The sequence below is a fragment of the Sciurus vulgaris genome (genome assembly GCF_902686455.1).
Source record: "Sciurus vulgaris genome assembly, chromosome: 1".
NCBI lineage: Eukaryota > Metazoa > Chordata > Mammalia > Rodentia > Sciuridae > Sciurus > Sciurus vulgaris.
In genome coordinates this window covers 79,762,584-79,821,942 of record NC_136461.1, presented here as the reverse complement: position 1 = coordinate 79,821,942, position 59,359 = coordinate 79,762,584, and the positions used below count along the sequence as shown (strand labels likewise).

At 36.5% G+C, this 59,359-nt stretch overlaps 1 protein-coding gene and 1 pseudogene across 3 annotated transcripts; both read right to left on the bottom strand.

Annotated features, from left to right (window-relative positions):
- Positions 1-4,299: 4,299 nt before the first annotated feature.
- LOC306654048 (lysophosphatidylcholine acyltransferase 2B-like) lies at positions 4,300-7,047 on the bottom strand (annotated as a pseudogene). Its single transcript has 3 exons — positions 6,897-7,047; positions 5,439-5,762; positions 4,300-4,544 (listed from the first exon to the last, which is right to left on the bottom strand). The product of its transcript is annotated as a lysophosphatidylcholine acyltransferase 2B-like (transcript).
- Positions 7,048-9,440: 2,393 nt separating this feature from the next.
- EPHX4 (epoxide hydrolase 4) lies at positions 9,441-51,655 on the bottom strand. 2 transcript variants are annotated; one of them, XM_079151038.1, is made up of 7 exons: positions 50,918-51,655; positions 48,334-48,419; positions 39,485-39,642; positions 34,453-34,581; positions 25,488-25,591; positions 22,045-22,193; positions 9,441-10,041 (listed from the first exon to the last, which is right to left on the bottom strand). In XM_079151038.1, the coding sequence occupies exons 1-7, from the start codon at positions 51,146-51,148 to the stop codon at positions 9,810-9,812; spliced, it is 1,089 nt and encodes a 362-aa protein (XP_079007164.1). In that variant the 5' UTR covers positions 51,149-51,655; the 3' UTR covers positions 9,441-9,809. The 2 variants fall into 2 exon arrangements, with proteins under 2 accessions (XP_079007164.1, XP_079007165.1); XM_079151039.1 differs by lacking the exon at positions 50,918-51,655 and adding an exon at positions 50,753-50,805 and having other exon boundaries at positions 9,442-10,041.
- Positions 51,656-59,359: the final 7,704 nt, after the last annotated feature.

Sequence of the window (59,359 nt, the reverse complement as noted above, 5' to 3'; positions counted from 1 at the left end):
AAAAATAGGAACTATATACTTCTTGAGGAAAAACACGCTCCGTGTATGACCTGGACAAAGGGAGCAAACCTGAGTTTGATCAAGCTCTTGGATTTCAATCTCTTGAAGAGACCTAGGACAGAAGAACATGCTGTTTTGTACCATAAATATACAGCTAGCCAAATGTAGATTATGGGAAACTCCACCAATCAAACAGCCTAGGTTCTAAGTAGATGGTCCATGAACAAAATAAAAGTGTGGAAGGGAACCTATAGATTCATAAGACTTTAAAAAAAATCAAATGTCAGGGACTGTAACCCAGTGGCAGAGCACTTGCCTAGCATGTGTGAAGCATGGGATTTGATCCTTAGTACCACATAAAAATAAGCAAATAAAATGTCATGCTATCCATCTACAACTACAAAAAAAATTAAAAACAAAAATCAAATGTCAAAAATGGGCAAGAATAAACTCTGGTGGCTAGAGACTGTAAATGTATTTGTCAGGGTTTAAAAACCAACAGAACCAATAGGATATCTGTCTACCTACCTATAGATTGATTTATTTCAAGGAACTGATTCCTGTAATTGTGAACTTGGCAACTCCAAAATCTTCCCTGGAGACTCAGTGAAGAGTTGTATTTTAAGTCCCAAGGGGGTCTGCTGTCAAAATGCCCTCTTTTTTCAGGGAAGTCAATTCTATTAATAAGGCCTTAACTGATTGGATGAGACCCACTCATTCTGTAGAGTGCAATCTGCTTACTCAGTCTACTGATTTAAAAGCTAATCTCATCTAAAAATACTTTGGTGGGGAGTGTGGGGGTGTAGCTCAGTGGTGCTTAGGACCCTGGGTTTAATCTCCAATGTGTGTGTGTGTGTGTGTATACGCAAATCCTTCACATAAACATCAAGAATAATTGACCAACTATCTGGATACCATAGCCTAGCCAAGTCGATGTATAAAATTAACTGTTACAGTACCAAAGTACTCATATTTGGGTGATAAAATTGTAAAAAAATCACAAAGGAATAAACCTATAAAATACAGGAAAGTAGTTTAATTTTGGAAGGAGGAGGAAGTTTATAATAATCATTGGGGGCAGGGAGTGGGACTCATAAGGGTGATTGGACAAGTTTTATTTCTTGATCTGAGTATTGGTTGTGAGAGTTTTCATCTAAAAACATAATATATTTAGAATATATAATATAGATTGTTTTTATGATATACAGTTGGCCCTCCCTAACTGTGGGTTCCATATCTTGGATTCAACCAACCTTGTATTAAAAATATTTTTAAAAATTTTTCAGAAAGTTTTTCTTCTCATCAGTCTCTGAATAATACAGTAAATAACTATTTATAGATCATTTACATTGTACTGATATTATAAGTAATTTAGAGAATATTGAAAGTATTCAGGAGGATGTGTATAGTTTATAGGCAAGTAATAACATTTTATGTAAGGGATTGAACATCAGATTTTGTTATTGGTAGCGTTGGGGAGGTATTGGAACTAATTTTCTTTGGATACTGAGGGACATGAATAATGCTAGCTACAGATTTGTTTGATGTGGTATCTTTATATATACTTTACAATAAAAAGATTTTTAAGACAGGCACAGTGGTGCACACCTGTAATCTCAGCAACTCAGGAGGCTGAGGCAGGAGAATTGCAAATTTCCAGGCTAGCCTCAGCAACTTAGTGAGACCCTCAGCAATTTAGCAAGAACCTGTGTCAAAATAAAAAATTAAAAGGATTAGGAGTATAGCTCAGTGGTAATTCACCAGTACCAAAAACAAAAGCAAGATTTTGTTTAATATTAAGCAAGATTTTGTGTAATATTAAGTGTTATGTTAAGAGGGCTTAAAAAAAGAACAAAGCTGTGTTAAACATTTTGAGGTTAAAAGTAGGGTATAATAATGACCCTGATTTTTATGTATAGCTCAGTATCTAATTAGAAATCATTTCAAAGGAGTTCTGCCTTCTATCTGAGTAGTAGTACCAGTGTTTAAATAAAGTGATTATTTACATTGGTAACTACTTTTAAGAGAAAATTCTTAAATGACTAATTTCTAATACATTTTAAAAATCATTATATTTGAATTATGTATATATTTATCATCATGGTAATATCAAGCTGAATGGGGATTATAAAATATCAATACCTCATTTTCTTAGGACAGAATTGCATAGAAATTATCTATGCAATAGATAATTACTTGTTTTCTTTCCCTTTCCTGTTTCCCCGTTTCTACTTTGCCCTGACTCATCTCTTCTTCCTTCTACTAAAAATATCAAGAAGCTAACAAAGTTTGAGTTTTAGGGGCCTCACTCCCAAAAGCCCCTTACAAGGCTCTAGCATGGTCCCTAGAAATGTGTTTACTGGGTATATTTTTGTAAAACTTACAAAAGTAAGAGATTTTGGCCTCCACTGGTTCAGATTCTGTGACATTTCCCTTGCCCAAATTTTGCCTCATGCCTGGTAGTCCTGAGTGACTTCAGACATTTTTGGGACTCAACTACAATAAAACTAAGCTGAGAATTTAGGAACTTGGGTTAGTATGGCATATTTATTGGTTTATATTCTCTCCCATGTCTAGATAGGTTGTTGCTCCCTGTCCTGGTATAGGAATGGTTTCCAGGAAAACTTTGTTGATTCATCCCACATGGTGACATGAAAAGATAAGTCCTAAGGTCATATCACTATGTGAAAATGTATTATAACAACAGGTATTGAAAATATATGGGTAAGCGGAAGCTTCAGTCCTCACTAGTGAGTAGTCAGAACAAAAGAAATATTCTCAGTAATGCAGAACATGTATTTATAAACATTTTTCTGTGTTTTGAGGAGAATCATACAAAATAGAATTTATGATAATTGCTGTAGTTCTAACCTATGTTTATGGACTGGGGATGTGGCTCAGTGGTAGAACACTACCATGTGCAAGACCCTGGGTTCTATTTCAGTGCGTGCATGCGCGCACACACACACACACACACACACACAGAAAATCCTATGTTTACAATGTTATTAGCTTTCCAGAAATTGTGATTTGTTGTGATTTCTTTTCTCATTCTAAATAATCATTTTCATACTTAAAAAGGCTGAGGGAGCCATTCCATACACTATAGTTAGAATCTGGAATGTCCCCCTAAAGTTCCATGTGTTAATGGCTTGTTTTCTAGCTCATTTGCACAATTGGGAAGTGGTCAAAACTTTAAGAGGTGGGGCCTAGTGAAAGAAAGTTAGGTCACTGGGTGCATGCACTTGGAGCATATATTGAGAGACCCTGGACCCTTCCTATCTTGCTCATTGTTTCCCGTTTACAATGAGGTGAACAGCTTCCTCCTCCACAGGATCCCACCATGCTGTATTGTGCCATCTCAGGCCCAAAGCAACAGGGCCAAGTGATGATGGACTAAAACCCTTGAAACTGTGAGCCAAAATATACCTTTCCTCCTTATAAGTTGTTTATCTCAGGTATCTTGTCAGTGACAGGAAAGCTGGCTAACCTACCCTATATAAATGTTTCAGTATATTTCCAATATTGTATTGTCCTGATGGTTATTATTATTTTGTCTTGAAAAATAAGAAAATGTGGACTATTTTATGAAAAAGCAAAGTGTTATTTTCTTTTCTTTCCTTTTTTTTTTTTTTTTTTTGAGGAACTACAAATGCGTTTATTTACTGCCAGTAGACCTTACAATGAGATATTTCTTCTGCAAAAGAGACGGAGAGACAATGGACTGTAATGTTTCTCTGGTCATAATTTAACACTAAACAAAGCACTTACTTGAACCTTGCAGGGTGAACAGGGTTTGTGACCAGATCACTCATTTTTCTACATTTAAGTCAAATTGAGACTTTTTTTTTTCTTTTCGAGTCAAGGTCTTGCTATATTGCAAAATGATCTTCCTGTTTCAGCTCAGTCTTCTGGATAGCTGGTACTACAAGTGCAGAAAATGTTAACAAAGAAGAAAAATAGATCTGATAAAAACCCAATAAAATATTCCTCAAGCATATTTTAAATATCATAATTAAGTGTTCATGCTTCTTAGAGTAAAATTTGTTGAGATTTTCCTCAAAGGATAATTTTGATTTTAATCATATCTTATACCTAAAAGGTACTTTCACCTTTTTCAGGGCTGATTGGAACATTTGCATACAGTCATTTATTAAGACTGTACTTCTTAAGGCAGTGATTATAGATAGACTGCCTGGAGGTCTGTGTGTGAATTAAATAACTTGGCATATGCTGATGCTTCAGGGAAAATTTCCTAAAGGTCTTGTATGAATTGTGTTCAGAGTTCTTTCCAGCTATTTACTGGAAGAGTTTAGATGCATCAAGATCTGGCACTCCAAAAGCTGCCTAAAGTATAGCAATGAATTCCTGTTCTGTTATGAAACCATCCTCATCAGGATCAAAAAGCTTACGTGATATTTTCAGAATTTTCGATGTTGGCAGGATTGCACAGAATAGTCAGACCTGTCACATACTCTCTGAAGTCTATAGTGCCATCATTACTGCAGTCAAAGGGAGTGAAAGATGTCTCAAGAACTCTGAAACTGGGAGTTTTAGATAATTTGAAAACTTTTCAATTCTGATCTTCCTTCTCTTTTTGTTTTGTGTGGTGGGCGGAAACCGGAGCCCAGGGTTACACCACGTGCATCTAAAGATGGCAACTGGCAAAGAGCAAATGGTGTCCTAATTATGCTTGGAGTACGGCAGGACCCGTTTACAATTGGCTGTATGATAATCAGTTCAGCTGCCTAGCGCGTGGACAGATATACTTTACATGTACGCTGATTGAGTGATCGCTTGACCTTTAACAGGATTGGATGGACATATCTGGTTACAATTGCTTATGCATGAGACTGCTTATATATTGAGGGTGTTATTTGAATAAACTGGAAGCTGCTTCATGAACCTTTGAAGCCTATGTGTCTTCTGTCCCGCTGGTCGGGCCGTAAGCGCGAGAAGCGGCGGTTTTCAGTAAGCAAAAAGAGCAAGAAGCTGTGCCGAACTGCTTGGAGCAAGCCGGGCAAAGAAGCCGTGGTTTCCCATAAGAGAAGCGGCTGCAGAGCCGCTCAAAGCAGCCCCGGCGGCAAACAGCAGTTCTCGGTAGTTTTGTTTAGTTTTTTGTTTGTTTTTTTTTTGTTTGTTTGTATTTTGGAACTGGGCATTGAACTTAGGGGCACTTTACTACTGAGATATATCCCCAGCCCTTCTTTATATTTTATTTTGAGATAGGGTCTTACTAAATATCCAAGGCTGACCTCAAACTTGTGATCTTCTTACCTTAACCTCCTGAATTGCTGTGATTATGGGCAAGTGATGCCATGCCCTGCTGATCTTCCTTCTTTTGAGGCAACTGCAATTGCAGTATATTAATCCAATTGGTTATTGATATTATCCAAATTTATTTTTGATTTCTGGATCATTTTTATGTAGATTCCAACAAAACAGCTTCCATGGGTAATTGAAGATTACCTGCAGAAATCATCAGTCTGCAGTCTTCTTAAGTGTGATCTATCAAAGGCACCTGCAAAACCTTTGCCATGATCATTTTGGCAAAAAGGAGAGGCTCTTTTTCTTTTTTCCCTTCCTCAGTTGGGTTATATAAATATGCATAAACTCAACTTCCACCCTAGTGAAGGATTGACTCAGGGTCAACATACAGGCCTGGAAACCTGCAAACCTCAGCCAGGTCCAGCTTACTGTGTCCTGGTTTTTGGGTACCTGAGCAGCACACTGGCTGCCCAGGGACACCTGAAAGAAGGCTCCTAGTTTAAAAGAGACTAGACAAGTGGGGCATGGTGGCACATGCCTGTAATCCCAGTGGCTTGGAAACTGAGACAAGAGGATTGCAATTTCAAAGCCAGCCTCTGCAATTTAGCATGGTGTAGATGTTTGGAGACAAGGGTCCGCTGAGGGTGAAGATGTTTGATGTCTACCCCAGTGCACTCAGACATTGGAGATTGAGCTCTGAAGGCACAGATCTAATTTTATTTAGGGTTGTACAGGACATCTATAGGCACATTAGCCAATCAGGTTAACATGCTTGTTAAAGCATGACAGAGACAGCCTATAGGTGAACTATATGTCAAGGTAGTGTAAAAAACCAAGTATGCCTAAGTAGTTCTGCCCAGAAACAGGTCTGAGACAAAGGATTGAGGGGATGGCAAGCTCCTGCACACAGCATGAGGCAAAGCAGCAGGGGCGAGCTCATATCACAGCTTGCTGGGATGCTTAACAGAGCAAGGCCTCCCCTCAGCTCCTAACTCAGCCTCAGCAGCTGCAAAGACCTTCATTCCATGGTGAGTCTTTACCATTACCTCAGTTTCTCTGTTCAGACTATTTGGCTTACTTAGACCGTGGTGTCAGTGATCACTGTCAGATAAGCTTGAGGAATATTCCCTACATCACAGCCCTGAGCAACTTAGTGAGACCTTGTCTCAAAATAAAAGAAAAAAAGGGCTGAGGATGTGGCTCAGTGGTTAAGTCTCCCTGGGTTCAATCCCTGGTACCCCCCTGCCCAGCCAAAGTGACTAGATAAAAGCAATTGGCACACACTCCTTTTGGGAAAATCAAGATCTGCTGCCATTTCCTTCTGTATGTCACTTGCTTCAGGATTTCATTCCTGGTATTAATCTTGGAATTGGGGTCTTCTTGCTTGGGTCACAAGCACCAGCTGTATTGACAAGAGGAGTTCCCCAGACATTGGGATCTTCATGTTTCAACTTAGAGACCATGGAGGGTAAGCTTGCCACAAAAAAGGTGATTGCATCAAAGAAAGTGGAATGTGGCTATAATGAAGATGGGAGCCTCAACTTAGGTCCCCTTTCCTCCTCTTAACTTTGTTAACCCAACGAACCAAACAGAGGAAGTTGAAGAGGAAGGTGCTACAGGATGCTTACTTGCAGTGGCACCAGTACAGTCCCCATGAGGATAATGCAGGGCCAGCACTACATGCACATCTCCTGCATGAAAGGGTTGGCTCCATGGGAGGGTATGAGGACTTATTTCCCGTGCAACCCTGATCTCCCACACCTCCATCTGAGAGTCCATGGATCTCCAAGCCACGAAGCAGATTCCTTAGTAACTAAGGATTCGGGTAGCATGGATCTGAGGTGGGTTCTGGTGGGTACCCTTCCTCACATTCAAATGCTTTTTCTGTTTGCATAACCAAAACTCTTAGAGACAGTTGTGGATTAAGAGGAAATTATATGTAACTTTTAAAATCAGAAAAATCAAAGATGGTAAGTAAATGTAATAGAATTAAAATGATATCAATGGAACAACCATTTTTCATCTTTTGCAAATATCCTGCCTTTAACATATATGCTTCAACTGTTTTCACACAATTTCTGACATTTATATGATGTATATGTTATATATCTATGAAGAATATATTTATTGGAATAAATATTAATTACTTTTCCCTTTTTTGTGTAAACATTAATTATAACTTTTCCTTTTTTTCTTTTTAATTTAAAGTAGTGCTGGGGATGAACTCAGGGCTTTGGAAATGCTAGGCAAGCTTTCTGCCACTGATATCCTAACTACAACTCCCTATCTTCCAATGTTTTTATCAAGTGCCACTGTATATATATAAAGAACTGAATTTGGGTGCGGTGGTATAAGCCTGTAAGGTGTCAGACCATACCTCAAAATAACAATAAGATAAAACAGGCTAGGATATTGCTCAGTGGTTAAGGTTCCCTGGGTTCAATCCCCTGTAAATAAATAAATAAATAAATAAATAAATAAATAAATAAATAAGGGAGAAAAAGAAGAAGAAGAATTGAGCTTTTAAAATAGGTGTGGTGGCACACACCTGTAATCCCAGCTACTTGAGGGTCTGAAGCAAGAAGACTGCAACTCGGAAACACTGTCCCAAAAATTTAAAAAAATTTATAAAGGGTTGGGGATGTAGCTCAATAGTACAGCACTTGCTTAGTATGTATGAAGTCCTCGTTTTAATGGTTCAATCCCCCACAAGAAAAAAAAAGCGCTTTTATGGTAAATAGAGGTGCTGTGGTACATTGAGAATTCTTAGGGATATTTCACCTTTTTCTGTCACTATCAGAACTATGCTTATGAGGGGAAACATTCCTTTTACCAGTTTAGGACTTATTTGGGAACATAGTATAGTCTCCAAGGTGTCATGATTTGGCAGTGTTACCAGTTGTCTCCTGCATCAAAGGATGACAACCCAAGAGAATGAGTAGGTGTTATGCTCTATTCTGTAACTCTTCTCACTCTTACCTGCAATGTTCATTTCTACTCTTTAATCTCTATTTAATTTAATTGCATTATGTGTATGCATCTTAGAGGAAAGTTCCATGTTATCTTGTCTTCTTTCTCTTGTGGTCTCCCCACAGTGTCCAGAAGTGTGTCTGATATAATACCCTGCCCCTGCTTTTCTGCAGTTTGTTACCTGTGGTCAACCAGTTTGAAAATATTAAATGAAAAATTTCAGAAACAATTCATAAATTTTAAATTGTGCACCTGTGTGAACAGTGTCATGAAATCTTGTACTGTTCAGCGTCATCCCACCAGGGATGTGAATCATCCCTTTCTACAGCATATCCAGGCTGACTACATTTCTATCCACCAGTCACTTAGTAGCCATCTTGATTATCAGTCAGCTGTCCTGGTGGTACAGTGCTTATGTTCAGGTAAACTTTATTTTACTTAATAACACTTAATATTACTTAGTAATGGCCCCAGAGTGCAAGATGAGTGATGCTGGAAATTTGGATATGCCAAAGAGAGACCATAAAATGTTTCTTTTATGTGAAAGGTGAAAATTCTTGACTTAAGGAAAAGAACAAAAAATATGCTGAGGTTGGTAAGATCTACAATAAGAGAGAATCTGTGAAAATGGAAAGAATGAAAAAGAAATTAATGCTAATTTTGCTGTCACACCTCAAACTGAAAAAGTTATAGTGATAATATATGTATGGTAAGTGCTTAGTTAAGAGGGAAAAAGCATTACTGTTTAGGGTTTGGTTTTGTCCCAACTTTCAGGCATTCACTGAGGGGGGTCTTGAATTGTGTCCCCTATGGATAAGGGGGGATTATTGTATTTATTCATTGAGCAAATATTTGTGTGCCTGCAGTGTACCAGGCCTTTATTTCAGACTCTGAGTCAAGCATAGATTCTAGAGCACACGGAAAGCACAGTACTCATTTCTTCTTGCAGTGAATGGAGTCAAAAAGGACATTTGGATCCTTTTTCTAAATCTCTCACCATTAATCTGGAGAAGTATTAGTTTTAAAATATGATTTGGTCTTCCCAGTATTGATAGTACTTATGGCCAATTTTAAGAACACAGTCATCTTGTCATAATTTACCTTCGAACTCATAGATATACTATAAATCCAAAAGATTTGATAATAGAATTTTTAATGGCTAAAAAATAGCAAAAAGAACTTTTGAACAATAAAATTAAAATTCACATCATTGCAGATTTGCCTTTTAATCTGGCACAGCTAAACATTAATATATATTTGTAGAAGGCACCATATGTTAACAGGATAAAGAAAGCATGAAAGCAAAACTGAGCCACTTTCTCCAACTTCCTTTTTGTACAAATATATACATTTTAAGGCAGATGCTTTTCTGTGCAAAATATGATGGATGGAAATCAACATTATATTACACATTCACACATTCTCAATTTTTTTGAATATCATTTGTCAGGATATTTATTTATGATAAAGCATATTGAAACAGGGGTTTCCCATAACAAAACAAAGAAGTTGAGAACAATTTTTAAAAAATATTTATAGATTTCATTACAGATCCCTCATAGAAGATAAAGTCAGTCTTTTATTCTTGTTTCTTCTTTTAGAAATGTCCATATCAGTTTGTTCACTATGTCAGGTTGGTCTTGCTGAAGCCAATGACTGGCTTCTGACAAAATAGTTAATCTGAAATAGTTTTTAACATAAATCTTTGTGACTTCAGCCATCTCAACCTCCATAAATGCGTCTTTCTCTCCCCACAGTAGGAGTGTTGGAGTGGTCACCATGTGATGTTTGAGAGGCAGGCAGCTATAAAAACAAAATGTGGACTTGAGATTCATTTTAAAAGTTAAAATAACATTTTCCCATAACATGTTCCATTAGACCATGTATTCTCAACGTGGGCAATATTACTCCCAATGGGACAAAAAACGGTTCTTAAAGGGATCTTCCTTTTTACATATAAAGGATGGATATACATGCAGTACATGAACAGATATTAAAATTTCATGGGGTTGCAGGTGATTAAGGAAAATATGTCTAAAAAGGCTCCTTAGGGAAGTGATAATGAAAAAATGGTTGAGAAATACTGCATTAGGCAATCAACCTGCACAATAAAAAATTTAAAAGGCTATTTAAGAAAGGGTCCAATAAAATTTTAAATTGGATGAGACTAGCAAAATTTATAATGAAGGCTCTAAATTAAATATGAAATTCATCACAATGAGGAATAATTTGCTTTATAAAAATAACCAGAATTTTGGAATATTTTCAATTGCTCTTAGACAATCAAATGCATTTTATGTGAAAACTAGAGCTGAAAAATCAGAAAATATGGGCTGAGCTTTAATATTACACAATACTAGATTTATTTTGCAAGAAGATTCTTTATAAAACAAAGTGTTTATTGTATATTTTTTTAAATGCAGAAAAGTAAAGAATAAAAATGAAATCATATATAAAATTCTATCATCAAAAGATAATTTTTGGTCATTTTTTATGCCTACATTTAAAACCATACTACAAATACAATGCAATAAATATACATAATTTATATACTGTATTCATATGCATCTCACATTAAATTATATCTTAAATTTGTTTCATTTAATAACATTTTTCAAAAAGGATTCTAAAGAGGTTATTTTATGGTATACTAACCCATAAAATAATAATGGTAATCCATAATATGGCATAATAACCCATAAATAATTTGACTAATCTCACATCCATGGTGATATTTCCCCTTATTTTAAGTGATGCTATAATAAGCATTTTTTGCCAATATCTGTTCGCATTTTAGGTAATTTGCTTGGACCAGTGGAATTTCTGAGCTAATGGGTATAAATATTTTTAAAGCTTCTGTCACTTTTTGTAACACAGTTTTTTAGAAAGGTGGATAATATTTATTAGATTCCTATTGACTAAGAGTAAGAATGACTATCTAACTAGATGCCCTTTAGCAATGAATCACATATTTGTTGGCTAATCATAAAACTTGACCTGTGGCTACTTGGGGTTGATAGAATGCTGTTGGAATGTATAGGATATCCCATATGCCCATCAAGGACTTAATTTTTTATTCCCATGCAGATGACCATCATATGGTTATACAAATACTCCTAAAAGTTAAATTCTTTGTGAATGGGTAAACTGATAGAAAAAAGTATTCTAAACTTAATTATTGATGGAAGGATTGCTATAAATACTTGTAAGTCACTTAAATTCTACAGTGCATAGAATGTTTAAAATGAAAATACTTTTAAACAGTTATTTACTACCTTAACAATATTTATGTACATAATAACCAAATGAGTAAAGTAAGGGGAGTTTTAAAAGACTAGTAGTTGAACAGAAATACAAACTCTTCACCAGATCAAACTGGAGATTAAAAAAAAAAGGGCATTTCCAGAAAATTAAAATAAAAGCGTATTCTCTGGTTATGAGGTTGCAAACTGCTAAATTTCATATGAAATATAAATTACATATGAAATGAAATAGTAAATGTTTCAAGAGTAGGTTTTTGGATGTTAAACTGCATAACTTATTGGGAAATGTGACAAAATATTTATAATTAAAAATGATTAATCTGGGGCTGGGGTTGTAGCTCAGTGGTAGAACACTTGCCTAGCACACATGACGCCCTGGGTTTTATTCTCAGCACTGCATATAAATAAAAAATAAAGGTTCATTGACAACTAAAATCATAATAATATTTTAAAAAATGATTAATCTTAGTAAGTATAAGTATGATTTGGGAATTCCAATAAACTGTAACAAGTCTTTTTATTATTATTTTTTTCTTTGTGGTGCTGGGGTTTGAACCCAGGGCCTTATGCTTGTAAGGCAAGCACTCTACCAACTGAGCTATCTCCCCAGCCCTTGTAACAAGTCTTAACAATGATTGCTCTATATCATTAATCATTTAGTTTATCAAAATGTACTTTAACATACCAATTTCAAATTAGTCTGAGTTTAGCATGTTACTCCTCCAAACTCTAAGTTATTAGCTGGTTCACAAGTATTAAGGTAGTAATTTCCATACTCCATAAGGTAGTGTTACATACTCCATCATTACATTTCTATGTGGAAATATTTCATTACTTTGATTAAGAAGTAATATGGAAAATAATAACACTCTCCTGCCCAACTGGGTGGTTAAGAAACAAAACACTGCAGATGGAACTTCTTTTTGCCTAGTTTTTCTTGGTACCATTTATTTTCCTTCCCTCACTTTAAGGCAGTGGTTCTCCAAGTGTGGTCCTCTAACAAACAGCATCTGCATCAATTGGGAACTTGTTAGGAATGCCAATTCCTGGACCCCATCCCAAACTTACTGAATCAAAAACTCTGGGGCTGGGGTCTAGTCTATTTGAACATACCTTCCAAGTGATTCTGATACATGCTAGAGTTTAAGAATCACTGCCATTAGAGTAATGTTCTGACTATGCTGGAATTTGATTCCGACTATCCCCATGGGTGTTTTAAACTCATGTATGTTAGAATTCTTCCCCATTCCCTCAGTTTCTATAAGGAGAGATTTTCAGTAAGGGTTCCTGAATCCTTGTCTCACTCCTGACTGATAAGTGACAGCTGTTTGTTCAGGGTTCTGGATTGAGTGCATTTGTCAAATAATATGTCCTAAAGATAAGAGATTTAGTTTCTCTTTTCCTTCTTCTGGGATTAGTGGGAGGCAGTAACCTGGGGGATAGGAAGGGGCAAGTTAGCTCTGTGAACTTTCCTACAGTTAAACTGTTTTGGCTGGCAGGAGGGAGTTAATAAGACCATTTTCATTCTTGTATTAAGACACAGACTTCAACCTAGACTTTATCAATAATTAAAATGATATTTTCGTTTTCATCTGCTGACTCTTTGATTTCTTAACTGGTTCAGAAATTGGGCAGGAAAAAAGGAATGTTATTTATCATACCCCACTACCTTTGAACAGTATATATCTTTCTATAAAAATATATGGAGGCATTTTGCATGTTTTAAACTTTTTATAACTTTATATGAAGTTTATACTACACATCTTTCTACAACTGGCTTTTATGCCTTAACATTATATTTGTAAGATTTATCCATTGATGGGTTGGGATGTAGTTCAGTGGTAGAGCATTTGCCCTAGTATGTGCAAGGGCCTGGGTTCAAACCTCAGTACCAGGAGAGAGAGAGAGAGAGAGAGAGAGAGAGAGAGAGAGAGAGCTACCGATGATGCAGGCATATAGTTCTACTTCATTCATTTTACTCCTATATAGAATTTCACCATATGACTAAAAATTTCCAGTTATTTTGATAACTCAATATTAAACTTATTCTCATAAATGTCCATTTGTATACATGAGCAAGAGTTTCCTTATAGTATATAGAAATAGAATTGCTTCCTCAGAGCTGGACACAGTGGCATATGCCAGTAATCCCAGCGGCTCATGCCTGTAATACAGTGGCTCTGGAGGCTGAGGCAAGAGGTTTTCAAGTTCAAAACCAGCCTCAGTAACTTAGTGAAGCCCTCAGCCAACTAGCAAGATCTTGTCTCAAAATAAATAAAAAAGGGCTGGGGATGTGGCTCAGTGGTTGAACACCCCTGGGTTCAATACCTGATACCACACACACACAAAAATCTTCCCCAAAGAATATACACATCCTCTACTTGATACTGTTGCATTGATTTCTGAACTGACCTTATGCTCCACAAGAGCATATACGAATTCTCTTTGAGGGTTGGGGATGTAGTTCAGATGTAGGTCATTCGCCTAGCACGTACAAGGCCCTAGGTTTGAACCCTAGCACTGCAAAGGAAAAGACCCTCTCTTAGCTTCACATTGCTGCCAACACTTGTTCTCAACTGTTTAAATTTTTTATTTACTTTGATTCGTTAGACAGCTCAGCAAAGCTTTCTTTTCTCTATGGTGAAAGAAAATCCAATTTTCAGTTGGACAAAGAACTGCCTACAATAAGGACTAAGTATGTTAGTCCTGCAGCTAGGTGAGGTATTTGGGTTGTGGAAAATAATGTGTGCAACTTTGAGGTTGTGCCCAGCGTGTCCTCCCCTCCCCCTTTTCCACTTTTCACCAGCTGAAATGTAGAGGTGATGGTAAGCCATCTTGGACCACAAAGACAAGGGCACCACCCTCTGGATGACAGAACAACAAAACAGAAAGTGCCTATGCCTGTTATCAAAAAGGGACACAACAGCTTTGATGAGTTCAAGGAGCAAAGGCATCATGCCAGCCAAGACTTGTATTTGTGGGAGACATAAACTTCTATCTTATCTATGTCACTATTATGTTACATATCTATTACAAGCAATAAAACCTGTGCTCGATATCTAGCTACCAGTAAGGTTGAGCATCTTTCATATGCTATTGACCATTAGATTTCTCTTCTGTGAATTACCTTTTCACATCCTTTTTCTTATTTTTTTTTTCTTTCAGTTGAGCTACTCTTATTGATTTGGAGGTATTTTTTATGAACTGGATATTATTAATTCATTATTGTGTTGCAAATGACTTCTCCCCGTCTAAGGTTGCCTCATCATTTTATTTTTTTTAATTTTTAGTTGTAGATGGACACAATACCTTTGTTTATTTATTTTTATATGGTGCTGAGGATCAAACCCAGTGCCTCACATGAGGTAGATAAGCCCTCTACCACTGAGCCACAACCCCAGTCCCTGCCTCATCATTTTATATATCAATCTTTTAAATTGCAGTGTGGTCAAATTTATCAATCTCCTTTATAATTTGAGTTGTGTCTTATTTAAGAAATCCTTCCCCACGAGATCATGAAAGTTTTATCTTCTAGATATTTGAATGTTTATCATATTTGGGTTTTTAAATATCAAAAGAGCTTATTTCTTGTTTGGTAAAAAGGCCAAATTTAATTTTATTCTATGTGGATATGCAAATGTTTCAGTAAAAATTGTTGAATCTTTTCACTACAGGTTCAAAATGCTATGTTCATCATACCAAGTTCCCATATATTCTATTTGGGGGCTTTCTTCTTTGTTTCATGAGTCAATTTGACTGTCCTAAAGAAAACATTATATTCTATTTATTTTATAGCCTTATTATAGGTCTTAATATCTAACAGGGTTACTTAATTCTTGATTTATTTAGATGATCATATTGTTCCCCTTATTTTCTTTTAAATGATCTTAGGCATTCTTGGGCCTATGTTCTCCCATATAATATTAGGATCAGATTGTTAAGTTCCATGAAAAACTCTTCTGCTTTTTATTGAAGTTGCATTGAATTTAAAGATTAATGTGGGGAGAAATCAAGAACCTTAGGATATTGAATTTTTCCACTCATAAACATGAAAGTTTTCATGTTTCAACTCTGAAAATCAGAGTTGATTCAGTAGTTTATACAAGCAAGTCTGTATCAACTGTGATATTAATAAAATATTCCTCTACTGACTGGTAAACAACTGCTGCTCCAAATCCATAGTCTTTATTGTCTTTCAGTAAATTCTGATAGTTCATAAAGCCCATCTTTTGTTAGAGTTATTCCTATGTACCTCATAATTTTTGTTGCTTTTACAGGGGCATCTACTTAGGAAATACATTTTCTAACTATTGTTGGTTTATAAGATCATAATTTTACATATTGAACTCATCATATATGTCAATTTTGATGAATGCTTTTTAATTCTAATATTTTTCTGTAGATTCTCTTGCTTCTCTAGACATATAAACCCATTATCTGTGAATTTTCATGGCTATGTTTTTTCCTTTTCCAAGTTTTTTCTTATTGTATATGATTGCTAAGGCTTCTGAAAGAGTGGCAAATAGAAGCAGTTGCAGCAGCCAATTTTGTCTATTCTATATTTTAAATGTTTTAAAAATTTCTTTTATATTTTTATTTTTGGTACCAGGGATTGAACCCAGGGGCACTTAACCACTGAGCCACATCCCCAGCCCTTTTTATTTTTTATTTTGAGAAAGGATCTTGCTAAGTTACCTAGGACCTTGCTAAATTGCTGAGGCTGGCTTTCAACTTGTGATCCTCCTGCCTCAGCCTCTGAAGCAACTGGGTTACAGGCATGCACCATCATGCTTTTCTTTCTTTCTTTTAATTTATTTATTTATTCGGTACTAGGGATTGAACCCAGGAGTGCCTTACCACTAAGCTACATTTCCCAGCCCTTTTTTATTTTTAATTTTGATACAAGGTCTCACTAAGTTGCTTAGGGCTTTGTTAAATTGCTGAGGCTGGCCTCAAACTTGTGACCCTCCTGCCTCAGCCTCCAGAGCCACTGGGATTACAGGCATGTGCCACCATGCCTAGCTCTTTTCTTTACTGTCAAAGGAAATTCTTTCAGTGTTTCATCATAAAATGTTTGCTATAGGTTTCTGGTAGATAGAAGTTCCCTTCTTCATTGTTGTAATGGAATCATAATATGGTTAACAGAAAGACAATGGAACACAGAGAACATCAAGTTTAATGGCAAAGGAAAAGAAAACTTAAAAAGATGGTTTCATAAAGCAGGAGATAACATTCTTTCAGATACCTCTGTATAAATACATTATTTATGAATTATGATTTTATTAGGCCTCAGATCCTCCAAAGTTTCCCATGGAAGTACAACTATTGATGATATCATAAAGCAAAAGAATTGTATCACCTTGGCTCTAATTCCTAGAGAATCTTTTCATGTGACCAACATTTCTCCAGGTACAAATAACTGGTGCAAAACACCCTTAATGTCTTTATCTATCTATCTATCTATCTATCTATCTATCTATCTATCTATCTATCTATCTATCTTGGACAATCAACTAAAGCAGAAGTCAATTTTCTAGAAATATCCCTTTGGGAGAGCCAGACTTACATCCTCTTTTTCTAGATTACTAAGAACCATTGCATGAATGTGTGTCAAATTTTATTAAATGCTTTTTCTTAATTTATTTAGATGATCATATTGTTCCCTTTAATCTTTTAATGTGATGAACTAAATTAATAGATTTTTAAATGTTAGACCATCCTTGGTTTAATTTTGTAATGCATATTGGTTTCAGTTTGATAATTTTATTTTGAAATGGGGGTCTTATGTTGCCGAGCTGGTCTCAAACTCCTTGGTTCAAATGCTCCTCCTTTCTCAGCCTCCCAAGTAGCTAGGTCTACAGGTTCATGCTGTACAAGCCTGGTCTTTCAGTTTGATGATATTCTATTTTAAATCTGTGCATCTATGTTTAACTTAAATTGACCTGCAATCTTTCTGTCTTATCTAATGATTCTTATTGTTATTTTGCTTTGGTATGAAAATTATACTGGCCTTATGTTTCATGAGCTGAAACATGTCTTCTTTTCACAGTGTCTAAAAGAGTATGTTTAAAAGTGGGATTTTCCAGTATGGAAGTTCCTCAGAGACTAGGCATGGAACCACCTTATGACCAGGTTAAAGAATTAAAGTCATCGTACTGTAGTGATACATGCATACCCTTGTTTATAGCAACACAATTCACAAGAGACCAACTATGGCACCAGCCTAGGGATTCATTAATGAAAGAATTGCTAAAGAAAATGTGGTCTATATGCACAATGGAGTTTTACTTGGCCCCATAAAGAAAAATGAAATTATGTCATTTGCAGGAGAATGGATGGAACTTGAGAACATTAAGTTAAACCAAACTCAGAAGGTCAATGTTTTCTCTCATAGGTGTTAAGTTAGAGAAAAAAAGGAAAAGAAAGGTAGGGGTGCAGGGATCTCATGAAAATCAAAGGGAGCTCAATAGAGGTGGAAGGTGAGGAGGGAGTGGGGAAGTACTGGGGAGTGATTTTGGCCAAACTGCATTGTTACATTGTGTGCATGTATGAATATGTGACAACAAATTCCATCATTATACATTACTATAATGCATTGATAAAAAATGTGGAGAGAAAAATAAATATATAAATAAGCTAACATATTTCAATGTCCCCCCCAAAAGTGTGATTTTTTAAAAGAGAATTTATCTGTAAAACTATCTAGGCCTATGTGGGTGTGTATTTGTATATATAATGTGTTTTTATAGATATTCTTTAAATTAATACTTTGCATTTTTAAATACTATAAATCTATTTAGGTCATCTAATTCTTCATGAATCAGTTTTGGATAAGTTGCAATTTTTTAAAAAACTGCCAGCTTTAGGGATAAGAATGTAACCAGGTGGTAAGATGCATGGTTAGCATGTGCAAGGCCCTGGTTTGTTCCCCACCACCACAAAACAAAACAATAAACAAAACAATACAATAAAAAAAACCCTGCCCATTTTGTTAAAGTACTCAAATTTGTTAGGCTAAAATTTTATATTTTAATGTGTTATATTTGCAGTTACGTTTACTTTCTGCTTTCTAATATTGCTTATTTGTGTCATCTGTTTTTTTCTTAACCAACTTTGTCAAAAGTTTATATATCTTAGTCTCATCTAGTCTTTTAAAAGAATCCGCCTTTGGTTTTGTTGATTCTCTATTGTATCTTTGCTTTCTATTGTATTAATTTTTGCCTTTCATGTAATTTATTTTTGTTTTCATGTAGTTCTTTTTCAACTTCTTAAATTGGGCTCTTAGCTCACTCATTTTCTTTCCCTCTTCTCTCCTCTTTTCTTTTTTTTTCTTTCCATATTGCTGGGGATTGAATCCAGTCTTGTGTATAACAGGCAAGCACTCTACCACTAAGCTAAATCTTCAGCCTTTTAAATTTCATTTATTTTATTTTGAGGCAGGGTCTCACTAAGTTGCTGAGGCTGGCTTTGAACTTGCCATCCTCCTGCCTTAGCCTCCTACGTTACTGGGATTATAGGCATGTGCCACTACAACTGGCTTAGCTCACTAATTTTCAGTCTTCTACATCAGCAAGAGCTACAGAGTTCTTAAAGTATTGTTTTAACTATATTCCATGTTTTGATATTATCATTTTTCCAAGTTTTCACTAATTTCCATTATGATTTTTTTGACTCATGAGGTATTTAGTAGTTGTGACATGATGTATATTTTTCAGTTTCCAGTCACAGTTCCTGGATCATCACTACCAAACTTTTGTTATTTCCTAACTGACAAGCATGATATTGGGGGTATTTTAGGCCTTTCAGAAGCAGGCCTCATAAAACAATCTCTCTCTCACTCTCCCCTGCACCCTTTCACTTACTCTCTCTCTCTGCTAATTAACAGGATTCTAGTACTCCCTCTTGGGAATGCTGGTTCTTCTAATGAACAATTGTTAGAAAAATAACTGTAGAGAGATGAGAATATTCTTCCTTATAGCTACTTAAAACATACTGCTCTGTATATCTAAGTTAGCTCAAATAAAAGAATAAAATGAGAACATTTTAAAAAAAACTATCATACCTGTCTTCTGTCCAGAATTGAGATTTGCATGAAAATATGTCATTCTATTTGCTTTTTACAAATGTTCATTTGTGTACAAGTTTGTCATTGTGCAACTCAAAGACTTGAATTTACTTCTTCCCTCACTCATATAATCTCATTACTCCTCTTGGATTTCAGTCAAAGAATTTGAGAGATTTTGTTTTATTTAAACCAACACCTGCTTATCTTTTTAAAATCTTCTTTCAACCATTTTAAATCCTTATGCTTTAATTGTGATGCATAAATACCACATAGCTAGAATTTTTTAAAAACCCAATCTAATATTTTCTACCAACTAGAAAGATTAATACATTGATATTGATTGCATCCACTGACATTCTGAAATTTTTTAAATTTTATTTTGTCCTTTCTATTTACTTCTTTTTTACTTATCCTTTTCTGCCTTCTGAATTGATAGTTTTCTTATCCCTTTTTACTGGTTTAAAAATACCTAATACATTCTATTTCTATTATTTTTCCACTAAAAAATCTTAGTGTGTGTATGCATGCACATATACCAAAAGTTCTTAGCATATATATACATATATATTCTTAGCATTTATATATTACATTAAAGTTTCTAATCTTAGCCTTCATGTCAAATACAATGTTTTTTTATATTTTCCTGTCTCTCCAAGCCACATATTAAGTAAATTTTTCAGCTACAACTTCCAACTTATAATTCTCTTTAGCTTGTATGATCAGCTATTTAATTCACTTATGGACTTTAAGATTTCACTAACCATAATTTTCATTTTCTTGAAGTTACTTCAGGGTTCCCCCCTACTATTTTTAGTCTGCTTTGATCTATCTTATCCTCTGCCCCCAGGCTCTTTGTCAGTACTTGGGATTGAACCCAGGGTTACTCTACCCTGAGTTATTTGTTATTTTGAGACAGGCTCTTACTAAATTGCTGAGGCTGGCCTCCAACTTGTGAGCCTCCTGCCTCAGTCTCTTGAATACCCAAAATTAAAGATGTGTGCCACCATGCCTGATTTTCCTTTTTTTTAAAAATTCTTTCATATACTGATTTAAATATATTTTTATAGGGCCAGGGGCAGTGATGCACACCTGTAATCTCAGTAACTCTGGAGGCTGAGGCAGGAGGATCAAAAGTTTAAGGCCAGCCTCAGCAACTTAAAGAGATCCTCTGCAACTTCGTGAGACCCTGTCTCAAAATTTAAAATAAGGGCAGTTCCAATGAGAGAACTCGACAGTGAGGTCTTCAGCTTTGGTTCCTGATGTGCACTGACTCAATTTTCGACCCCCAACTCCTCCTTACCTGGTCCTGGCAGTAGGAGGCTGGGGTGGCCCTGGGGTATCCTGAGAGCTGGTGGACAACATGACACCTTATGACCACTGGTCAAGGCCCTACTGAAGCTGCCTCTCTCCACCACAGGGCAGCAGCTTCTTGGGGCCTGTTTAGGTCTCCATCCCTTGGTTGTGACCCCTACTCCAGGTTCGTGCAGGTTGTGTGTGTGTCTGAATCTCCTCCAATATATTCTCCATACAATGGCCTGAGTGAACTTATCTAAATACACATTGGGTCATTTCTATTTTCTGCTTAAAACTCTCTTTCACTGGCTTCACATTCATGCTCTTAAATCCTTAATGTGACCTATTTGACTCTCTGCATGGCTAGCTGCTAACTACCTTTGGACCAACCCTCATTCCATGCTCTTCTTTGCAGCCTTGCTTTCTGTGCTCCAGCCAAATTGACTTTAATTCTATCACTTGAAGCCACAACACTGAATCTTTCTACCCAGCTTTGGTCCATGCTTTTTCCTTTTCCTGGAATGTCTCCTACCCTTAACCTTGTCTAATCAATACCTAAATCACCCTTTATTTCTTTGTTTTAATATCATTTCCTAAGTTCTCATTCTTTATCAAAATCTGTTAGTTTATAATCATGCATTGCATTGCTGTGGCTATTTGCTTAATGTCTGTTTCCCCCACAATGCTACAAGTTATCTAGTTTTGGTCATCATTGTATCTTGAGTACTAACAGCACAGAACACATAAAGTGCTGAGCTGGGTGCAGTTGTGCATGCCTGTAATTCCAGCAACTCAGGAGGGCAAGGCAGGAGGATCACAAGTTTGAGACCAGCCTTGGCAACTTAGCAAGACCCTGTCTCAAAATCAATAAAAAGGACTGGTATGTAGTTCAGTAGCAGAGCATCCCTGGGTTCAATCCTCAGCACGGAAAAAATTTTTTTCTTATTTTTTTGATAAAACAAGTAACAGCTACATGGGGAAATCTATTATATTATTTGTTATTCATTACATTGTTTTCTGCAAATTTGAAATTTTCCATAAAAAAGATCATGCAACTACTTAAAAAATTCAGAATTTTTCATTTGACTCTTTGGATAAAGGGTGAACTTAATTTTAAAAATAAAATATTGTCTCTTTAGGATCATACTGAAATATTTTACTTAAACAAAAAGAAATTATACTAACCTGAAAATATTTCGGTAATAGTTAATTGGACCACTTAATGCTCCAGGCTGAGAAAAGACATAAATATAAGCTTCAAGATCTTCTGTTGTTAATCGACACCCTTTCCTTCCAATACCAGTGCTCTGACTCGTAAATAGGTGTTTCAAGGCCTAATTTAAGTGAAAAGAGAATAATTAAAACTATTCAGTTATCTAGTAAAAAAACTAAAACTTTGTTTTAAAATGGGATGGTGGTCAGTGTGCTGTGACAACTCCTAATTTTGGCTTTACCCAGGTTAGATAACTCATTGTTTACAAAGACATTTTATGCATTTCTATTTTCCTTGCTTTATTTTATTATATTCTTCCATTTTAATATCCTTTGAAATCTTCTAAAAAGCATCCTGTCTTTGTGGAACCTAGTCATATTTTGTAAGGCCCAGCTCAAGTGCTACCCCTACTAAAGAGCCTTCCTTAATATTGCAGATATTGTTTACTGACAACCCATCTCCTCCCCCACAAAGTTATTCAAACTTTTATGACTACACTAGAGTAACAAATGCATTTTTACATCATGATTCAGTTCACATCAGTTTCAGATATATATGCAATATATGAAACAAAACTTTAAAGAAACAGTCCTTAATCTTATAATATACACTGATATTTTCAATTCAATTCTGTTAAAATTTTTAAACATTCTAATTGCAAGTTCCTAAATTGATTTCATGACTCACTAACAGGTCCCCACCTACATTTTGAAAAATACTGCTCTATATCAGCATTTCTCAAAGTATGGATCTAAGCCTCCTACATTAGAATAACTGAAATACTTATTTAAAATGCAAAACTTTCAACCCCCAAACACACTTGCAAAAATATGAAATGACATATGCATGAGGATTAACTACAACATTATTTGTTATAGAAAACGACTGGAAATAATTCAAAAGTCCATCAATGGGGGACCGTTTGAACAAACTATTATACAGCAACAGAGTGGTATAGGTATACTATGTGTTCTTAGTATTCCAAGAAAAGATGGAGACAACCTCTCTATACTCATAAGGTCCGATTGCCAGGATATTGTATCAAGTAAAAAGAGAGAGAGAGAGAGAAAGGGAGAGAGAGAGAGAAAGGGAGGAAAATAGTGTTTATCTTTTGTATAAAAGATATATTATTTTAAGAAGGGGGAGATGAACGAATACATATTTGCTTATTTTTTAAAAAAAGAAATGGCAGAACTGGGTGTGGTGGCACATGCTTGTAATCCCAGTAGCTTGGGAGGCTGAGACAGGAGGATTGCAAGTTCAAAGCCAGTGTCAGCAATTTAGCAAGGCCCTCAGCAATGTAGTGAGACCCTGTCTCAAAATAAAAATGAAAAGGGCCGGAATGTGACTCAGTGGTTAAGTGCTCCTGTGTTCAATCCCTGGTACAAAAACAAACAAGTGAAAAAAAAAAAAAAAGGAGAGAGAGAGAGAGAGAGAGAGAGAGAGAGAGAGAGAGAGAGAGAGAGAGAACAGCAGAAAGATAAACCAAAACTAAACAAAATGGTTTCCTATGGGAGAGGGGTGGAAGAGGTGGAGGGGACAGAGACAAGCAAGACCTCTCTGAGTGTACTTTGTTTCAGCAATGTTTTACATAAAATCACACAAGTTAAGTAAAAACCCTGTCTTAAATTTGCCTTGGGAATACAAATAAGAAATTGTGATTTATTTATTTCTTCTTTCTGAAATGGAAAGACCTAGAAGCAATGAAAACCCAGTAACAATGATCACCTTGACACTCAGATTTTGGTATCAAAATACTGCTTCCTACTAAAAGGCACTAAAGTACCTTAGATAAATGTCTGGTTTTAGGGCAAGAAATAAGAGGTAAACCGAATACATTAAGGTCTAATGTTACTGAACATGTAAGTATTGACACTGGTTTAAGGGACACATTAGGGACACAGGAGCTAACCTGAATGGGTTCCCACTTACCTACTATGGGACAATCTGAGTATAAAGAAAAAACATAACAACTGTAATTGATTGGTACATAACAAATACATACTCATTACACTGAAAGTTGTTTAATAATGAATAAAGCATTTATCCTGACATTCTTGTGTGAACTCTAAGAAAAATGAAATAGAAGATATAGAAAAATTCTTTATGGAATTCTGGTTAGTAAAAACACAATGATAGAAAATCAATGTTTTGCACATCATATTGAAACAATAAATTGAGACTATCATCATCAGTGCATGCTAAGCCTCTTTTGGTGAAAGGTTTTTAGGAAATTTTGGATAGGCTGACACTCATGAGCCCCATGATCAGCGTTAGCATTATTGAAATCAGGGTGACTGAACATTATTTGCTTCCCTGAGGTGACACGTTAGAAAGCACATAGAACAACCTATTAAGTATTCTAGTCAAATTAAAACAATCCAGTTAAGCCTCTAAATCAGTATCACCTGTGAAGTAGAGAGAGAAAAGTTAGAGGAATGTGAAATACCACCACAATGAAACAATTAGTCAAATTCAAAATGTGGGTCTTTTCGCAGAATGAATGATCCAAGCTCTTCAAGAAGTAACTGGTATTAAAAAAAAAAAAGAAAAAAGAAAAAAGGAACTGTAATACATTTTAAAGGTCATAACATCCAGGTCCAGTAGCACATGCATAGACTTTCAGCTATTCCAGTGACTGAGGCAGGAAGATCACTTGAACCCAGAAGTTCAGAACCAGCCTGGGCAGCATAGCAAGACCCTGTCTCAATTAAAAGAGAAAAAGAAGGGGTAAAAAAAGCATAATCACCAAATAGAATCTGTGGACCTTGTTTGGTTCCTGATTCAAACAAAGGAAGTATATCAAGACAGTTAAAATCATTAAGGAAATTTGAATAGGTATTAAATGATACTAAGCAATTGTCATTCATTGTGGGGTTTGATAGCAGCACTGGGGTTGTGCTTGGTAGAGCATGTGTTTAGCATGTGCAAGGCTCTGGGTTCACTTCCCTGCACCCCAAAGTCCTTATCTGTTAAAGATATACACAGAATTATTTTCAGTAAAATGTCTTTTTTCTTTAACTTACTCAATATCTAACACCATTTTGGACATATTAGCATATCAGTGTTCATGTGATATCTACAGCTGGCATGCTTAGTTTGTTTATGGGTTTTGTTTATTCCAAAGGGCTTCCACTTCTGCTGCTGTCAAACTTTCTCACCTGATAATCATAGTCTTTCATCTCCCTATGAGATGTTCTCTAAAAAGAAATATGCCTGAGGAGTACAAGCTCTCATAAAAAACTGAAAAACAGCCAATCAAATATATGAAGTCTATAAAAGTAGATAAGCCTATAGAAAAGTCCTTAAAACCATCCATTAAGTTTTAGCATTTTATTTTTCATTTTTAAAAATGGACTTCACTAAAAATATTTTTCATTAATAAAAATAATAATGCATTATTTGTTTGACTTACCTTGAAATCATTTATTGAGAACATAAATTCTGGGAACCGTGGTATTTGGAAGAAGTAGTAATAACTGGATTTGAACAGCTGAGCAGGGTGTTGTAAAATATATTCTGAAATTAAAATGTTATGTTTGACTTTATCCAAGAGGTATATATATATTTTTTCATTGACAGAACTTCATGTTAGGACAGTTTCACCTTTAGGATGATTCCAACAAAGAATACATAAAGTTTGTGTATATTTCTCTTTAGAACAATTTCTATGTACAAATTTACTTTATCACAGGTATTTCTAGTATTTAGAAAACTTACAGCACTTTAAGTAAAAAACAACAACAACAAGAGTCCCACTTCACGAAGTTTTGACTTGGAAAAAAGGAAGCTCAGATACTGCTTTTCCTCCAAGGTAATTATAAGCCATCTAACATTTTTCTTAGGAATTCATGGTGATGTAATTTTCCATTGTTAAAATTTTTCCTTACTAATTGATTTGAACATCTTATTCATTTGCCCTCAAAAACAACTGAAGAATTTCCTATAATTTTATTCACATACCTAAAAAATTCATTCAATGAATATTTCACTATTGACTGTGTGCTAAAGAATTTAGCAGTGAATAAGACAGAAAAGGTCTCCAAGGGCAAAGAACTTGTACAGTAAGTAGCAAATACTTAAAAGATCACTTTAGAGAGCAAGAATGACATAAAGAAAAGAAAACAAGTAATCATATTGAGAGTGATGGTGGGGTCAGGTGGAGGGACTACCAATAGAGGTGGTCAGAGAAGGTCTCTCGAGATATGATATGTGGGCCGAGTGCTGAATGGCAAGAAGGAAAGCTCTAGGAAAAGCACTCAGGAAGAGCAAGTAGGTCCTGGACTTGGAATACGCAAGCAACAGAAAGAAGGCCAGAGGGGCAGGTGTGCAGTGAAGGAGGTGAAGGTGGTATGAGATGAATAAAACAAACAAGCAAACAAACAAAAAACCAGAAGTCTAATCAGGCGGGACTAGAATGGTAAGAATTTTTTTAAGTGCTTTGAGATGACACTGAAGTCTTAAAATGGGAGTAATATGATATATAATTATTGTAAACATATACTCATTGGGTATTGTCCACTATTATTTTCCTTCCTCTAAAGGTAATTCTTTTCTTATTTTGTAACTATATTCAACATGGTTGGAGTTTTTAAAAATATAATTTTTCAAATAAGTGCACCACTGTTATGCTAGACTTTTTGTAAAGTCATCACTAAACAAGATTTATTCACTCCTGCATTAAGAGAGATCAATACAATTAAAGGAAAAAAATACAGGCATGTTATTTGAAACCTCATATTGATCTGATGGGACTGAAACTATGATTGATAAAAGAGTTCCAGAAATATTCCAAGTGTCTTCTTGCTGAAATTACCAATTACAGTTTATCTATGTAGTACCACTATGAAAATAACATTTACTCTGGGATCCTGATCAATTAATTGGACAGGCATGTACTATGATTTCTTCCTAATTCATTTGAGGAAAATATAATGAATCTCAGGAAATTTGAATACTGAGCAACCATCCTACTGTACCTCAACAGTTAGGTCAATTGCAAATGTATCTAAAATTCAATGCTTACATTTAAAATATACAATATTTATGTAGTTATCGCTGTCCCTTTCTTACTCACTTGTTTAACTTTGAGGAAGAGATAGAAATACATTGATCTGAATTTGCTTCCTAAAGGGCTGTTATGGATCTTAGCAGTACTTGAATCTCAGAAAATCGAACAAGGGTAAAGAGGAAAATAATATAATCTCTGCCAAAACCAAATACAAATATGCCTAGACATTGTTCACTGGTTGTTAATCACTATTAAGACTTAGAGAATTCTCTTTAAAGCAAAGCTTCTCAAAGAGTATCTATATGGATCTCCGAGATCCTTTTAATGTATCCAGGTGGTCAAATCAATTTCATAACAATACTAAGACACTGAAACTTGTGCTGAAACTTGCACTGATGGTACAAAAACTATGGTGGATAAGCCACCGCTACCTTAGGATAAATCAAGGGGGTGGCACTAAAAAAATATTACTAGTCATATTCTTCATCATTGCATACTTGTAGCAAAATTATTTAATTAATTGCCAGTTCCATTTAATAATGGTTCTTGATGAAATCGGAAAAATTATTAATTCTATTAGATTGGACTTTTAAGCATACCTCTTTTTAATATTCCATGTGATGAAACAGAAAGTACACACAAAGTAGTTGTGTTGCATACCCAAATATAATGATCGTCTCAAGAAGTACTTCTGCAATTGCTTGAGTTAGTGATTTGAATTAGCCTTTTTTTTAATAGAACATATTTTTACTTGAAAGAAGGACAAACTATCCTCAGTGAAACATGAGTATTTGGCAAATAATTTCTTGAAATTGAACAAAATAAGTCTGTTCACTTCAAGGAAAACCATCAACAGTATTTTTGCTATTAATAAGATTTAAGCATTCAAGTGAAAATTAGACATTTGGAAAACTTACACTTGCTACTGTGGGCTTAACAGCTTTGCAATACTAAAGGTTTTTGTTTTTCTGTGTTTTGTTTTTATTTTGGCACTGGGCATTGAACCCAGGGCTCTTTACCACTGAGCTACATCACCAGTCCCCCCCCCCCCTTTTTTTTTTTTAATTTTAAGACAACATCTCACTGAGTTGCTAAGGCTGGCCTGGAACTTGTGATCTTCCTGCCTCAGCCTCCCAAGTTGCTGAGATTACAATGAGCTGTTATTCCAGGCTTAAAGGTTTTTTGTTTTTGTTTTTGTTTTTGTTTGTACTAAACAGGGGTGATTAACCACTGAGCTACCTACCCAACCCCTTTTATATTTTATTTTGAGACAGAATCTTGCTAAGTTGCTTAAGCCCTCACTAAGTTGCTGAGGCTGGCCTTGAACTTGTGATCCTCCTGCCTTAGTCTCTTAAATTGCTGGGATCACAGTCATGCACCTAAAGAGAGACAGATACTGTGGTGCGCACTTGTAATCCCAGCTAAAGTTGAGGCAGGAGGATCAGAAATTTGAGGCCTTGGCAACTCAGTGAGACTCTGACTCAAAATAAAAAGGGCTGGGGACATAGCTCAGTGATAGAGCATCCTAGGTTCAATCCCCAGCACCAAAATAACTAAAAAGTGCTAGAGAGGGTAGTGGATGTTAATGTGACAGAGTATGAAAAGTTTCTTTACATGCTATCACATTCCATATTGTTCCTAACCTTTCAGAAACCACCATTTCTGATGTTGATGTAATATTAAGGAAGAAGATCCACAGTTGTCTGAAAAGGCTATTAAAACATTCTTCCCTTTTCCAGTTACAAATCTGATGCCACATTTCTTCAATTCGAACAACATATTAAAACTGATTGAGGTCAGTCTGAGGAAGGCACCGTCAGTGACAGGCAGGGGAGGACGGGGAGGCGGCGTCTCCCTAAGCGGAGCGGGCAGCGGCCCGCGGGGGCTTGGCCTTGCCCGCGTCGCCTGCCAGTCCCCGGCCCGATGGCGGCGGCCGTGCCGCTGGGCCGCGCGTAGGACATGCATCTTCCGTGTGTCATAGAGCTGCTTCATTGGAGCTGGACAGTGAGCCCTGGGAACCTGATTGGGTGGACAATACTCCAGCCATTGCCAGAGAGACTCTAGGCTGTTGGCGTGGAGTGCAGGATGAAGAGGCACCTAAGCAGAGCATTTTTATAGAGGGAGTTTCACAAACCAGGACTCCCAAGGGAGGCTCTTCTACCCAGGACTCCCACCCCTGTGCGATGTGTGGTCAGCTCTTGAAAGACACTTCACACTTGGCCAAGCACCAGGAAACACACCCTGGGCAGAAACCGTACTTGTGTATGGCATGTGGGGAGCAGTACTGGTTCAGCGCCAACCCTCACCAGCCCCAGAAGCAGCCCAGTGAAGAGAAACCCTTTAGAAGGGACAAGGGCAGTACCTTTCTTGGGAACCACTGTCCTGTCCAACCCTCAGAGATGCCTTTTATGACAAGAAAGGGTTGTAAAGACTCCCCAAGCAGCTCAAGCATTTTCCCGCACCGTCACCCTCACAGAGAGTGGGATCCACCTGGTGACACCAAGTACGAGGAGACCTTTCCCAGTGGACAGAGGCATTACAGATGCAGTGAATGTGGGAGAGCCTTCAGCCGCAAAGACTCACTTGTTCAACACCAGAGAGTCCACACTGGAGAAAGACCTTACGCATGTGGTGAATGTGGGAAAACCTTCAGCCGCAAGCCCATACTTGCTCAGCATCAGAGAATCCACACTGGAGAAATGCCTTACGAATGTGGCATATGCGGGAAGGTTTTCAATCATAGCTCTAGCCTTATTGTACACCAGAGAGTCCACACTGGAGCGAGGCCTTACAAATGCAGTGAATGTGGGAAAGCCTATAGCCACAAGTCCACACTTGTTCAGCATGAGAGTGTTCACACTGGAGAAAGGCCTTATGAGTGCAGCGAATGTGGAAAATACTTTGGTCACAAATACAGGCTCATTAAACATTGGAGTGTTCACACTGGAGCAAGGCCTTATGAATGCATTGCATGTGGGAAGTTCTTTAGCCAAAGCTCTGATCTTATTGCACACCAGAGGGTTCACAATGGTGAAAAGCCATATGTGTGCAGTGAATGTGGAAAAGCCTTTAGCCACAAACATGTACTTGTTCAGCACCACAGGATTCACACTGGAGAAAGGCCATATAAATGCAGTGAGTGTGGGAAGGCCTTCAGGCAAAGGGCTTCCCTCATCCGCCACTGGAAAGTCCACACTGGAGCAAGGCCTTAGTTTGCAGGTGCAGCCATGCCCTTGTTCGGCATGACTGGTACCTGAGAACAGATCAGAAAGCAGTCTTTGTTGTGTAGCCCTCGGCCAGAGGTTGAGCCTCAGGCAATCACACATCTGCCCTGGGGAATTCCTGAGTGCCAGCTGTGTGGGAAGCTCTCCCGGACTTTGTTGCGATTTTGACCTGCACGGACCCTTGCTAGAATCCTATCACTGGCATCGCCTCTGAGAGGAGGCACTGTTTTGGCACTTGAGTCCTGTGTTGTGCACTCCAGTGTGCAGTGAGCGCCACACCTCTGTGCCCCTCAGCTAGGTCATCGGTAGCCCAAGGCTGTGGAGCACCCTCGCTCTCTCCTGCCTCTCCCCTGCCTAGATTAACCTGGACTTGGCCAGGTTTTGGCCTGTAGAATTCTGCCAGCTGCCAGCACAGGTTTTCTTTCGGCATGGACATTGTTGGTCTCAGGTGGCACCTGTGGTGGATCGGCCCAGTTTCTCAGACATCTAACCTGAAACTGCCTGCCTTAGATTGTTCTGGTTTGGCTCAGATGCCTTAATTTCTATATTACTTTTAGTCTGGGGGATTCTGTTAACTCTGTTGGTTGGTCTGGGAGCAGAATCTCCACCCCATGAAGGGGTGGAGAGCTTTTGTGAGAGCTCTAGTGTTTGTGTCTTGACGATGCTTGTAGGATGGCAAAGAACAGCCCTCATTCTAGCGTTAGCTCCCTCGTATTGGTGCTTGCTCTCTCCTAGGAAAGAATACTCACCTTTGCAGGTCCGATCTTGGGGTCTGTATGCCAGTAGTGTTTATATGACCAAAGTCACCCTAAGCAGTGGGAGTTTGACAATCCTGTAGTGTGTCTGGGAGCATTTTACATTGGGTCTCTTATTCTCAGAGGATATTTCATATTTTCCAGCCCTTTTGAGGATAACTTGACCCTTAAGACCTGAAATATGTCATTTGGTAGGCAGATACCTCTGGTGTCCCAAAGAAGGACCAGGTGGGGACCATAGTACAGGACCCTGATTAACAGGGAGTTAGGAGAGTGCAGCAGACTATAGGGATGGAAAGTATATCCATAGTAACCAGGTGTGGTGCCATACCTGTAGCCCCAGCTACCCAGAAGGCTGAGGCAGGAGGATCAGTTGAGCTCAGGAGTTCAAGATAGCCTGGGCCACATACTGAGACCCCCATCTCAAAAAAAGTTTCTCCACAAATGTTTCCATCACTCTGGCTTTAGGGGGATTTGCAGAAATTCTCAAGACTCCCATATCTTTGTCTCTCATGGCTAAGGTCACTGACAGATGTCATTCTAAATATTTTCTGCAACAGATGGGACATAACTATAGTGTACAGTCTCAAGTTTTGATACATATTTGCACCTGTGCAGCCAAAAGTTTCTTGATTCCCTTTATAATTTATCCCTTTCCTGCCCTCAGGTGATCGCTGATCTACTGTTACTGCAGGTTTGTTTTTATTGCCTGGATTTTATATGTGTGAACTAATGCAATACATCCTGAGGTATCTGGCTTCTTTTACTCTGATTATTTGTGTTCATCCAGGTTGTCTTGTGTGTTGGTAGTTTATTTCTTTTCTTTTGTACTGTCACTGAGCATATTCCATTACGGAGAAATATTTCCAAAGCAAGTCATCTGGAGACACTCACCCAGAAACCAAACTGCAGTGTCTGTTATAACTCAACCTTGAGGTGAGTGCAGTGTGTAGGTACTGACTAGTCCTCGTAAAGGTGAGAGGGAGCTACGTGACCAAGTAAATACAAGGAGGTAGGGATTTGGGGGTGGGGAGAGTGTTCCTTGGATATTGGTGACTTCAGTCATGTGCTTTGTTTTCATTTTACTTTTTTAATCCTTTAATAGTGAATTAAATTGACTGATTTTCCAATGTCATGCCAACATTACATTTCTAGGAAAAAACGTTTTATTATTTTATGTATTGGTGGATTTGTTTAGGTGTTTTAAATTTTTTTTTTAGTCTACATTCATGAAGGATGTTAGTTTCTAACTTTCTTTTAATGCCTGGGTTTGGCTTTGGTTCCAGCATAATGTTGACTTTACAGAATAATTTGGTAGATATTCCTTACTACTGAATTATCCGAAAGAGTTTGTGAAATTGGTATTTCTTTCTTAAGTGTTTGGTAGAATTCACCAGCGAAGCTATCTGGGTCTAGAATTTGTTTTGTAGGTAAGTTTTTAACCACAAGATTAATTTCCATGTTCCTCCTCCTCTTCTTCTCTCTTTCTCTGTCTAGAACAAGTTTTAATGGATTATGTCTTGCAAGGAGTAACTTGTTAATTTTATTTAAGTAGTCAAAATGTTCAAAATTCCCTTATTACTAGTAGTATCTAGAATCTGTAGTCATGCTATTTCTCTTATTCTGATACTGGTGGTGTCTATACAGAATTTTTAATTCTTGATCAGTTTTGATAGAGATTTATAATAAATGTTATGATCTTACAGCACCTGGGTTCATTAATTTCTCTACTTTGTTTCTTTTTTTCTCTTTCAGTCTGACTTTTACTAATACCTTCAGCTTTTATTTCTCTTTTGCTACTTTTTCATATGAAAGGTGTCCTTCATTTGACACCTTTGGGGTTTTTATTTTTTTACTAATATAGGTACATCATGGTAGCATTGTCCCATAAGGACTTTTAGTTCCCTCCCATGAAACTTGACATATTGTGTTTTCATTTTAATTAAGTTTAAAAATCTTTAAAATTTCTTTATAAGTCTCTTAACATGTCTCTCTTTAGAAGTGTGTTAGTTTCCAAATATTTCAGGATTTTCTTTATTTTTTTCTGTTAATTTCTAATTTAACTCCATTTCAGAGTACATACCTTATGACTTGAATCATTTGTATTTCCCAGAATATGGGCTATCTGTAAGAGTTGCAGGTTCACCTGACATGACTGTATATTGTACTATTGTTAGGTAACGGGTTCTATAAGTGTCAAAGGTCAGGATGGCTAATAATATTGTCTAAGTTTTTTGTAACCTCACTTATTTTCTGTGTTTGGGAATTGTTTATGGCAATTATTTGAATATAATTGCATATATCTTTAAATATAAAAGTAGATTTACCTATTTCTCTGTGCAGTTCTATCAGTTTTTTCTTCATGTATTTTCAAGCTGTTTTACTTGGTGAATAAACATTTCCTATTGTTATGTCCACTTAAAAAACAAAACAAAACAAAACAAAAAAAACTGATTGAATTCAGGCACAGATATGAGAAAGCAGCTGTCTTCTACTAAGCAAAAAATTAAATTTGTAAAAATGTAAAACAGTAACATTCTTCACTAAAATTTTGTTTTATGTAAGCTGTAGTTAATTTTCATTAAAATATGCTATTTATGTTAGCATGTAATAGGTTTTAAAAATGAGTTAATACCCATCTTAAAAATTTCTCAGTTTTAAGTTCCTATACAGTGACTATTTACAGATAAAACCTATATAAACAAAATATCTTTCTGATCTTAATAATTTTAAGAGTATAAAGAAGTCCTGACAGGGAATGAAATTGACCAAATTATATTGTTATATGTGTGCACATGAAAATATGTAACAACAAATATCACTGTTAAGTATAATTATAATGTGCTAATTTTAAAAATTAAAAGAATAAGAAGTCCTGGGACTAAAAATTTGGGAGTTGTTCCTTTAGGGCTCAGGGAATGGCTCAGTGATAAAGTGCTTGCCTTGGGTTCCATCCCCTACCCTACCAAAAAAATAAATAAATAAATACATAAATAAATAAATAAAATAAAAGAGAGAATTACTGCTTTAAAGAATACTTTATTTCTAATAGCCAAAGCAGTCAGATAAGAGGAGAATTTATTTCTAGGCTGTCAGGATTCATTACTTTCAAAGTAATGTCCAGCATTCTCCTTTACCCTTCTCCAAGTAACAAAAAAATATTTTTTCAAAAGGAATAAAAGTATGCATGCAAATAGGAAGCTAAATATTCTTAGGCCCTTTAGGAAGATTTCAATCAAGGTGTCTAACACTGTCATGTGCTATCATGGTTTAGTCAGTAATTTTTAAAAGATTATGTTAACCTAAGTTTTCTATTCTTAAGCCAAAATGTCAGAGACAATAGCAATTTGTTATATTAGCAGAGATGTCTTAACAAAAGCTCAAACTCACCTGTAAATACATTTGGATGAGGGAAGTTAATGACAACAAGCTTCATCACCATTTCAGGATAACAGATGGCAATGAGCCAGGCAATCATGCCTCCCCAGTCATGGCCAATCAGAACACACTTGCTATACCCTGTGATGGAGGAAACAATGTTGATATCATTGAAAAGAAACAAGCATTGGTGCAGCCACTCTGGAAAGCAGTATGGAGATTCCTCAGAAAACTTGGAATGGACCCACCATTTGACCCAGCTACCCCACTCCTCAGTTTATACCCAAAGGACTTAAAATTAGCGTACTACAGTGATGCAGCCACATCAATGTTCATAGCTGCTCAATTCACAATAGCTAGATTGTGGAACCAACCTAGATGTCCTTCAATTGATGAATGGATAAAGAAACTCTGGTGTATATACACAATGAAATATTATTCATCCATAAAGAAGAATAAAATTATGGCATTTGCTGGTAAATGGATGAAGTTGGAAAATATCATGCTAAGTGAGATAGGCCAAGCCCAAAAAAAACCAAAGACCAAATGTTTTCTCTGATAAGTGGATGATGATACATAACAAAGGGGGGTGGGAGTGGGGAAAAGAGAAGAATGAAGGAACTTATGATGGTGTAGAGGAAAATGGCGCGGGGAGAGGGTGAGGGAAGGAAATATAGTAGAGACATAGTATTACCCTATGTACATGTATGATTACATGAATGGTGTGACTCTACATTGTGTACAACCATAGAAATGAAAAGTTATATGCTATTTGTGTACAATGAATCAAAATGTAGTCTGTAAAAAGAAAAAGAAATTTAAATTAAAAAAAAAAAAGATGTGCTGATGGTACCAAAATGAAAAAAAAAAAAAAAAAAAGAAAAAAGAAAAGACACAGGCAGGTTCATCATTGCATCATATAAAACAGTTATACTTCTAAAACTACTCTTTCTATTCTCCTACCCTGTGTGTCCTATAAACTGTGTACTTTCACATGTATTTTGAGCTCAGTGGTTCCAAAATTTGTCTGCACATCTGAATTACCTAGCCAGATTTTTAGAAAATTTAGATGCCTAGTCTCCACTCTAGATCTACAAATTTAGAATATCTCCCAGGAATCCACAATAAGGGGGGGAAAAAGGGCCTGAAATAGCAGCTCAGCTTGGGTCTTATGGACCTGAGTATGGAAGTCATGGTAATCACTGCACATAATTAGGTCAATAAACAAGATTATTTGGATTAGTTTTTGAATGTTGAGAAGTTACTAGTTATAGTAAAATCATAAATGACTTCTTGTCTACCCAAGAATACAAATAACCCAATCAACAAATGGGCTAAGGAAATGAACAGAGACTTCACAGACAGATCTACAAAAAATCAACAGACATATGAAAAAATGTTCAACATCTCTAGTAATAAGAGAAATGCAAATCAAAACTATCCTAAGATTCCATCTTAACCTCAATTAGAATGGCGATTATCAAGAATACAAGCACAATAGGTGTTGGTGAGATGTGGGGAAAAAAGGTACACTCATACATTGCTGGTGGGGCTGCAAATTAGTGCAGTCACTCTGGAAAGCACTGTGGAGATTCCTTAGAAAACTTGGAATGGAAACACCATTTGACCCAGCTATCCTACTCCTTGGCCTATACCCAAAGGACTTAAGATCAGCATACTACACAGATACAGCCACATCAATGTTCATAGTTGCTCATTTAACAATAGCCAGATTGTGGAACCAACCTAGATGCCCTTCAATTGATGAATGGATAAAGAAACGTGATATATATATATATATATATATATATATATATATATATATACAATGGAATATTACTCAGCCATAAAGAATAATAAAATTATGGCATTTGCAGGCAAATGGATGAAATTGGAGAATATCATGCTAAGTGAGATAAGCCAATCTCAAAAATCCAAAGGAGGAATGATCTCCCTGATCAGTGGATGATGACACATAGTGGGGTGTGGGAAGGAGGTAAGAATGGAGGAAAGAGGAACTGTGTAGAGGGAAAAGAGGGGTGGGAGGGGTGGGAGGGAAGGAAAAAATAATGGAATAATCAAACACTATTATCCTATGTAAAAGTATGACTACACAAATGGTATGTCTTTACTTCATGTACAGAGAAACAAGATGTATCCCATTTGTGTACAAAAAAAAATTTAAAAAAAGAACCAAAAAAAAATGACTTGTTGATGTCCAACTTGTTCTTTCCTTTCCTTTCTTTCTTTTTTTCTTTTTTCTTTTTTCTTTTTTTTGTGGTGCTGGGGATTGAAACCAGAGCCTTGTGTGGCAAACATTGTACCAACTGAGCTATATCCCCAGCCCAACTTGTAAACATTTATTTTCAGGAATTATCTATTTTCTTTAACTTCACAAATCAAATGTTACAACTAAACACAGTGAAAAAAGAAAAAAAGTCATTAATTTGGAAGTGTGAAGTCAAACTGAATTAGTGGAAAGTCTTATTTATACCATCAATTATATATAGTCATGCACATCTCCATCAATGACAGGCTATATATATGATGGTAGTTCCATAAGAATATAGTAGAGTTGAAAAATTCTTATCACCTAGTGGCATAGCTGTTCTAACATAGCCCTGTGTTGGTGGTGATGCTGGTGTAGACAAACCAGTGCTACCAGTCATATAAAAGTACTGCAGCACATGCACTCATGTATAGTACATAACACTTGACAATAATAATAAATGACTTCTATTTGTTTATATACTTACTATACTTTCTATCATTATTTTAGAATATACTTTCTAATTATAAACAAAAAATGACTATAAAACAGTATGTTGTGTTATGCTGGTAGCAGCCTCACGTGTCTTGTGTATGCCAAATCTCTTGTGTATGCCATGTTGTGCATGCCTGCAATCCCAGTGGCTTGGGAGGTTAAGACAGTAGGATCCTGAGTTCAAAGCCAGCCTCAACAACTTAGTGAGGTCCTAAGCAACTTGACAAGAACCTGTCTAAATAAAATACAAAAAAGGGCTGGGGGGCTGGGGTTGTGGGTCAGTGGTAAAGTGCTCACTTAGCACTTGTGAGGCCCTGGGTTCCATCCTCAGCACCAAATAAAAATAAATAAGATAAAGGTATTGTGTCTGTCTACAACTAAAAAAAAAATTTTTTTTAAAATGGGGGGACTGGGGCTGTAGTTCAGTGGCAGAGTGCTTGCCTAGCATGTGTGAGGCACTGGGTTTGATCCTTAGAACCACATTAAAACAAATAAAATAAAGGTATTCTGTCCATCTACAACTACAAAAAATTTAAAAAAGAAAAAAAAGGGCTGGGGATGTGATTCAGTGGTTCAATTCCTAATACCAAAAAAAAAAAAAAAAGGCCATATATTCCATCATTATTGACATGCAACTATATAAATTCAATTTCATGTAATCATTATAGTAATATGAATTAAGTTAAATTAGTTAAGTTAGATTCCTATGGGATTTATCTTGTACAGATGAACAAGATTCATTTGTAATTTATTCCTGGAGTACTTAAAATTGATTCTTTCAGTATTTCTCACTATTATATTATTATATTATATTATTATATAATTAGATATTACATTATATATTGTTATATATTAACACACACAAATGCTCTATTTATATTATTAATTGGCTAGAACATTTTGTGATGACAAATTTAGGCAGCTCTGAACTGGATTATTACAAAATCTGAATAAAATATAGCTGTTCAAAATCATCATCTGAAAATATAGCTACTTTATTACAATTAGACTCAATAATAACACTGCATGTTGAGACCTTAGATACCGTTCAGTTTTTTCTCCTCTAAAAATTCTCGCCAGATCTATTCTCTTGTTAGATTATTGTAGGAAAGGCCTTTGATTCATGGTGTTTCTTACTATGTTGTTTCCATTAACATGCTGATGATAACATCGGGAATTTAGTCAAAGGAGATGTAGTAGATTGGATTCCTGATAAACAATATTTACACTGCCGTCTTTAAACTGCCAAGGAAGAAGTACACTTTTCTGCCTCTTTGATGTCAAACTTGGCCATCTGATTTACTTTGGGTTTTTGGTGGCTTGATCTGACTTTGGGTTCTGCCATAAAATTGCATATGTGCTATAGTTTTATATATCTTGCTTTAGCCAATGGGCTGCTAATAGAAACTTGAAATATGGCTGTGCAGCTGGACTCAGCCTCTGGCCACCTCTGCCATTGCCAGGAGAAGATCCCCCTACCCCTGCACCTGCCATTAGCTACCTCCCAGCCCAGCTCAGAGAGAAACCAGTCCCAAGTGGTCCTGCAGCTTGAGGCAAAGACCCAGAGGGATCCAGTCTACAGTTGACCTGCAGATCCATAAACAGGAATAAATTATTATGATTGTCACTGAATTTAGGGTGGTTCATTATACAATATTATTGTGATACTAGCTAATCAATTCAAGAGAGGTCATGCAAATGCTTTTGCATCTTATAATATTTATAATATTTCAAATAAATATTTAGGTGTGAGCTATGAAGAAATACATTTTCAGAGCTCAGGAATCAAATTTTCAATAATTAGTTCTGAAAATAATAAATATTATACATGGGATCTATTTATTTCCCAATCAGACAGCACCTTCCTCCTTTTATTCCCCAAAGGAAGAGAAGAAAGGTCTATTTGTAATTACAAATTTTGAAAGTCATTCTTGACTGTTTATTCATGATACATTATTTTAAATTTCCTATATAAATATTTCAGGAAAAATCATGGTGACAGGATCCAGATAAAAGCTAGGGTAGATAGATGGAAAACACATTCTCTCAAGAACTCACCAAGGGGCTGGAGTTATGGCTCTGTGATAGAGCTCTTGCCTGGTGTGCGTGAGGCCCTGGGTTCGATACTCAGCACCACATATAAATAAAATAAAATAAAATAAAAAGATCCATTGACAACCAAAAAAACAATTTAAAAAAGAAAAAGAACTCATCAATTCACAATTTGTTGAATGTTAGTCCCTTAAAAAGAATTATACTTTTTTTAAAAAACTAACTTACCTAAGGAGTCCAAAATATCCTTTATATCTGTAATTAGACAGTCCAATTTATAATTTTCTCGATGTCTGGGAGCATCTGTTTCTCCATAGCCTCTCAAATCCAGTGCGACAACTCTATATTCACTTTTAAATTCCCTCAGTTGGTAACGCCAAGAATACCTGCAGGGAAAAAGAAACATTAAAAATATCCTATTAAGTAGTAACACAAAGAGTAGAATTAGCCAGGTATTAGAGTCACCTGAGGTTTCTCCCAGTACTTGGGAGGCTGAGACAGGAAGGAGGATAGTTTAAGCCTAGGAGTTTGAGACCAGGCTGGATCACACAGTGAGACTCCATCTCAAAAATGAACAAACAGTAACATTAAAGATTTACTAAGTGGAAAATTGTAAAAATTCTTATTTTGAAAAAGGTCACATGTCGGCAGGAAAAAAGAGAACCTTGTGAGAAGGAAGCACCGAGTATCTTTATTACAATTATTTTATCTTTTACCAGCTCCAGTGGGTTAGAACAAAAGACCAGTATTTACAGAAACTACAAAATATGAGATACTAAAATTGACATACACATATATACAAATATACATATATTCATTCAATTTTATAGGTATTTCTTAATCAGGGAATCTGTACTAATAACAGTTAATTTACACCTGAATTTCTAGACAGAACAAACAGATTATAAAGTTTTTAAGTACTGTGGAGAGGAAAGATGAGTTTGAGAGTTTTACCAAAACATCTAAATGCCAATTCTGGCTAGGCTCTGGTAGAGTAAGGTAAACAAAACACTTTCATATTGCAGAACCATTTTACTGGATGAAAATTTATTTTCCTCTAAAGTAGATTTTACTCATCTTACTCTTCTGTCAAATAGGGCTCAGTGTTTTTAGTAACTATAACACTAATGGATGAAAAATATGGAAGTCAAAACAAAAACTGTCACTGAAAGAATCCAATAGAGCAACAATTTAAGGCAAACTTCTGCTTGCCAAAGCAAAATGCTGTAGAGGGTCCTGGACCATGAGGATAATCAAGAGTGATATTCAAAACATTTAACCATGAAAATGACCAGCACTGACCAGTTAGAATAACTATAGTGCAGCAACCAAGCCATGGAGGCCTCTGCTGAGCCAGGCATTCCCCCTGTACTTGATCATGAAGGACAGAATTAATTGAAAAAAAACAGAGATCCAGAAGTTTTTCTTCCTCAAATAAGCAAAGTTATTTTGGATAAGAGCTATGAAAAAGAGTTTTGTTGTTTTTTTTTTTTTTTTAAAGTGACTCATGTTATGGAACTCAAAATAAGTATTTTTAAAAGAGCATCTGCATGCACATCTGTTCATGAAAACACAGTGTAAAGTATTTGACACAAGCCAAATGGGAGATTATTCTCTGAAAATACTTTTTGAGTGCATTAGACAAGCAAACACAGGGATAGATGTAAGATTATAAACCAGCAGTGAGAAGGAGACTGCAATGCCAAGTGACATAAAGTAGTTAGGTCCATTTAACAAGTTGATAACCTAACCTTATATCAATAGATAGACTATTAGGAAAGGTGTCAGACACATATTTAGAATTAGGTATGGATATAGAACCTCTGATCTAACACTAGGGTTTCTATGACTTGTGAGAAATCTGCAAAAACATTTACAATTAAGATGAATTTAAAAATGTAAGAGACAGCATCTTCTTTGGCTGGGCCATAGTAATCTTGTTAATCTTATCTCTGGGTTGTAACAGACAAATGAAGCAATTTGCTTCCTTAAAGAGTCTCATATATTCACATATGATTTTTATTATTTTTCATTAGCCTTTATTATAATTTTGAATTGGATTCTTGTCTTTGCAAATAAACCTCAACTCCTCCTTCTTTATAATCTCTCCTAACAAATCAATAATGTTCTGCAGATTTAACCTCTTAAATATTTATGTAATCACTCCTCCCATCCATCCTGCTATGAATACCTTAATTGAGGCCTCCATTTATGCAGCAGCCTATTGATTGGTCTGTGTCCATTTCATTCCCCTCAGCTCTCTCTTCTACAAAATCAGAATGATATAGCAAAACCACAGACTGTCTTATGTCATTGCCCTGCTTAAAAATGTTTTATGACTTCTTATTATTAGTAACATGAAGCCCAAGCTCATTATCCTAGAAGACCAAACCTTTAACATTTGACAATTGCCCAGTTTTCCAGACTGATTATTTTTCATTCATTCTCTGTCACTTGCTTTAAAATAAAAAGAGTTGACATCCACATCATTCTTACTATATGCGAGGCACAATTTTATGTGCTTCATATGTGATAATGTTGATCTTCAAAATGAGACTATGAAGTAGGCATTATTATCCCCACTTTACGGATGAAGAATCAGAGGCACAGCAAGGTTAACAAATGCCAAAGGTCACAGGGTTAGCAAGTAGGACAACTAGAATTCAAACTTAGATGATCTGACCTCAGAGTACACGTTATACTAACCCTGAAACCTTAAGCAGCTGTAGTGAACACATGAGTACTGTGTTTCGCTTTTACGGCTTTTTTCATATGGTGTCCTTTGTCTGAAATATCATCCCTTCCCACCATCCCTTATTAACCCACAATCCCTTACTCTTACTTCTCAGTTAACTCTTCCTCACATTGGATATGTTCTCTTCCAGGGGATATCCCAGGCTGCCTCCTTTACAGGCTGGCATGGGTGTCCCCTTCTGTACACTCCTCAGTGAACTGGGCACATGTTACATAATGATCTGTTGATAGCGAGCTCTTCTACTCAATGGTGAGCTCCCTGAGTTATCTGCAAGTGCTTAATAAAGATTTGTTGAATAAGCAGAACAACAAACTAATGGAACACTGAATAATGGTAGTGCTAGAAATGTCCTTTGTTCAATAAGACTTCTTTCTGTCCCAGTTCAAATCTTAAGACAATGACAGCTAAAAGTCTCTTATTCTTGGTGGGGAATTTATCATCAATTTTTTATTAAATGTGCATTGTTTAAATATCAAGTATTAGCATCTTTATTTAAGATTCATTTAAAGATTGCAAGGTAAAAATTTGATTCACTGTGCAAAATTCTACATTTTGCATCTAAATTGTATTAGAGATCATGTAATGTGGTACCTGGATGTCATTGAAATTGCCTAAAAAAGAGCCAGGCTTGGTGGTACATATTTGTAATCTCAGCTACTTGGGAGGCTGAGGTAGGGGGATCACAGGTTCAAGGCCAGCCTGGGCAACTTACTGAGACCTCGTCTTAAAATAATACATAAAAAGGAATGGAGCCAGTGTGGTGGCACGTGCCTGGGGAGACTGAGGCAGGAAGATTATAAGTTCAAAGTCAGACTGACCAACTTAGTGAGGCTCTAAGCATCTTAGTGAGAATCTATTTAAAAATAAAATATAAAAAGGGCTGAGGATGTGACTCAGTGATTAAGCACCTCTGGGTTTGATCCCTAGTACCAAAAAAAAAAAAAAAAAAAAAAAAAAAAATGGTGAGGGTGCTGGGGATGTAGCTCAGTGGTAAAGCACACCTGAGTTCAGTTCCCTGTACTGAAAAATAAATAAGTAAATAAATAAACCAAACACGTCTATTGGTGCTGTTAACAATGAATGGAGCCAAATTATATCCTACATAATTCTAAGACATAGGGTAACTGCATATTTTAATAAATTACAAAAGAATATTTAAATGTCCTCTACCTAAAATTCAAAAATAATAACACACTTTAGCCTTAAACTGAAAAATTACCCCAGTGATAGACTGATGGGCATGTCATTCATATGAATTAAACAGAAACAACCCCTTTAATACAAGAATGAGACATATTATGAGATCAGTAACCTCTGAAATTATGAGCAAAACTATTTTCATCCACAATTGTCTTTTTTCTGGTAGTTTTAGATAATAGCAAGGGCCACTGAGAAAACAAGAAACAAAAACAACCTCTTTCCCAGTTAGGGAAAGAGGCTCAGCCCCTCCTAGGTTACCAGGTTGGCCCCTCTTGGGTTAAAACATCTTTTCCCTCTTCACAGAGAAAGGCCGTGGTCCTCTCGGCCTCTGTGCTCAGCCATCTGCCAGAGAAGCATTCACTTGCCTCAGCTCTTGAATGATGACACGTGCATTCCGTGCAGCTGGGGTTGAAGACAGCTCACAGAAATTGCCTGGGTCAGCTCAAAAATGTTTTTGAAAGAGATGCAAATTGAGGTAAAGAGAGTGGGAGAAAAATCATCTTTGACAAACAGCCTTATTTGGGACTAATTTAGCTAAAGTTCTCACAGATGTGTATCTTCTTTGATGTTTCCTTTAGATTTTAAGAAAGAAGCCCCGGGATTTTATTTTTTTCTGTGTACCATATAATAGTATACATTAAACATCACCATTCTTCAACTGCTATTCTCAGGAAATGATGATAAATGTAGATAATACATTATATTTGTATGGTGCTTTTCTGATTAAAAAGCACTTTTTCACACACATTACTAATAAATGATTATTATGTTTTTATTAAGTATTCCTGACTACTTGACCTACAAACAAGTTTATAATTTCTTGGAGTAGTTAGGCAAAACTTAATCAATAGACATAACATTTACATTTATATTTACAATATAAATTTAAATTGGTTTGAAATGCCATGCATAAAGGTTTTCTTTTCTTCCCTTTTTTTTTCTTTTGAAATGAAAAAGTTTTGTCCTAAAACATAAATCTTAGAAGTTTTTCCTAAAATTCTAAAAAATTTATCCTAAATTCTACCATTTGGATTGACTTTTTTCCATGAACCTCCAGATGGAACTGACTGAATCCTATAAGGATCACAGTAACATTTTGATTGGAAGGAAGAACAGAATGAGCAATAACATGGAAGTCTTGGCTTAAGGTATGACATACTCAAACAGAGGTATTTGATTATCACATGGGCAATTTCCATGTAGTTAATTTAAAACTCTCCCTGAAAAACCGGGTAGCACTCTGATTAATGGTCAGTAAAGTTCAATGAACTCAATACGGTCTATTTGAGTAATTCAGTTATCTAGGTTTGTTGTTCTTCTTTTAAATTATAGGAAGGCTGTTTCTGGAGTAATAGATTTGATGGATAGAAGGGGCTTGTTTTCTGTCTGTAATGTGCATCCAATTCCTACTCTATGAGTCTTCAGAATAAAAACATCTCTAGTAGCTTTTGAAGAAAAATCAACCATTCCTCACACAAAACCCCCTTTGAACACATTCAAGACTTGACTTTGCTGGAGCAAAGGGTGCAGATGTCCAAGGATCAGTACTAGGCCCCTCCTAAGCTATCCCATTCACTAAAAGTTCTAGGACATATACACTCCTATTTTGCAAATGGGCTATCACAAGGAGTAAATAAAGGGACAATACTATGAAAAACGTGCAAAAAATTATCATCTCTTAAGATAAAACAGAGAGCATCTATTGCTCTATATTAAATCAGTACCACTGCCATTCTCTGGGACTCTTTGAAACAATTACTAACTAGTTGAAGTGGTTATAGGCTCATTTTTATCTTCATGTAGATTTTTCCACATATTAAAAGGTAAAATTCCAGGAAGGAAAAGAACATGGAAAAGCATTAGATCATTCATGTATTTTACTTAGACTGATGATTTAAAATGTTAAAGTAAGGTATTCTTATATTTTTTTTTGACTAGCTCTTTAACACTCTCTTGAATGTTTGCATAAGGTGTGAAATGTGAAGTATAATAATCCATGATTGTTATCAGAGCATTATCATTCCTATAGACTGAAGATAGCAGAGGTTAGCTCTACTGCCTATTATTTCAGAAGGGTAGCTATTCATAGCTACCCTTAATTGAGAAGATAAATGCAAAACACTTGGAAGAGTATTTGGATGTGGTGAATGCTCTGTAAAGGTTAACTATCATCATTATCATCACCAGAATTAGGATATTATAGGTCTCCACATTGAGTGAATGAGAATGAAGGATGAAAATGAACATTTATTGAGTATTCACTGGGACCATGTGAAAGGCCTTTCACATGTTTTGACTCTTTTTTATCACAACATCTCTGCAAGATTATTGTAAAAGATTGTGCAGGATTCTGTAGTCATGTTACTCTGGGCAGATTTGACTAATGCTTCTTAGTAACATTTCTCTGTGAGCCAGTCATGTCACGTACTCCACGAGGCAAGTCCCCATACATCTGCTTGCATGGCACTGGGCACTGTTCCTACCACCTAATTAGGTTGCTTCCAAATGGAAAAACACACTGTAAGACATGTTTGTTTATGCAGCTAATCCAGACAGGAAAAAAACCTTCATGAGGAGAAAGCCTTCTCAGAAACAGGCACCCATAGGCTTCTTATTCTAGAAAAATTATGAAATAGATAGGTCTTTGCCATCTTCCATTCCTTTCTCTAATGCCTAATACTTCCTAAGACACTAACATCCTCAATGCATTTGTTTATGAGGTTCCTTTCATTCATAAAGTATTCACTAAATTGTCTAAAGGTAATATTCCTTTCAGAGCTAGATGCATTTTACATCAGGATTTTGGGTGGCACAAAATCTTTTAAACTCTAAAAGAGGTGAAGAATTTGAAGTGGTGGAATTCTAGGTATTATGAGACACTACATGCATTTTACATCAGGATTTTGGGTGGCACAAAATCTTTTAAACTCTAAAAGAGGTGAAGAATTTGAAGTGGTGGAATTCTAGGTATTATGAGACACTACCAGAGAAATTCTGGGACATGTTGTTGCCCCAGAACTTTCAAAAGATACCAGATAGTCTGCCTTTGAGTCAACTTGGAGAGTAAACTTTTTTTTTCCCATCTATTTCTTGACATTTGTAGTTCAGGAACCATCTGAAGATCACAGCCCTGTGCTATCAAAAACTGGTTTTACCACTATGATATCTACTATCTCTTTTAAAGATGTTCATTAAAAATAAAGTTTAATTAGGTGTTGATTTCATTTGTATTTATTTGGCCCTATAAAATCAACAGAGAATAAAAATTTTCTCCTAGGTAACTGCAATGGTCTGAATGTGTACTCCCAAATAAATATGCTGAAACTTAATTGCCAATGAGATCTTACTGAGAGGGGCCCTTAAGAGGTGATTAAGTCATGAGGGCAGAGTTCTCATAAATGGTATTAGTAACTTTATAAAAGGGATAGTGGGAACTAGTGAGGTCCTTTTTGTCCTTCCAACCTTCCTCCGTGTGAGGACAAAGCATTGGCCCCTCTCGTGTGGCACCATCTTGGAAACAGAGATGGGGCCTTAACCAGACCCTGAACCTTCCAGTGCCTTGATTTTTAACTTCCCAGCCTCCAGAACTGTGGAAAACAAATTTCTGTTCTTTATAAATTAGTCTTGGGTATTTTGTTTTTAGCAATACAAATAGACTATCCAGAACTCCTAACTGTTAATTTTTGGTGATAGATTTTCTTCTTACTATGAAATACTTAGGTTTTCAGGTTATCCTGCATTCACATAAGCCAATGACGTCATGCATAGGAAATAGTTTACATTAAGTTTCCACAAGTCCTATTTTCTCTGCCTTCTCTCATCCCAAGTTTCACGAAACACTTCCTAATGAGAAATACTCCAAGACTTTTGTTTGTTTAAAGTCTTATTCCCCGACCCCCAGTGTTGTATTTTGTCTACAGTAGATACTCCATGAAAAATTGTTTTGTAACTAATTCAGAAATTTGAAAAATTTAGAGACCTTTTTTATCCTCAAAAATAAAGTTTAAGAATGGTTACATGTAGGTTTCTTTTATCCTTCTTCACCTTCTCCTCCTCCTCCTCCTCCTCCTCCTTCTTTTTTTGAATGAGGGGATTGAACCCAGGGGTGTTCTTCCACTAAGCTGCAACAGCCCCAGCCCTTTTTATTTTTATTTTGATACAGGGTCTCACTAAGTTGCCAAGACTTTGGTCTTAGACTTTTTAAAAATATTTTTTAGTTATAGATGGACACAACATCTTTATTTCATTTATTTATTTTTATGCGGTGCTGAGGATCAAACCCAGTGCCTCACATGTAAGAAGCAAGCACTCTACCACTGAGCTACAACTCAGCCCTGGTCTCAGACATTTTTTTAAAAAAATATTTTTAGTTGTAGATGGACGTAATAACCTTTGTTTTGTTTATTTAGGTTTTTTTTTTTTTTTTTTTTCTTTTTTAAATGTGGTGCTGGGGAATGAACCCAGTGCCTCATGTGTGGCTCTACTACTGAGCCACAACAGGGCTGGGAGCCCCTGGTCTCAGACTTTTGATCCTCTTATCTCAGCCTCCTGAGTTGCTGGGATTATAGGTACGTGCCACAGTGTGTGGCACATGTATGCAGGTGTCTTTAGGAGGAAAACCATTGCTGTGATTTAGGAATATTCAGAAATGATCTCTCTGGGCAAGTAAATAGATTGGGGTCTATCAAAAGTTATCATAATAAAATTATTCTATGGTGTGAATGTGGAACTTTTGAGAAATCTGAATTTCAGTGACTCAGAAGGCTGAGGCAGGAGGATCACAAATTAGAGGCCAGCCTCAACAACTTAGTGAGACCCTGTCTCAAAATTAAAAAGAAAAAAAAATGATGAGAGATCTTCATGGGTGGGATTAATGCCACCGTGTAAAGAGGAGTTCATCCCCTTTTGCCTCCCTTTCCTAGCACCTTCCACCATGTGATGACATAACAAGAAAGTCCTCATCATTGCCTTGATTTTGGACTTCCCAGCTTCTAAAACTGAGAGAACTTAACTTCTATTCATTATACATTACCCAGTCTTGGCATTCTGACATAGCAGTACAAGTCAACTAGGCCAATAAAACAAGTTTTAATGCAAAAGAAGAGTTAGTTGGTAAGTTTACCAGAATTCTGGAAATCCATGAAGGAGCAGCATAAGTGGTTTTCCTCTTTCTCCAGCAGCAACATAGTGAAATCTTAACCCAGAATCCTAAAAATAGAAGGCATGATATGTTTGGTTTTGATTGTCAAACTAATACATTTAGTATTTCCTTCATTAAGAAATACTTGCATTAACATCAAGAAATAAAATAAATATCATTAATCTCCAAAAGGAAAAAAATATGATCTATCAATAGGATAAAAGGACTGATTCACTTTTGCCTACATTCCCTTCACAGTGTCTTCCCTTCTCATTCTTACTATAAGGTAGATTTATATATTTTGAGCATCTGAAGCAATGTCATAATTTGTAACTTTCATCTTATTGATGTGTCATGTTTCATCTCACTCAAATTCTGCAGGATATGTATAATTCTGATCTGAATTTATAATCCTGCCAAGTTTACCTCCTAGTCATATACTTTTCTCAGCTTGCCCGTCAAAAGCTGTGCCATCAGTTATATAATTCACACCTCCTTCCCTTATTTTTAGGTCTCTCCTTCCCACATTATTTTGAGTGTTGCATGTACCATTCCTCTTGCTGCCTGTTCCTCATGGTGCATCAGTGTGTATTTCTAACAGAATACCCTGAGTGCTCAAGACTTCACTGTATACCTTGGGAGACAAAAAAGATGAAAGAAAATAATGGAAATACAAGAAGAGAACAACAAATACGAAGCCAATTGAAAGGAAGAAAGTAGAGAAAAGAGCAAGAAAGAAAAGCAAAAACTCTGAAAATGCAAGGAAAGAAACCAAGAACCTGAATGACAGACACTGGGTTTTAAACAGGTTACCCAAGCAATTAAATTTTCATATGTAAGAGATCCTTCAGAGTCATCTAATTCAACACCATCAAGTTGCAGATTTAGAAAATGAAGCCCAAGTGGGCCTGGTGGTGCACACCTGTAATCCCAATGACTTGGGAGGCTGATGTAGGAGGATCAAAAGTTGGGAGGCCAGCCTCAGCAACTCAGCAAGATCCTGTCTCAAAATAAAATTTAAAAAATGACTGGAGACATAGCTCAGTGGTAAAGCACCCCTGGGTTTAATCCCCAGTCCAAAAAGAGAAAGAAAAAAAAAAAAAAAAAAAAAAAAAAAGAAAAAAAAATAAGGACTAAAAATGTTAACACAAGTCATAAAGGTGGGTGGAAGCAGAATAGTGACTAGAATTCCCATCTCAATCTAACTCCCAGGACAATGTTCTTTCTACTCTGATTCTGCATCTCTGAGGAACTCTCTAGGAGGCTTGAGTCAGAGGAAAGACATTATGAAGAATTCTAGATGACTCACAAGTTACTTTTAGTCCTCAAATTGATAGAGTTAGCAAATCTGACTTGGTCCTCAACTGCAGAGTCTTAGAAGTTCAATAACTTCTTTTGAGAATGTGATGGTCTTAGAGGATGAACTGCCTTGGGCACTTGATTTGATTTAATTAATACGTACTTTATTGCACTATATGCCAGACACTGTTCTAAGGTGTTATGTATGTGTGTGTGTGTGTGTGTGTGTAGTTTTGGGGCAAATATTAACTCACTTAATTCTTATATCAACCCTAGGCTGAACAAGGCCAAGAAGAACCTTGCCTGAGTGATCTGTGTAAAGGAACCTCTTGCTCTTCTTGCCCTTCTGAACTCCAGCTGCTGAACAATTTAGCTCCTAATAGGAAATCAGGACTTGGTGACATAAACATCTCCTCATAGGATTCTGCTTTTGAAAGGTCTGTGAGTCAGATTGTACAGTGGATCACAGGGGCCATTTCCCTTTCCCACCTGGAGTCTCAGGAAATAGAACGTGTGAGCCATGAGAAAGCTTGGGACAAGCATGGACAAAAGGAGTGCATGCAAGGTTGACATTTCCTTTTCATTCCATTTTTTTTTTTTTGGGGGGGGGTCCCTGACTTCATAAGCCTGTTTCCCTCCTCACAAACATATACTATTTATTCATTGTTTCATGCAGACTAGATCATCTGTGATCGAAATAAACTCCCGATTTCCAAAGACTCATTCTGTTTATCTAAAAATTTGAGCATGGACAGCCTCCTCAGACAGTAGAGCAACCCCAGGAACAACAGTTCCTACAACTGATCTGAGCTCTAAAGGGCAAAAAGGTGACAGGAGACAGCTTCCCTTTGTAGAAGGAAAGGAGCAGAATTATTCCGGGTTGTTTTGGCAGAGGGAGGAGCGGAGAGCAATACAAGACGACTCTGATTAGAGAACTCCACATTCAGAAATCAACCAAGACGCCTGCACACCGGATTTGTTGTTTGTCACCTGTCTCTGTCTCTGTCCCTCTCTCTCTCATCCACACACACGCGGAGGTACATACACTCACACGCACACACACAAAGACATACAAACCCTCGCACGCCGCGCCTCATCCCACCTGCCTGTCCCCTTGCCATCTTCCGGATCCCCACTGCGCGCCCTGCAGCCAGGGCAACACTAGGGGACGCTGAGCAGGGCGTTAAGGAAGGAACAGCCCCGCGTCCCCCGCCCCCGCGGCTGTCACGTTTCCTCGCGTTACCGCCAGGCCCGCACCGGCCTTCACCTTGATCCGCACGTAGCAGTGGGTACCCAGAGAGGGGTCGTTCATGCACGCAGGAGGGTGTTCCCGGGTCACCCGCCGGAAGGTCTGTGCAGGTCCCTTGCCGATGCTCCACAAAAGTTTGAGCAGGTGGATGGAGGCGCAGAGCCCGCAGTAGCAGTAGACCAAGGACCAGAAGAGCAGGGACCGGATCGTCACCATCAGGCGGGGCAGGCAATCTCGCAGCCTCGCCATCGGGCGGCGGCGGCGGGGCAGCTGCCCTTCCTTCGGAGCCGGGGAGCTAGCGCCGCGGCGTGTCAGGCCGGCCCGCCGTCCCCAGCTCGGCGCGCGCGTCCCCCGGGCGGTGTCACAGCCCGCTCACGTTCCGTGTCAGCCGCGGGCTCCCGCACACACGCTGCGCGCTCGGGCCCCCGCGCGCAGCCCCGGAGCGTAGCTGGGGAGACCCTGGGCTTCGCGGTCAGCCAGCAACAAGGCAAGGGTGGAGCCCTCCGCCCTCTTCCTATTTAACAATTACCGAAAGTGGGCAACATGAAGGCGAGAGGTTCCAAACCATCCTGGGTGCTACGGAAGGGCCACTCTTGTTTTGGTGGGTGTCCAAATCTTCCATTGCCCCGCGAACTGTTGGAATTGTATCAGGGCTTCTGGATCATCGACCAGCGGGGGTGCAGGGAGGAGGTGGCAGCAGATGCCTTTTGAACTACATTACAGACATTCCTGACAATCTTCTGAAAATGTTAATATTCTCCAACTAGGTTTAAAGTTGTTTCCGGCCCAACTAGAAAGCAAATAGGCACTTTACAACAAGCCAAGCCCCTGGCGACCGTCTGTTTTCTGTCCCTATAAGTCCTCCCCACCCCTGCCTTCCTTTCTTTTGCCAGAGTTGTATAAACGGAATCATGTAATATAGTATGTAACCTTTTGCTTCTGGCTTCTTTCACTTAATGTAACTGAGATTCAATTAGGCTGTTGCATATAGCTTTTCTTGCTAATTATTATTTCATTGGAATACTATAAATTTGTTTCCCAATCATGGAACATTTCTTTCATTTTTTTTTTTTTTTTTCCAGTTTGGGGATGCTATGGATAAATCCACTATAAACTCTCATGTAAAAATTTGTGTGTGTGTGTGAACAAAATTTTTTACTTCATTTGGATAAATACTTAAAAGTGGGATTACTAGGTCAGGTAGTAAGTGTACATTTACCTTTATGAGAAACCATCAGATTGGTTTCCAAAGTGGCTGCAAAGGACTTGGGGTGTAGGTCAGTGGTAGAGCCCATGCCTGGTATGGGAGAAACCTTGGTTTCTATCCCTAGTACCAAAAGAAAACAACAACGAAAGGTAGCTACACGATTTTGAAATCACACCACCAGTGTGAGAGAATTATAGTTAGGGCACTGAGTATTTCATTCCAGAGGTGTGCAGTGGTATTGCATTGAAATTTTAATTTGCATTTACTTATTGACTAATAATATTGGGCAGCTACTATATACTTGTGTCACTCAAATACATCTTACTTTTACAAAGTGTCTGCAAATCTTTTCCTTTTTTGTGTTTGAGTCCTGTGTAATTTTATTACAAAACTTTTATCACATGATGTGATTTGCAAATATTTTCCCTGTCTAGCTTGTCTTTTTAAGTTTTAATTTTGATAAGGTCAGTTTTCCATGTATAAATCATGCTTTTGATGTCACGTCTTAAAAACTATTTGCCTAGTCATAGAGTCTAAAGATTTTAAGTTTTACATTTTACATTTAAGTTCATCTTCATGATCAATTTTGAGGTAATTTTTCTGTAAGATGAAGTTTAGGTTGAGAAGTTTTTCTTTTGCCTATAGATGTCCAGTGCTATTTGTTGAAAAGACCGTCTTCCTTCTATTCATTGTACACATTTGTCTCATTTGTGTGGCTCTATTTCTGGGACCTCTATTCTATTCCATAGATCTTTAGGTACTTGGGTTGATGTGCTCTTTCCCTCTTCTCTCTCCTTCCCTCACTTCCTCCCTTTTTATAATCATCCTTGTTTGTACATATTTTATATATTCTTGTTCATGTTTCCTCCTGGTTTGTAATGGTTTCTAGGATATATACTTGGAGGGAACTCTGGATTGACTAAACAACTATTCAACTTTACAAAATAGCCGGATGCAGGAGCACATGCCTGTAATCTCAGTGACTTGGGAGGCTGAGGCAGGAGGATTGCAAGTTCCAAGCAAGCCTTATCGACTTAGTGATAAGTCAAAATAAAAGATAAAAAGGGCTGGGGATGTGGCTCAGTAATAAATTACCACTAGGGTCAATCCTCAGTAGAAACCAAACACACAAAAAGAGTATCAAATTGTTTTAGAAAATGGTTGTATCTATTTATGTTTCTGACTGCCAGCATGAGTTCCCACTGATCCTCTCCTACATTTTTTGTTTTGCTTTTTGGCACTGTGGATTGAACCCAGAGGCACTTTACCACTGAGCTCTATTCCCAGTCATTTTTCATTTTGAGACAGGATCTCACCAAACTGCTGAAGTAAGGTCTGGAATTCTTGTGATCCTCCTATCTTGGTCTGTGGAGTTGTTGACATTACAGGTATGCACAATCATGCCCAGTTACTCTTCAATTTTTTGGTAATGATAGGGATATCATTTTAGCTAATTTGATGAGTAAAAACTATCATTTACGGCTTTTTCACTTCCCTCAATATTAAAGAAATTGAGTATCTTTTTATGTTTATCAGCATGTGCATTTCTAAATTGAAATGCTTACATGTGACAGAGTATTACCAATGGCATATTCAGAACTTTCCAGGCTTACAGTCAGGTGTGGCCAAGTGATTGGGTTCTGGTTAGCAGGATGAAGGCAAGAGAGGCCTCTTTCAGGTCTGGCCATTAAAATTTTTGTGTGATCCTCTAGCCCTATTTTCCTGTGCTACATCAACTTTAGAGACCACACGCTTCAGGTGGCATAACTAATAAATGGAACACGGCAACTCAACCTGCTTGACTTTTCATAAAAATTGAATATCCCATATACATTACTTTTAGGGTAGAACATTTTGTGGTAAAATGATTTTTTAAAAATTTCACACTCCTTCTGTCAGTTTTACTGAGTTCAGAATTTCAAGTTGACTTCTCCCTCTGGTTTTCCTTTTTATTAAAAAATAACTGGTGGATAAACACAAATGTAGCACAATTACCGCTGACTATTCTTATTTTATAAACACAGATCTGTGATCTATAATGTGAAAGAAACCTGCAGTCAGTATTAAAATGCATACAGATTTTCCTTCACTTACTCAAAAAATTCATTAGAATCTCATCAGTACACACAATCCTATGACAAATGGTTCAGAATAGAGTGCAAAGAAACCATATGCTAACATATCCATGAACTTTGTTAATTTAAAAACCAGAAGCAACCATGATTAAGATACATTCAGTTACTGATAGACAGTTGTGTCCTAAGGGGCACTGTCAAAATAGAAACTCCAGCAGAGAAAGGTTATAGATTCACAATAAGAAAATGAACTGCAAGATTAATGCACATGTGTAATTCTGGAAAAAAAAATCAGAGTCCTCCAAAATGCTTCACATTTCAGACCGACAGCTTTCTCACAAAACGTTGAAGATTTAATTCCACTGTTTCTGGTGTTCATGGTTGCTGCTAACTCATTTCTATTTTGGTGGAAAAAAAATTAGCTTCAGCTTCTATATAACTCCCTTGCCCTGGCTGCTTACAATTTTCTTTGCTTATGTTGGTGTGCTGGCTACTGAAAAGTGTCTTAGGTATGGAAGTTTTTTTTCTTCACTATTCTGCTTGTAATCTTGTACTTCCAAGATAAAAGCACTCATTTTTCTCAATTTTAAGAAAATTACCATTATGATTTCCTCAAATTAATGACCCACCTTATTCTCATGGTTGGTTTCAAGAACTTTAATTAGATGTATGTCAGAACTTTTCATTTTATCCTTTGGATCAGGGGCTGGCAAAATTTTGGATACTTTCTCAGTCAGATGTCAGATGGTAAATAGTTTAGTCTTTGAGGGTATATTTCTGTCACAACTACTGAATTCTATCATTATATTCTACAAAAGCAGCTGTAGACAAGATATAAATAAATGGATGTGGCTGTGTTCCAGTAAAACTTACAAAACCAAGAAGTAAGTTGGAGTTGACCTGTGGGCCATTGTTTGCCAGCCCTAATATTTTAATTTCTTGTTTACATTTTTCTTCTCCTTGGGTCCCTGGTCTCTGGAGTTGCAGAGATTACAGGTGTTTGAATTTATTTTCCAGCTCGCTGTGCATATGCTGGGCAAGTGCTCTACTTCACTGAGCTACATCCCAAAACCCAGCTCACTTATTTTGTCTTCACCTGGGTTGTTAAAAAACTCATCCGTTGAGATTTTTTTAAAGTTGTCTATTTCAACACTTAATTTGCTAGAAGTTTCATTTTTCCCAAAATCTGTATTACCCCCCCCCCACTAAAGTTTTAGTTCTTTAAACATTTTACAAATAGTTATTCTTAAGTCCCCGGGGAGAGTAAAGTGAGAGGTTATACTATAATTTCTGCTTTCAGTCACTGTAGGTTGCTTTTTTTTCTTTTTTAAAAATGTTATTCATCTTTAATAGTGAGTTAATTTCCTGGTCTTAATTTGTGATTTGACTTGTTCCTCTAGCTGGCCTGGGTCTTTTAGACTCTTGAAAACTTTCATCTTTCCCACCTCACCATTGGCCAGTGGCATAATTAGCATGCATAGCATGGCTTTTAACATCTGACTTTGAAAAAGTCGCCCGTTGCTTGCTGCTTTGCTTCCAATTAACTGTGGTGTAGAAGACTAGGGAGAATTCTGCCTTTTTTGAGACTGGCAGTGCTCAAAAATAGGTCCCATGGAGGGAAATAAAATTGGCAGTTCTCTAAATTTCATTCTGATCTAATTTGGATTAAAATCCTAACAGTGCTTACGTTCATTCAACTTTTACAAATTATATAAAAAATAATTATAAATTTTTATACAGTAATAGGCAATTCAGAGGTTCAGTGAGTAAATTGTGGAGGCATAACTGATAATTAATTTGGAAAGAAAGCAAGCATTGGTCCCCTACTTTATACCATAGATAAAAATCTGTAATTCTACTGTTAAAATATTTGGATTTCAGGTGCAAAAAAAAAAAAAAAAAAAAAAAAAAAAAAAAAACGCAAGAATCATCTTGATGTGGGGATATAATGATCAGATATCAAAAAGGAAAATCCAGGCATGACAACATAAAATGTGTATTTTAATGGGATGAAAAGAGCCTCAAGAGACCAACAATAGATTATGAAAAAAAAAAGTCCAAAACAAAAGACCAACATCTAAAACACAACACTCCCCCCCCCCAAAAAAAACAGTAGTGACTAGAAAAAGGATCCGAAAAGAATGACCAGGCAACTCACATGGCAAACAAATATAAGATACTTAATTCTACTTGTAGTCTGGGAAGTACAATTGAAAGAAAAAAATTATATATATTTTTTTCATTATTAACAAAAAAATGAGAGCAGTAACCTTTAATGGTGGTGAGGATAATGGGAAAATACTTTCAAACTCGTAATAATATGAACTACTCTGACATATTTTGGAACAATTATCTGAAGCATCTACTAAAATTAAAACTACTTTCTGTGTAACTTCTCACCCAGGAATCCTGTTTTAGGAGCTTTACCATTTAGAAATAAAAGCACAATTATGCAATACTACATAAACAGGATATTTACTTCAGTATTGTTAGTGGTGGAAAAAGGTGATAAGCAACTGGATCAAGAGGGAATTTTTAATATAAGTATGATAGAGCTATACCTGTGAAGGATAAACAACCTTTTAAAAAATAATGAGTGAATGTAGAGCCATCTAATGATATAGATCTAAATAGATGCTCATGATGCATTAAGTAATATGACATATGGATAAACATAATTTTGTAACAATAATTCCCTTATAACCTCCTCTCTATATGTCCATATTTGGATGGGCACAAAGAATACAGACTAATATGTATGTTTTATTCTTCCTAGAATTAGAGTGGAGGGAGATAAACTTTCTTATTATCTCTAAACTTTTTTATTTAAGTCATATCTAAAAGCTTTGTAATTAAAAATATTATAAAATCAAATTGGATATAATATTCAAGTATGAATGACTTGTACAATGATTTCTAAGTTAGCAAATTTTTTTGACTGTTCACTTCTACATAATTATATATAAATTAATAAATTAAGTGATATATAGGGATAAAACTTGTAAAACAAAATATACATAAAGAATCTATAAAGAAACAAATTGTTCAATAATAACTATACTAAAAACCGTTGAATTGCATACTTTAAAAGGTGAGTTTTTAAATAATTTTTAAGAGTTATTATAAAGAAAAAGTGTGGGCAAACAATGTGAGAAGCCAACATAAAAGAAGAAAATAACAAGTTCTGTAATTGAGCTTTCAGGAAAACTACAATTTGTATACTGAAAACCATCTACAGGAGGGAACACTGACAATGAAAACTGTAATTACTGGAGCAATGTTCTTGGGGAGTTAAGAAAGAATTGTTAGAAGATGCCTTAATAGGGACAAGTTCATCTTTAGTAAAGAAAGGGAGAGAAGACTATATGAGAGTGATGTTTGTAGATGTGATACTGGAAGACTGTCAAAGATCTTGGATTATTTGTTACCTCAGTGAAAAAGCAGCAAGAAATAGGTTAGCAGAGACTGACTGATGGTGGATGAAGTGGTACTGAATGGATGTCTGAAGTGGAATGGAGACATGAAATAGCTGCCTAGGGAGAGTGAACAAAGTATGAAAACTTAGTTTCTGGTCAACACTAAGGCTCATTTGAGATTTCCCAGATATTTAAAGTAAGAATGGTTATCATGGTTGCATACTTTTTCCTAACCATATTCAGCTTCCTGGATGCAGAGCAGGTGGTCAGATTTCATAAGGATTTGAGTTTTGCCAAGTGAATACAACAAAGGAAGAAGCAATGGAGTTGAAAGGGTATGCACGGGAATGATTATAATAATGTATTACAAACTTAGGACAAGCAGAGAAGTGAGAGCATGAACAGAAGTACTATGTTTTGTTTCGTTTGACGCTGGGAACTGAATTCAGGGTCTTGCGTATGTTAAGCACATGCTCCACCACTTACTATACCCTCAGCCTGAGAAGTTCTGTGAAAAGGATTAATGGATTGTAAGTCTTGGTGAAATCTTAAGATTGTTGGTGTCATGGGCCTATACACAGGAAGCTAGATAAAAATTGGAGGAAGCAGTAAGAGAACAAAATGTTGAAATTAACTCTATGGAAGGGTTTTAGTAATTGAGGTTGAAGCTGTTTCTGCTTATTAAGATTAGTCTGATGAGATGAAAAATTTAAAGCTGGGAGCTTTTAGGGAGGAGAAAGGAGAGAATGATTTGTAAGTGACATTACAAAGGTCAAGAGGAGTCACTAGAAAAACAAGCACAAAATGAGAGCTGCAGGGATTAGAGCAAAGAATCTGAAACATTAGTGTGTATGAGAAGTGGAGGGCTTGTTTGACTACAGATTGCTGAACCCCACTCCCAGAATTTCTGATTTCATAAGTATGAAGTCTGAGAATTTGCATTTCTAAAAACTTCCCAGATGAAGCTGATGCAGTTGGTCCAGGAACCACAATTTTTGAACAACTCAGAACAAAAGGTGGGGAAAAATGTTGTTTACTTTCCATGAATCCCAGAAATGTAACAAAGGTTTAGCTGGACAGCAGTTAGAGATGTCACCAGAAAAGGAGTTCTCACAAAACCAGGTTGTAGCTGAAGACAGTTACATGTAAGAAGAGAAAACAATCTTTTACCAAAAACAATGTATAATATTCCAAGAATCAGTTATCAACCAATATTCTTCTCTGATAAGCTGATTTCAACCAACCTACCAAAACTTGCCTTAAATTTGAAGTTAAGTGTCCAGTTAGCTCTCTGAAACCTTTTATATTATATATAAAATTTTAGGAAAATAACATGATATGTAGTGTTTAGTATATACACACTAATTTGTTGGTTAAAAATAGATATGTTTGAATAGGAATAGTTATCACCTTAATTCTGGCTGTAAAACACTATTTTAGCCACTAATAAATCATGTTTTTTAACTGATTGATTGTCTGATATTAAAAAATTTATAAAAATAAATAAGATCAAGAAAATTTTCTTATTCTTTATAAAATACATACACACTTTGAATTTTCACTTTAGGTGGTATCAAACAGTACCTGAATTGTGTTACACTTCAAGAGTCCAAACATTTAAAACACATGAAGGTAATATGCATGATTTATACAACTTGAAAATGACAAACAAAAATATTTTACAGAATAGTTAAATAAGACTTACTATAGTTAAAATTAAACATTCATTACTATCACATGTACATATTAATAAATATGATAA

Excerpts from the sequence above, each read along its gene's own strand:
- EPHX4 (XM_079151038.1), bottom strand. The coding sequence starts at position 51,148 with ATGGCGAGGCTGCGAGATTGCCTGCCCCGCCTGATGGTGACGATCCGG. Across the intron at positions 39,643-48,333 it reads CATGGATTTCCAGAATTCTG|GTATTCTTGGCGTTACCAAC; the intron begins GTAAACTTACCA and ends TTTTCCCTGCAG. Across the intron at positions 25,592-34,452 it reads TCATCCAAATGTATTTACAG|AATATATTTTACAACACCCT; the intron begins GTGAGTTTGAGC and ends TTTTAATTTCAG.